Source organism: Ammodytes marinus (genome assembly GCF_949987685.1).
Source record: "Ammodytes marinus genome assembly, chromosome: 19".
Lineage (NCBI taxonomy): Eukaryota > Metazoa > Chordata > Actinopteri > Uranoscopiformes > Ammodytidae > Ammodytes > Ammodytes marinus.
The window spans coordinates 21,274,205-21,346,293 of record NC_137223.1 but is presented as its reverse complement, the minus strand read 5'-3'; the positions used below and the strand labels follow the sequence as shown (position 1 = coordinate 21,346,293).

At 41.0% G+C, this 72,089-nt stretch overlaps 1 protein-coding gene across 1 annotated transcript; it reads left to right on the top strand.

Annotated features, from left to right (window-relative positions):
• Window positions 1-39,392: 39,392 nt before the first annotated feature.
• On the top strand, window positions 39,393-71,134 carry ptchd4 (patched domain containing 4; the record flags this gene model as incomplete). The annotated part of the gene is given in 4 exon segments (XM_080047451.1): window positions 39,393-39,428; window positions 39,430-39,999; window positions 49,047-49,548; window positions 69,465-71,134. Coding segments are annotated over 4 exon segments (2,778 nt in total).
• Window positions 71,135-72,089: the final 955 nt, after the last annotated feature.

The following is a 72,089-nucleotide window of genomic DNA, read 5'->3' as shown; positions in this document are numbered from 1 at the left end:
TTCATTGGACAAAACTTAAGAAATGACACTTTGATACAATGTAAATAAGTCTATTTACAGCTTGTATAACAGTGTAAATTTACTGTCCCCTCAAAATAACTCGACACACAGCCATTAATGTCTAAACTTAAGGCAACAAAAGTGAGTACACCCCTGAGTGAAAATGTCCAAATTGGGCCCAAAGTGTCAATATTTTGTGTGGCCACCATTATTTTCCAGCACTGCCTTAACCCTCTTGGGCATGGAGTTCACCAGAACTTCACAGGTTGCCACTGGAACCCTCTTCCACTCATTTATGACGACATCACGGAGCTGTTGGATATTAGAGACCTTGCGCTCCTCCACCTTCCGTTTGAGGATGCCCCAAAGATGCTCAATGGGGTTTAGGTCTGGAGACATGCTTGGCCAGTCCATAACCTTTACCCTCAGCTTCTTTAGCAAGGCAGTGGTCATCTTTGAGGTGTGCTTGGGGTCGTTATCATGTTGGAATACTGCCCTGCGACCCAGTTTACGAAGGGAAGGGATCATGCTCTGCTTCAGTATGTCACAATACATGTTGGCATTCATGGTTCCCTCAATGAAGTGTAGCTCCCCAGTGCCGGCAGCACTCATGCAGCCCCAGACCATGACACTCCCACCACCATGCTTGACTGTAGGCAAGACACACTTGTCTTTGTACTCCTCACCTGGTCGCCGCCACACACGCTTAACACCATCTGAACCAAATAAGTTTATCTTGGTCTCATCAGACCACAGGACATGGTTCCAGTAATACATGTCCTTAGTCTGCTTGTCTTCTGCAAACTGTTTGCGGGTTTTCTTGTGCATCATCTTTAGAAGAGGCTTCTTTCTGGGATGACAGCCATGCAGACCAATTTGATGCAGAGTGCGGCGTATGGTCTGAGCACTGACAGGTTGACCCCCCACCCCTTCAAGCCCTGCAGCAATGCTGGCAGCACTCTTGCGTCTATTTTCCAAAGCCATCCTCTGGATATGACGCTGATCACGTGCACTCAACTTCTTTGGTCGACCGTGGCGAGGGATGTTCTGAGTGGAACCTGTCCTTTTAAAGCGCTGTATGGTTTTGGCCACCGTGCTGCAGCTCAGTTTCAGAGTGTTGGCAATCTTCTTATAGCCTAGGCCATCTTTATTTAGAGCAACAATTCTTTTTTTCAGATCCTCAGAGAGTTCTTTGCCATGAGGTGCCATGTTGAACTTCCAGTGACCAGTATGAGAGAGTGAGAGCAATAACGCCAAATTTAACACACCTGCTCCCCACTCCCACCTGAGACCTTGTAACACTAACGAGTCACATGACACTGGAGAGGTGAAAATGTCCAAATTGGGCCCAATTTGGACATTTTCACTTAGGGGTGTACTCACTTTTGTTGCCTTCAGTTTAGACATTAATGTCTGTGTGTCGAGTTATTTTGATGGGACAGTACATTTACACTCTTATACAAGCTGTAAACTGACTACTTTACATTATATCAAAGTGTCATTTCTTCAGTGTTGTCCCATGAAAAGATATAATAAAATATGTGCAGAAATGTGAGGGGTGTACTCACTTTTGTGACATACTGTATCTAAGCTATTCATCAGAACTAAAGCAGTTCCTATGAAATGTTTGTAAGAAATAATGTTGTCTTTTATGCTGTGAGCATTACAGACAAAATGCAATTCACATGAGGCAGAAAGCTCAGGGATAGACAAATATGAGAAGCGGGTATTCCATCATGGCTTATAACTCTCAATTGACCATCATTCTAACTAAATTGTTTAACGTAAGTCCTTCAAGTTAAACATTTACAAATATAATAAATTGCATGTTTTCAACCCATTGGCAGCTAAAAGGCTGACGCTGACCTGTCCCTTCAATAATCCGACCATCTGTTTCCTCCTTTCAAAGATGCTTCTTGTTTTTCACTCACTTTCTTGTTTTTGAACATCTGCTGTGACTCATTTAAACACTATATTTAGCAGGCTTCCTGTTGTCCAACTTAGAGAGGACAAAGTTGCAGTAAATAAAATTGAAATAATAAAAAAAGATGAAAGAAAGAAATATACAATTAAATGCATGAGCCGATGGATGAGTAGCGCCAACTTAAGGTGGATTCAGCGATTCTAGAGAGTGCTTGTATTCAAAATCAGTGAATACGCCCCTCACGTCACAATACGCTACCTGTCCGTACGTTGTGCGTGCCGAAAAAAATTGGGCATTAATACACAGCCTAGGCTCTGTAAATTGTTATGTAATGAAAGGGGGCCCACCGCTGCTAACATCCCTGTTTACTGAGCCAAGGCTGTGTTATACCACTGGATATTTTTTGTGCATATGCAGTATGGACAGGTAGCGGATCATGAGGAAATATTTACTGGTTTTGACAAAATTGAAGCATTCTCCAGAATTGCTGACTCTACTTTTTATTTCATGAGTGGATGTTTTGGCAACAACATGCCTTCTTCGGACAATGTCTTGTTTAGCGTATCTGGGGGGAATGGATTTTACAAGATAATCAATATTGAAAAAAGGAAGATGGAGGCAAGATATTACTGCAACGTCAGCTCATGTAAGGAAGTCTTCATTGTAAAGTGCTACCGGTTCCTTTCGATTTTTTTACTTGTTTGCTCTCTGTAAAGTTAATGAGGGCACTAGACCATCCCTCTCTACATTAAATTCACCTAAAGCTGCGTCCAAAATCAATGCTACATATAGTAGTCACTCCAGAATTTAATAAATTAGAGTCACCATGGTATCCTGTTTCAACAGTATTCAACAGTGTTTAGGCGCTGGTGTCGTAAACTCTCTGTTTTTGTCCAAAGGTGTCGCTAGAATCAATAGAAACTGAAAGCTCCTCGTAGTCACTTGAAGAAAAGATAGATTTACGTTTAGATGTATTGGCCTAAGCTGATTGGAACAGGGATGGTATTTTATAGAAATGTTGCACGATAGATAGGAGAAAGCCCTGCAACCCAAGGACTTCTTTTTAGCTCTGGGGATGGATAGGAGCCCGTTATTCTAACGTTGTGTAAGGTAGAATGAGGTCAGACAGGTTTGAAGGGACAAGCCCATTTAGAATTTCATAAGTCATGAGAAGCACCTTAAAGTCTGATCAGACATGAATAGTTTAATGTGTCACTTACAATGAGTCTTAAAGGTGCAATGTGTAAAAGGAAAATACTTGATAGATATGAAATATAATATTCACAACTATGTTTCAATTAGTAAATCGCTTTTCTTACCTTAGAATTTGACTTTTGTACCTACATAGGAGTTGGCCGCGCCACTGTGTTTCTATAATATCACAGAATTGACAAACTAGAATTGAGTCTGTTGGAAGACGAAGAAGTACCGTACAACTAAATACATCATCACCTCATCACTTAAAGTTGTGTTAAGACTTGAGGCAGTGGTGGATGATGCTTTGTTTATTTACTAGCTTCTTGTCATTGAAGGGCATTGTAGCACCTGCAAATTCTCCAAACGGGAGGGGTAGACACGAAGCGTTGCAATCTTTTACCAATAGATGATGCCAAAATACACCTTTATTACAGTCAGCATCGTTTATTTCGAAACTTGTTGGTACTTGTGGTTTTAAATTCCACTGTGTATTTATATTTAGGAGGGATTCTATTTTGCATGCAAATTAGTCAAATATGTAATCCGGTATCAAATCTGAATGAACTCGTCCATACCGTCTATTGAGACTGTCTCTCACCTACACAATCTGTTTCCAGCACAGCTACAGTGTCAGATACGTCCCTCATCAAATTAACAGACTAACAACTGGGAAAAACAGTAGACCTATTTACATGCAAGCCTGCTTCCCACTAATTAAATCTATCAGCACCAACCCTGTTGATTGAGTCACTGACTGAGCTGTGACAGAGAATAATACGATCTTAATGTACTGTATATGGGTAGCATTAATGTCCCTTGACACCCAGTCAATGGTTAAGTAGCTTACGTTGCTCCCATGTTTCTCCCTTTCATATACTTTAGTTTATGAATATGTCAGCGACTTCTGTACTGGCACCTGCTTTTTAAATAGCTTCAGTAAACAAAAAGCGTATTTATTCATTCTATATAATTACTGTCAGGGTTCAATGTAACATTCCTTCCCCACCGGCACTCATGTTGCTGTCAAACAACTTAAACTGCATTCACGTTTGTGTGATTCTGGAGAATGCTTGTCAAAATCAGTGAATACTGTATCTCCTTGCGATCTTCAAACCTTTCTAAAATGTGATTGCTGTTATAACACGTCCTAGGCTCTGTTAACAAAGGGGCCCACCATAGCTAGCAACATACCAGTTCACAGAGCCTATAGGCTATTAACACTGGATATGTTTCCAGTGCACACAGTATGGACCTGATCAATATCTACATCTATCTAAAAAAAAAACACCACCAGGATAAATAATCCTTTATTCATTCACTGAATGAATCAAAATATCCAGTGTTTCTTTTTTTAATTGAACAATACAAAATGATCTGCAACTAATGGAGGCGACCTCTGTCCCCAGTCATTGCTGCGGCCATGGCTTCAATTCATTAAAAACTCCTCGTTACGCTTATTGGGGAAGAAAAAAACACTGTTATCCTTGAGAAGGTGGAAGTGTAGTGGAAGTAGACACTTGGGTGCTATCAGGATAAAGTGCTGGGGCAATCGACCGCCACGCTCTTCCTTCATACCCACCATTGTATGAAACCAAGGGCGTTAAAATGTGTCCAAGATGAACTCCTCTGTGTAGCCCAGCCAAGCTTGTGTGTCTTTTATTCCATGGAGTAATCCCCTTTTTTTTTTTTTTTTTTTGCTGTTGTAATTGTGTTGGTGCTCAGAGACATGGAGAAAGTAGATTAATTTGGGCCGGATTAGGATGTTTCATTTGAAATGTTTCATTTGGCTAATTAAATGCTGTAGCGTCCTATTATTTGTCATAAACTGCAGAGAGAGAGAGATGGAGTGGGGAGGGGACAGGCTCTATCATCCATGTCAGCTGGGGCCCAGTGGAGATGAGTGTGTGTGTGTGTGTGTGTGTGTTGGGGGGTGGGGGGGGGGGCATCTTAAATAACCAGGTTTTCGTCCTTGAAGGCCACCTTAGCTTGTGTAAATTCCCCAGGCTAGAACTTTCAACGCTAGATGATGCCAAAACTACACCATTATTACAAACTGCACTTTCAATAACGTGAAACCATTGGCAGGCATGTGTGTTGCGTTGTGAATGTGCGTGCCAACATATAAACAAAATGCGGACACACTTGTCCAAACACTGCTAAAAAAACATGGTGCCCTTAAGGCTGATCAATCATCTCTAGTGTTTAATAACACCTTCATGTTTCCCCATTGTAGATAACCCTAATAATACACCCCTGTGATAAAAAATAAAACTCAAGAGTTTCACACCAATTATCCTATCAAACCAGTTGCTGCCGTCAGATGCTCCCAGGGACTGAATTATTGATGTTCAGATAAACACAGGAAACCTGTTATGTGACACGTGCCAGATTCATATTTTAATATTTTACAACTTTATAAGGGGGTTCACATTTGCTGGCCTATTTTTCTATGCGTCAGGGGACGTTTGGATGAGTCTTAGAGGTTGTGATGGGGGGGAATCACTCCCGAGCATTTAGAAAATAAGGGCAGCGTCTATTAATGGCCAACCCAGATGTCTGAAAAACAGAGCAAAGCAACCTAAATCTGTACCAGCAGACATTCGGTGGGGCTGGTCGTCTAGACGGTGTCTTACAGTAAGTATTGCACATAGTACGACACTGCCTTCAGTCACCTTTCACCTTCAGCCATTGCTGAATATAATGGTCTGATTGACAGCTGTCATCATGTGTTGTCATGGCCTCGAGATACATCAAAGAAGTGTTTAAAAGTAGATGCATGGGTATATAGATACGTCACTCTTTGTGTTCGTCCACATCTGGAGAAGTCAGAGGACAAGGTCAGCTCAGGCCTGGTGTGTTGTACAGTGACAGTGGCTTTGGGGAGAGCTCCTCTGCTATGCAATGATGTGTATGTGTGTGGCTGCACTGTCTATAGCCTTAATAAGCTACAGTTTGCCAGATACAACATTTCCTAAACCAACCGTAACTAAAACCTCAGCTTGGAGCAGAAAGTGCTGATAGGGGATCAACATGATGAGACATACCCACCTGAACTAATGGAAACATCTGATGCATTGCTGCCAACCATGGTGTAATGCAAATCTCTAGAAAAAATGTCCACACTCGCAAGAGGTGCTGTCTGTCTGCAGGAACAGAATGAGAGTAGGCATCTCAATGCCTTACTCAAAGACACTTTGACTAAAGCCAGCAAAGATGACTGAACAGACCCTGAATTTAGTGGATGAGTGTTTTGCCTACTAGGCCACAGATGGGTTTAGACGTGTCGTGCTGCGTTATGTGTGACAGAGTGCCACACTTCAGGGAAAACACAGCTGCTCGCTGGGTGAAGCTGTTCATTAAATCGTTTTAATTTGACATAAATGTAATGATGCAGCCTGCCTTCACTGTTATTGATTTAAGTGTTTGAGCCAGAACATTAACTTTTTTTATGTTTATTTTAATTTTTAATTTTTTTATAGGCCTATATGTCTTTCTTGTTGACAATATTTTTATTATGTTGGCTATGTATAACAGTGCCTTCGTTACAACTATACATGCAGCTATTGACGAAGTATACAGAAATAGTTTCTTTAAGCCAGTGTTATTTGCCACCAACGTGTTATATAAAAAATGCAACACAATACAGTCTGTGCTTTATTAAATATACATTTAGAAAACATTCAGTTTGATGATGCGGTTGTGTTGATTAAGCTTATGAGAATTGAAGAACTACTGAAGAAGGGCCAATGTTCAATCACCTGTCTGAAGACTTATCTTTGCCTGGCTGTCCTATTCTAGGTGCACAATGCAACGCTACCAATGCCTGAAAGAGTATTTTCACTAAGGTGCAGAACATACCATGTGCAGAGCTTCACAAACGTTTACATTATCAATGGGAGGGCCAATCGCTAGATGGGTGTCAACCTGAGGTCACTGCCACTCATTTGACCTTCGAACTAAATTCTGCCTCCGTGCTATTCTCCAGAGGATGGCCTAAGCCAGTTGAACCACGCGTGCGTTTCTCCTGTCAATGAATTACTAGACAATCCCCCGTTACCGTATTCACGACTGACTGCACCAGTGGATTTTAACTGAACACTACATCACTCACACGGCCCCGCTCCCCAGAGACCGTCAGTCGGGCCACAAGTGATGATTTAGAGGGACATGACATCAATATGGCTACTCAGCACAACAGGGAAATATGTTTTCTATTTCCTTTACATGAAGGCACATTCAATTTGTGAATTGTTTTAAATTGTGTTGTGTGTGCATTTTTAATGTAATGTGTGATAGTTCTGTAACCAAAGAAAATATCAGGACAATTACTGCTAAAATTTGCATTTACATTTCTGAAAATAGGCATGTTGTTAGCTAATGTAGGCCCAATTTGTTAACATACCATTATTATGTTCTTTTCGGGCGCACGCACAGTACGGCTAGGTAGTGGATCCTGAGGAGATTTTCACTGATTTTGACAAAAGGGATATTTTAAACACAAACGTTCAAAGAATTGCTCACTCCACCTAAGAGTTGAGGCAGAGATATCCTTTTATAGACCTTGAACTTATCATCAATGTAGAAACAAAAGGAAGACATTAAAGCTATGGTCCATAAACCCGAAGCGATGAGCTACTAGATTACAATTAAAAAAGCTTTTTTATAGTTAAGGTGAACTGCAGGGTTTGGTGATATTTCTCCGTGCTTTTGGTCGGTACAAGCTAAGATACTCCTGAAGTTAGTCATTTAAAAATGAAAAAATATATATCACAACAGCTTTAAAGTTCTTATTCACCAAGGTTGTACGAAGCAAAAGTAAAATAAATTGTTCTCGTTTTCTACCTCTGAAGATATTAGGCATCTAGCATCCATGCTTTGGAATGGATATGTTTGCTTAGCTCAAAGTAGGTAAGAAGGGATGAATATCACTGAGTCATTGATTTTAACATTTTTTGTTGGAGAAAATAATCTGTATTTTGGTGTCATTTCAAAAGCTTTCCAACATTCATGCATGTCAGCACAAGCGGCCTTCAGGTGACCATCTATCTGGTTGACCCTGCTCCCTGGCTGCTCATCCACTTGGACTGACCTTGCTCCCCTGTAAGCCTCGGAGGGCGTCATGCACCATTCAGCCGGCTGACCAAGCATGAAATGATCATTGGGTCCCAAACTGTGAGATCTGGGATTGTGCTGAGCCTCTTGAGCTTTGGCCAAGCCGCCTTGGTTCCTGGCACAAATCAGGCCAACAGAGTGCAGCGGAAGGAAGGGGACTATTATCCCAGATGCCATCTATTTTTAGACAAGGGTGATGGATGGGGACGAATGACTTATTTATTCAGACACACAGAGAGATAGAGTGATACAGGAAGGACAAAAAGAAATTGAGATTAAAAGCAAATAGGGAAGGAGAGAACAAAAGAATAGAAAGAGAGGAAGAGTGAAGACATGGAGAGGGTTCAAAGGCCTAATGAGCATTTGCACAGTTCATTGGTCAGGAAGAACAACCTTGGCAACCTTGGCGGGGACCAGGAGAGGCCATCCATATATCTGGCACTTTACAAGCCGCATTAGCCACCTTATCCAGCTGCATTACCTGCCTGCCGCCGGCACGCATCATCAGTTCTGGTCGCCCGCATCATCAGTTTGAGACTGATGCCTCGATCTATACTGCTATAACACTTAGCAGCAGCTGTCAACAGCATAGCTGGGCTGCCTTCATTCACAGTCTCATAACCGTACATTAAAGCCATAAAACATCTGACATTCCATAGCCTTTAGATTTGGGGAACCAGCCTCCTGAAAATAAAACACATCAATTCAATCAAAACTCCCCAGGTCAGCTATTGTAGATGACAATGCATGTGGGCTAACCTGGGGCAGCACGCTTGCTAACCAAAGTAGCTGTTAAGAAGACAGTAATGTGTATAAAATGCACACTACAAAGAATAACACTCCAGAATTTCCCTTTAAAACGTACTGAAAATAGGATGTTCTATAGTTTATTGCTTATGTACCACGTGAGTTTTTCCTCTTCTTAAAAGTTCCTTAACACGTGGACTGTGGCGCCATTTTGGTCCAGTTTCTGCCTAATGAAGTTTGACCTTCATATCATGAGCATTCCCTTTATGCAACACAGAGCTATGCTATCAATCAGCTTTCGCTTAGCCGGGCTGTCTGGCACGCCATCAGGTGCTATAACAGAGCAGGTGCTGGTGTCTCTGAGCTGTGATTGTGTTTTTAAACAGGGTATTTCCTCAAGGCTCCCCCTATCCACTCTTTTCTCTCTCTCTCTGAGCTGCTGGTCATATCCATGTGCGCCTGATTAATATAGAAATGCTGTCGTCATATTTTCTTTTGTTGCATTACTTATATATAAAGTTTGGAATATTTTTTATTCATTCTCACATTTGGGTCTTATATTAAATATTTAGGACTCACTCAGACAGACTGACAGGTAAATACAGGTAAAAGAAAACATAATCTATTATTTATTGGAAATATTATTTACAGTGAAGTCACAGAGAAGAGAGAAATATGGACACAAAGTTAATTTGCATAAAAAGCAGATGGATCGTCTGAGGTTCCATGGCTTCTTCGTGCTGTAAGTAAAGTTTATCTAAATAAACAGGCGCCATTTTGGAGTCTGTATCTAGTTGTATACAACACTTAACAGTGATTAACGGAACAGGGAACAATAATCTCTTCCAAACGAGAGATTGGGGTGTCTTTCCAAGCTGACCATCTTCAACTAAGTCAACCATACCAACCTTTAGCTGTTTTTATGATCCCAAAATGGGTTAGAAGAAGCGCAATGTTCCGGCCATTAAACGGTGAAGTTAATGTTCGCTTGAGATATTATCCTCCCCTTAATTCCTGCCTCTCCATCCAACTAAGTATTCATTTTGACTCCAGCCAAACTGTGCTCCGAGATATGCTCGGTGATAATTACTGGACTTGAGTCTTAATGTAGCATTAAAAAGGCTATTTCCTGCCTCAGTTTTGCCAGGGGCTAGTTTGTTATGTTGCCTCACGCACGCACCACATGTTCCTGCATAAATTAAACAGACTGCCATGTCGCACTGCCAGCTGCCTATAGCTGCCTATCCTCCACTATACATTATGCTTGTATGGCTGGGAATATATAGAGGTTTTTAAAAAAGGTTGATTAAAAAACCTTCTGCAGATTTACTTCATATACTGTATAACATCAAATGGTTCTATTGGTAGTCTGTTTTTCTTACAGCCTGGATAGAAAACGAGGGGAACAACATTTCTTGGCATTGAGATAAAGCAGAATTTTTCATTATGTACATTCTGTAGCCAGGAGGAATGGGTTGCATCAACATTTTCTGTGTCAAATCGCATGCACACACTGCTCGTTGTCTATGTTTCTGTGCAGTTTTAACGGTTTATAGTCTGCACCTTATGTGTTCAGCTTGGGGAAATCCCATATAGTGGAACGCTTTACTGATACCTTAGCATTTCCCCGATATTATTTGGCTTTAATCCATTCTGATTTCAGACCCAGTGACAGAGTTGTGAGTCCCTCATCATTAGCGGTACTAATATCCAGTTGGCCCCTCTCAATGCTTACCAATGAGCCCATCGACGAGCAGGAAGAAGGTGCTGCTTCTCTTGACTCTGTGCCAGAACAGAAGAGTGTATACGCTGGATGTGGGAACGGAGACGGGGTCACACTAAGGCCTGAACGCAGCTGGAGAATAGAAATGAAGCAAAGAGTGGAGGATTAGACTACCAAGAGGGAACTGATACTGTCTGACGCTTCATCACATATTTGAACACACCACATGTCCCATGGCCATTGATCTGTAATAGGAAAAAAGTGATATGATGAGATGAGTCATCCTTCACCACAGGTCTGGTGTGTGCATGTGTAGATTAACCAATAGAACAGTACAGGGCTGAATACTAGACTCCTACAGTGAGGAGATCCAGTCCACTTGTCCCCTTTAGAGGAAAAGGTCACTGCAAATCATTCCAGGGTATTTTTTAAACGATCACCTTTCTCTTATGATGAGACACGAGTGCTCTTTTGCAGGATAACAATGGCCCCACCGATAGGGCAGGAGGGTTCACTGAATGATCTGATTAGTCTGAAAACGGTGTGAATCTCATGATGTGGCATGCTTTCACAATCCAAAAATGTTCCTTACTATAAAGTACTACCAAATGCTGCTTATATGTTAAAGTCTCGTCAATAACAGCCATATATTAACGATAACAGTAAATAATGATATATTATATTATACAAATATTATCATGTAATCATTTGAACAGATACAATGTCTTAAGTCTTTTAAAAAGATGACAGAATTGATATTTTAAAGGGTAAAAATTAAAGAAACAGGATAAAAATAAACCTATAATATAAATATGTATTTGTAAGTAACTGTCACAGCATGCATCATCTTAATAATAGTAATCCTGTAAGAGCAGTATATGTACACAATTTAAGAATGGCAGTGGAGTACTAGGCACTTGAAGGCCTCAAGTGCTGTGAGGGTCCTCAGCTTAAGAGGCAGGTAATTGCAACGTTTGAGTCCAGAACACCAGAAGAAAAACCTTCCCTATTTTAATCTTTACAACCTTGTCCGTTTCGCGTGACGATGGCTTTTTTAATTCTGCTGGAGTAGGTGGAAATAACGCTCGCTAACCCCGATGCAGTCCGAGTCAGCCCTCTCCACCTATCATCACGCAGCGAGGGACCGGTGTTGACTCACCCTTCATGAATATTCATGACCCAAAGCTGTTTGTGCTGATGAAGGCCTTTACAGCGGCATGTCAAGGTTGATGGCATTGTGCTGGCCAGATGTACAGATGCACAGTCACACCAAATGCGTTAGTACTGGCACCAGATTATTCCTGCGCATACGAAAAGAACAGGGATGAACTTTTTCCGGAGGTTCTCAACTGCACTGAGGTTTTCAATTTTTTTTTAATGTATACATTCTTGACCTTAAGAAAGTGATTTTAAAAAGGGATATCGCAAAATCATTGCACTTTATAACTTTATATAGATATACATTATATACATTTGCTTTCTCCTTTAAATAAAACTTTAAAAGTTCACTGATTCACATTGCCTTTTTATATGCAGATCAAATTATGAACTGGACAAATGTCCATGTTGTAATATCAGCAATACTGTCATTTGAAGTTTTGAACATTATATTATGAGAAAAGCAGCAAAAACTATTGTTAAATGTTGACACCTGCCATATTCACATGATAGATAGATAGATAGATAGATAGATAGATAGATAGATAGATAGATAGATAGATAGATAGATAGATAGATAGATAGATAGATAGATAGATAGATAGATAGATAGATAGATAGATAGATAGATAGATAGAGTTCATTTTCAGTTCATATTTGAGAGAATAAGCTTCATAATGCACCCAGGTTTAGGGTTGTCATGAAATCACCGTGGAGGCAGAAATTAGAATTTTGTACATCTCAGTTTCTATTAAGATCAAAAACCTTGCAGCGAAATTTGCAGCTTGAATTTAAATATTAAAATCGTCTTTTTTCAAGGTTCTCCCCAAACAGCATGCAAATCCTAAATCTTTCAGCGCTGTCATCATTTTACACCATGGTCCACTGAGTAAACACAACATTTAAAAATGCAAAGTGTGCTCAAGATGAGAGAGAGATGCAAAGTTATGTTTGGAAGTCACAACTAGTGAGAAGACAGTGCCAGCCCATTTTCAAGTTCCAAATACGATTTCTGCTATGTGTGTTAGGTTTTAATTTTTAGTGAAACATTTCCAATGTTTAAAAAGCCTATATAAAAACACACTGTGCAGCCAAAGCTATGTTTCAACTAAGGGCATATTCACACCTGCCATGTTTATATAGCGATCAATAAAAGGGCAATGTGAAAGTGATCCACACCAAACCTAAATCTAAATATTTGGTCTGGACCAAACATAGATAGTAAATAATATGGATGTAGCATCCGGGCTGACCTCAGTTATTCACACGGCATCCAATAATCCTGGTTTGTGCGCGTCGCCATTTTGTGAGGGGGGAGGGAGATAGCTGACGTATACCTCCGAGGCAAAGTGAGGGACAATGGGCGGAGAGCTGTCACTCAAGAGATCGCGCCAATACATGTTAACCTCAGATAAAATAAAAACTAGCGTGGTCCGAAAAAATTCACCCCCCTCAGTGTTGTCATGGAGATATGACCTAAACATACTGACTAAAATGGTTTTGTGGCCCAGGCTGTAAATAGGTTTAATAAGACTTTGAAAACGGCATGTTGACAAGTGAGTCAAAGAAAAACTGCTCGGTCTTGGCACCACCCCCCTAGTGGCACTTCCGGTTACTACAGTTGTGGTCACTTCGTTATTGGATGCTGGTAAAAATCACTGAGGTTGGGGCTCGGGACCAAAGCATGTGATCTAGCGGACTTTCACAGTGTGAATACACCCTAATACACCTTTCTTTGGGGTTTTAGTGGATGCTGTTTCATCTGAATAAGTCTGGGGAAAAAAATGAATATTAATGCATCCAACCACAGGAAAGAACCTTTTTGATGTAATGGTGCAATAAAAAACATCTTGGGTTTTTAATATTTGAACATAAGATACGCATCATAGAGCTTGTGTTGGAACAGGCAGAAAGAGAATATATTGTCAGACAGTGTGAAAAACACATTTCCCTTGGGTCTAATTTAATGAAAAAGCTGTCTTGAGAGGTTATTGAATTGTTGATTGATAGATGGATTGAATAGCTCATATTTTTATACGACTGTCAAGTGAACGTTGCACCAACTTTTGAAATGCTGTAGAGAAGTGAACTTTTGTGTTGAGTTGAAGTCAACAAGTCTGATTCCTGAATGTCAAAATAGCTCACTTCAATGAAGAAAAAAAACAAAGAGGCTTTCAGATTGTGACATGTTTGCATGGCTGATGTCTTCAGTTATCTAGAGTTATGGAGATGTCATCCTCTTATCTATCCCCGATCCAACCACTGATCCAGGAGCTTTGTTGAAAAATGTTGAAGATAAAATCTCATCAGATGCTAGGAAATCTCTCTAGTGACATTAAAGTTGAAAAAGATTATGAGAAAAAAAGTTTAAAAGTTCTTGCCTACTTTCTCTATATAGGGAATGATACTGCACATCCCACAAAGTATAGTTAAGTTTTGGCATTCAGTTATAAAGTGATATACTGTATTGTGACCTGATGATGGTGCTAGACAAATTTGATGGGTGATCAAAGCTGAGGGGAACATGAATGTCTAAACCAAAATATGTTATACCAAATGTATCAATTGTGACGTACACATTATTAAACTTATTACAGAAAGGAATGCTTTTGTCCAAATACTCTGTCAGGTAATTGAAGTCTTTTAAATGTGGCAGTCTTCACAAGAAAAACAATCACATATCTTTTTTTCATTATTGCTTAATATTTTTTTACGTGTTGATACTTGAAAAGTCCACTCACAGCTTACATGGCTTTGCTGTGGCTGTTCAGTGCCAAATTCATTCTGTCTACTCATATCCATATTACTTGTTTGTTTGCTGTGAAGCTGTTTCTGCCATATTCATTGGTTCCAGACAAGTAGTGAAGAGAAACCAAGCGCCTCCTTGCCAACGACACAGATGATCAGTAATCTGGTTGTTCAACTTCAGCTCATCAGCATTAGAAACACGACTGCTACTTGAAACACTTGAGAGTAATGTTGGAACAAGATTTCATTTGCTTATGGGATTCTATCAGTCAGTGTTGTTTCGGGGACATTTGGAAAAGGCAAATATAGACAGAAGGACAAACACACACACACACACACACACACTGGCCTCTCAGGACAGCAGGAGAACTTAGTAGCGTGTCAGAGTCAAAAACCAATTGATTACTGTGTCCTCTCTGCGTTTCCTCAAAGGCCTCGGGGGTCAGCAGGCAATCCATAGAGTCCATAAACTCAGATAATTGACACATTTCACTGACTATGACAATAACAAGGGCACATTGCCTGACTCTCTATCTTTATGGAGGTAAGACGGATAGAGTGAAATGTACTCAGAGAGTCAAAACCTTACAAGCGACCTCCAATTAGCCTGACGCAGAGTGTGCACAAGCTAATCTGAAGACGACGATAGGCCAATATTAGCCCGGTCAAACGACTCCACACCCATCAAATATCCCGTCCCCATTTTTTCTTCTGTTCACTGCCTTTCTCTTCCATTTAGCGTCTAAGTGGCTGCGTCGCCACAAAATAAATGCCGCTTCATCTTCTGGAGCGATGTGCGAAAATCCTGCAGTACAATGCTTATTAATGGACGCTGGGGGTAAGACATGCATTATGCATACTAATGGGTTCATGTGAGGACCTGGACTATGTACCATGCATGGGAATGTTTTTGGAGAGGGATTTCATAGATTTGAGGCAAATCTTTTACACTTAATTGGAAAATATTGTAGTAACACAACTCTGCGGAGCAAGGGAGATACACCTGGACATTTTAGCAGAGGATAAATGAAAACATTTTATACCCTGAATATTATTTTGTAAATACTGGGTACATATGGAGTTTAGGCCTGGGAACACAACTGAAATGTCTGGGGTAAAAAGGTGTTTATAACCTTGTTTGTGATGTGTAACTAAAGAGTAAGACGGAGATATCACATAGCCACGCATTAGAATACATTCTAATGTTAAAGCTGAGCTATGGCCCAGTCTCAAAAAACATTTCTCCAGTTCCCAGTTGCTACTCCCTTATTTAGCATAGTGTTGTTTTCTTCAATTGTAAATAAATAAATAGTAAATATTTAATCAGTATTGTATTCATACAATAAAATGATTAAGAAGTGTTACTCCCTTGTGTCTACCTTGAAGTGTGTGTGTTTGCTTTTCTTTCCAATCGCTGGTTCTACACTGTTTACTCCTTTGCCATTTCCCATTTATTTCGATTGATGACACTGCATCACAGCAACACCATCTATAGCTTCTCTCTGGAAAATGAGAGTAAAAAAATACTTTAAAGGATAGATGGGGCTAAATCACAGCTGGCCACAACCAATTCACTGAATCACTGAGCAAAGAGTCTCTCCTGCCATGGAATAAGTAGGCAATGATGACTTTTCTATTGCAATTTGATCTACCTTTGATGGAGTGGATTGCACCGTTAAGATTGGGGATTTCTTGCAAATGTATTCCACCACAGCAAAATGTCCTTGAAAAGTCAGCGCTGCCTTGGGGTGGAGAAAAAGTCACTGCAGCGTAATCAGGTTTGCTGTGAATTATGGGGGGAAAAGCAATGGCTAAAGAAAGTAAAGAGAAGTTGTGACAAGCCGCTAGAAGGTTGCCAGCTAATAGGCCTAATCCATGCTGAAATACGTGTTAGGAAATTAATTGAGGTTAGCTACATCCTGTTGTGTTAAATGTCCAGTGTGTTATGTAGAAAAAGCCAATTATAGAGAGAGAACAAGATGCTAATATGAATCGGAATATAAATAATCACAATTTTTTTTGGAGACTAGGCACCAGATCAACATATCTCCAACCATGCTAGCTGCTCTGTGTTGGCATACAGCCTTGCATGTCAGCAAGCTACAACAACTTGCTTATATCTTGCAGGTACATAAAATGTCAAACATGGTTACCATATTAGTTTAGTGTGATAGTCAGCTGACATTTGCTAACATACACATTAGCATTAAAAGAAAGTAATGTCATGGCATAGCAAGAGAATTTTGGCCTGATGATAGCATGCACCAATTCTGACTTTGTAAATCTGAATATGCTTGTGCTTGCTGTATCCTTAACCCAAAACCCTTTGGTAATCCATCCCATATTTGTACAGATATTTCATTCACAAAAATAACTTCCACTGATAACATGGCTGAAAATACCCTCTTTTACATTGTACAGGAAACATTATTTGATCCCACGGTTCAACACATCCAACGCAGACACGATGAAAAGACAGCCCGATAGGCAGAGTGGCTCACTTTTGGCGAAAACATAAAATAGACCAATTATCTGAATTTAAAGACAGGAAAAAGGCTTTTTTCTTCCCAAGGTTGAGCCTCTGTTTGAATAAGCATCTGTCATTTGGTGTCGGGCTGTGCAGCTTTTTGAACATGTAGCTCAACAGCCAACCATTACGAAAGGGGACATTTTTTGGATATTTTCCCAGCTACCGTGTCATAATCAATTACCGGGGATGGGAATGCTTGTCATGCACTGTCAAATAGCTGCTGACACTTTGACAGCTTATCTACCAGCACCAACAACAATTCTACCACATCTCTGCCTTTCCCAATTACTCCTTTTAGGGAATGGCTCCCTTCTGTAATCATAAGGTGATTAGAATGTACTCTGTGTCATTTGAACTCAATGTTCTCACAACGATCACTCCTAATTCTGTGTCAGTGACCAACCCAATATCCCAAAATCCAACAGCAGTTTACCTATGTCAAGGTCATATCCTAAGACGACAGCAGTGGAACTAATTGGAATTGTCACATTTTGTGTCTCAAAATTGGCAGGCTTCACTAAAGTAATATATTGTAGTTTGTGTCAAGACAGGGAATGTGGCAGTGTCATCTTATTGTCATCTTACCTTGTTGTTCATGAAAAAGACATCAACATCGTCTGCATTTCTGTCTACTTTTTTTCTGTCCTTGCCATCAGGTGTATAGCAAAGAATGCAAATGTTCAAAGCTCCATCTGATCGAAACACTTTGCCTCTAGAAATTGTATCTGATTCATCTCTCTACTTACAAAAATGCTCTTCCAGCTTACCATAGGAACAGCTGTGTTGTACTTAATCACATATTGCAATAAAATGTTTCAACGTTACTGTTTGTTATCACTTTCCAATGTTTGATAAGCTGTTATTATGAACGTATGTGTGTTGTTATTTGTTTATGTTTTGTCGTTGTTGTGTGTTTTCTTTTTCTTTTTGTGCATTAGGAATTATGTTCTAAATGTTATCTTATTATACTTTTATGTTGTTTAGGGGCCCCTTTATAACGACATTGGGTAATTTTAAAGTGTGTGTGTGTTTGTATGCACTTGCGTACCTATCAAACAGTGGACTTTTGCTGTCACACATTAACCGACAGGGGTCCAACGAACCAAAAGGAGACATTTGTCAGGTTGCAGAGCGACTGTCCACTTTTTGGCAAGGTAGGAAGGGTGTGTGTGTGTGTTTGTGTGTGTGAGCGTGTGTATGTGTGTATTGTGTACAAATATATCTACATGTGTTGTGCTGTCCTTATTTCTGAATTTCTGAAATTATGACAGAAAGTAATTTTCTGCTCTACCAAGAATTTCCACTGCGTCTCTTCCCATCATATTGATGCATTTCCGTGGCGCTACTTAACATTACTGGTGAAGAGCCGTCATTACTGAAATTAGACATGATTGGCTCCCTATATGGTCCTTTCATCGAAACAGCCTTCTCTCAATTTGGTCGAAATGTCCTCCTCACTCCACAGAAATGTTTTTTTGTCTGACAATTTCGACATCTGTGCACTGTGGATAAGCTTTGCAATCTGGGCTGCCTCCTGTGCACCAATGTAACCAGAACCAAAATAACAATGCGAAAAAGCAGACAGGCGTGCAGTGAGTGAGACATTAGTCCCACATGTAGCCTTTTGGAAAGCTCTGTTGCACTGAACTTGTGATTGCTGACATACAGTACAAGTACAAACTCATCTGGGAATGATGATGATCTTCCAGTTGGTTTCCAACATTGGGAAAAATGAAAATGCAATGAGGTAGTCAATGTATGGTATAGATGATGATATCTATGAGTTTTTTTACCCATTCACCTGCAGTGGTTTGCCTTAAAATGCAATTCAACTTTGGTTATTTCCTTTAGCTTTAGGAGTAAGATAAGATCATAATTAATGAGTACGCAGGTGTGACAGACAGAGAATAATATTGACGAAACTATCTAACAAGGCAGTCATAAGGGAATTTGTATTAAACAAGTGTCAAAACAGTTAGCAAAAAAGGCTCCACTTTTATGTCTGAGGGGATATCTGCTCTAGTCAGAACCAATTGGCCATGAAGAAGACTGCAGCGCCAGCATGGTGTGTGTGTGTGTGTGTGTGTGTGTGTGTGTATCTAAGGCACTTTTATGAGCAGTTCATCCATTTCCTGATAGCCTTTTTTAATGCAAACGTGTTGTCCTTGAATGAAAAGAAAGCACGTGTGATAAGTTAAATACCCAACACAAGGGATTTGTTTAGTCCGACCAGCTAGTTTAACTCCAACACATGGTTTAAGGTGCAAAAGCCAGGGACTTTTTAAAATATGACAGCTGTGTACATGATGTTGTGTCTACTATCTGCTGCTGTATTTATCCACAATGCAACATACCCTTTAGAATTCCCTCAACATATTTTGGGAGAATTTTTTTTTTCTTTTAGCATGCAAACTCTGGAAGTCCCTTGAGTGATGCTGACATGGTCTCCAGTCAGACAGAGGTGAATGGGGACAGAGAAAGAACACAGAGGGAGAGAGGAGGGAGTGAAAGGAGTGGGTGGGAATGCTACTGATGTTCCAGACAAGAGCGGGGTTGTTACAAAGAAAAGGGGAACAGAAGAAAGGATGGGAGGTTGAAAAGGTCGAGGGACAGGATTTCTGCTGCATTACACATTATCTACCTGTGAATCCTGAGTAGACAGATAACCGGCATCTCCTTTCAAAAGCTTATTCATCGCTACGATAATTTTACCTTGCATGGCTGTGGCTCAAATATACAAAAAGGCAGCACTGGAAAAGACTCCATCATGCATGATTTCTCTGTTTTGGTTGATGATTAGACAAAATAATGTTTAGTCTGAGGTTTAATGATGAATAAATAAAAAATAATAAATTAAAACAAAGTGAATAAATATAGTAAAATAGTAAGATTGTAAAACAAGTAAAAGGCTCAGATACTAAGTGAAAGGATCAGTGTCCTGCTGTTGTTCTATGAAAGCCTTATTGCGACAGAGTTGGTGTTTTGTTCATAATCATTTACAGCTGACAAGCTTGTGATTTATACATTACATTTATATAACACAACATTGTCAACACCTTCCCTTCAGAATACATTCACAGAAGAATTCGCCCCCTCGATCCAGTCGGCACAAGAAAGAAACCGAGAGTGACAAACAATTTGAATTAACAAATGCAAATCACGTCCCGACTCCTCTCTGTCCTCTCTTATCTCTGTATAACCCTTCCTTCTGCTGTTTGTGTGTGTGTGTGTGTGTGTGTGTGTGTGTGTGTGTGTGTGTGTGTGACCTATCTGTGAGCTAAAGAGGCGATGGTATCTGCACTGCTGAGTTTAAGGATTTAATCTTCAGAGCAGACCACAGTTCAGCCCACCCAACCACACACACACACACACACTGTAAAATTGACATTAACATCAATTGCAGGTGCAATACAACAGCAATAAAACAGTTACATACATTTTCACCCATTTACTCACTACTATGCACTACAATCATATGTGACTTAACATATATGTCATTCATGCATGCAGGACAGACACACACATATATTCCTATAATTGTGAGAATAGCTAAGCATTAAAAAAAAATAGCATGCTGTATTTGCGCACACCATGGCTGTACTGCTCATAATGGGGTGTATATCTCAGGCAGAGCACTGAAGCCATTCTTACATTAGCTGGACGCCAGCAGCTCTTTGATTCATGATTTACCATCTGTGGCTCATTCATCAGCTGGTTGGCTACCTGCTGACCAGTCACGTGCAGGTGTTTCACCATAACGATACACTATAGAGTATGATATCTCTAGTCTAGGTCATAGTCGGTTGATGCCACATCTGCCTCCACGAGACCAGCCCCTTCTTTAACATGTTGGTATTCTTGATTCATATTAAGGGATGGGTTCTTCCAGTGGAATCCTAAAAAAGTCCAAAATAAAGTTTGGACTAAGAAAAAAATTGGTTAGGTTTAGGAAAATATCATGGTTTGGGTTCAGGTTAGGGTTAAATTGGTTTAGGTTAGGTAAGGAAAACCTTTGGTGTTTGGAGCAGCAGGAGAACAAGCCTAAAAGTGTAGAGAAAATAGGTTGATTTGGACTTGTATTTCTTGTTTAGTTTAGTTTAGTTTGCATATAATAATTTTGGAGGCTACTTCTTAATTTGGAGATGGAGAAGTGGAAAATAGAACAGGCGAGCCCAGGGGGACCCATTTATTCGATGTCTGCAAATATACAAAGCCAGTGAAAACATGCATACAACAGCTTTTGTAAGTCAAGAAGAACTTTTTAAGGAAACTCTTTTATAAGAGACATTGTATTATTTTTGTCATTGTCTATTTTGTTTTCATAACATATCGTCTTTCACCCTATAGTATGAATAAAAAATCCAGGTCCACATTAAGGTGTTTATTTTACCGAACCACATCCGTTTACTTCTGTATATGTATCCTATACAATCATCTTTAACTGCAATTATTACTATTTTCAATAGTTTTTTTTCATATTCTGAACCAAAAATCTCAACTTGTAAAATATTGGCACATTTGCATTTTTATGCCAACATGTCTGAAAAAAATGACAACACAACCCCCTGACTTGAGCCATAGGATTTATGCTGCTGTGAGCCCAGCAAAGGTTATCAATGTTATCTGTGATCGCTAAGTCCTCTTCCTCTTCCACATCCCTTTGCGTGGACCGACCCCCCCCCCCCCCCCCCCCAGGGACTGTAAAATGACCTTCACCCGGACGGATTGTCTAAGCTCCATCATGGACAACAGCTTTATGACAGAGAGAGAAATGGAGGGGAAAAGCCAAGTATAGGGGGTTGGGAGGATAGGATGACAGATATATGGGGAGCAAGGCCTTGAACAGGATTTTTAAAATACTGCTGTCAAATTTTTACTTTAAATCACAAGTGTAAATATCGTATGTATACTTGATATTCTTTGACACTATGTTAGGGTCATGCTTATGAAGAAGATTATATATCTCCATCACAAAACCTTAATTATCCATCCAACATAACATTAGTAGAATTGTCCGGTTCGCTGCAACATACATATCCAATGAATAGCATTAAAGTTAGCATCTCATTATTGGCAGTAGTAGTAGCCCTATACTTTATCTGTAACATTCTGTAGCCTACTCAACCAGTTAACTTTCTTTTTGCCCGTGGCTCCACCTCTGTTTCCTTCTCACGAACCTTCATGCCAACTACGTGTCAAGCAATGCTGCGTTAATGTCAGGGATAATTGTCACGTCCGCTCTATTTTCACATAGTAAATGAAAAGAATCCTGACGAAAAAATTCCAGAGGACATGACCTCGGTGTTCTCAGTGGTAGATACGGGGGGATGATGTGGGCAGGAGGGAATATGAAAGAAACGGAGAAAAAAATGTCATCATCCGTCTCCTCCTTTAAAGCTTGCTGCATTATTCACCGTCAGAGTTAAGGGGGGGAGAAAAAAAATCCTCCTCAGGAAAACCCCCAGTCAATTAATTAGCTCCAACTTCGAAGATAGAGACGGTGATATAACGAGAGGTGTGTAGGGTGAAGGTTGGTAAGGCCTTTGGGAGCGAGAAAAGGAAGAGAGTGAGAGGAAGAAACTGGGGCAGGGAGATGGAGAAAATTGAGAAATGTTACGAGGCATAATCCATCTATGCCGGGGGAAGTGTTAACGTTTGCAACTTTTTTTTTTTTTTTCAGAAGTAGGTTTCATCACTATTGACACCGTTTCACATTCCATTAAAGGAATATTCAAACATTTCGGGAAAATGCACTTTATTTCAATTTATTTCCGAGAGTTGGGTCAGAAGATCGATAGCACTCGCTGTCTGTACAGAGCTGGAGACGGGGACATGGAGGCAGGATAGCCTGGTGCTGCTCACAAAATATGGCCCGATTCCATTTATAACCCGTCCATTATTCTTGTTTTTTTTACCTTGCCCAGTATAGTACAAATGCCTTGCTTTATAATTAGTGATGTTAGACTACTCTTGCATATTAAGTTCAGCAAGAAATGGGCCACTAGTATAAATTTGCACTTCATTTGTGTTGATCATCTTCAGGGAGTAACTATCATTATATGAGTACTATTAGCCACATATACAGTATAACCATCAATACTTGAGTGAGACAAATTCATAATTAGCTTACTTAACTCACTTCACTCTATTTGAAGGTTGACAAGCCGCAGGGGCAAAAGCGGGACCCCCATTTTTTTATCTGCTTCTAATTTACTTGTCCTGAAATTCTTACCGTGATGCTAACCAATCAACAATCTCCATGCTTAAACGAGTACTAGCCAATCAGAGGCATGGTAAGGCGGTTAGTGCCCAGAGACTTACTTCACTACTTTAGGAAAACAATGTCTTGCGGCAGGCCACTGAATGATATGCATCAGGGGATAGTCAGAAGTAATATGTTTTCTATGAAACCTTTACAGCAGATGACTCTGCTTAACAGTAGTAGAGGTAAACTCAAGAAATGTTCAAAATAACAGCATTTTAACAGAGGGACAAAGGCTGTTAAAAGGTGGAACTAAAAGAAGGGTGAGATCAGCAGAACAGGTGGAGAGGAGGTTCCGAGTTTAAAAAAAGAAATTCCCGAGCAGGTGAATGGGTGGAGAGAACAACCAGGAAGACAAATTGGGAGACATGGCTGGCAGATGGAGGGATGGCTGCACAGAGAAATCCCCTTTAGCCTATAGACGGCAATAGAGAGGGCTATATATCCCCAGAAATGCCATGTCAGCATGCTGGTGCATCGGCCCGAGACGAGTGCCAATGATTAACGAGATTGGGGATGACTGCTCCAACATCATTTAATGAGTGGCTATATTTTTTGACCAAAACCGCTTTGCACTGCATTCCGGAGTTAGATTCTCCGTGTGCGAGGCATCGGGGCACCTTGTACCGCCAGCTAAAACAATGCCCCCCCCCCCCCCCCTCCCCCCCTCCCTGCACCTTCAGGGGTTATTTATGTACCTCATGTTGAGGGGAAATATTTCAGCACAATCTGTGTCGTAGATCAATGGTTGTGGATACAGGCACGCGGTAGCATATAGACAGCTCTAATCCTTCTGCCTGGGTGTTCATCCTATACATAATAAATCTTTTTTTTTCCTTTTATACATTTAAGTGAATCAAAATACACATTATGTCAAAAGGGCAGTACGAGCCTTTTTCTTACAAGGAGGCAGAACATAGCCTTTTCTTTATTCGAACGCCTGTATTATCTCTCCCAGAACCCTGGTATTCCCCATTAGCCCTTTGTGTCTGTACAATCCTCAGAAGTGAAACAAAGGGGTTGGTAATAATAACCCAGGGTTGACCAAGCCTAATAAGGCCTTATTGTGTGCCTTTGTGAGAACCACTAGCTGCCAAGGGGGCTTCAGTTCCTCAGTACAAGCCCCGGATTTCTCATTCCCAGAGTTGCATCACATATTCAAATGAAATCCTTTCATAAGTACAAGTGGGTTCCAGCATTCAGCACATGGATTCTTAGCTTGGCGTTCTCTACCCTCGTAAGACATCTTTCCTATGAGGTGTGTATATAATAAATTGTTGTGTAGGATTCAAGTTCTAGATAACAAAGGTACGCATTGTCAGATGCTAAGCCCGAAATGGCTCATTGTGCTCATTTTCAGGTACAAAATTGTAATCTGGGTTTGTACTAGAAACTGATTTCATGGTGTAGTGTCCAAAACAACTGTAGGTTTCTCACAGTGCCATTGGTGAATCTCCTCTTTTCAGCCTATGTCTGAAACAATCCATTGTCTGCACAGTATTGGCATATTAGTCCGTTTAACAAATGCCCGCACACATTTTGGTCTCATACAGCAATCCCTTTAATATAAATTATTCACAAAATAAAACCTTTCCTTCGATTCTTTTTTTATGGTAGGCATTTTTCTTCAATAGCCACACAATGTTTTTCATACTCTGTGTTAACCTCTCTACGTAGGAGTTTTCATTGTTAGTGGTGGAGTCTGCCAATACAACCCATGCATTGAAATTGCCCTCATGAGATTCACAGAAAAACAAGGCATACTGTGTTTATACAAACCAACACTGCTGTTGGTAATGATATACAGCATCCGCCCCACTGTTTATGTTCACTTTCTTTATGCCATAGCACTTCCTGTTTTTTCTGCTTCATTGAACATATTCAACTGGTGAAACATTGAGCTGGCTTATGTTGTTCAGGAACAACATGAGATAGAGTCTCTTTCTTAAAAGGTGCTACGAGGAACTTTTAAATATTTCTGAAACAGTCTTATTTTACCTCTGATGATCATAAATGACATGAATGAGCAAACAAGACCATCAGTGCAAAGAATGCTATATCGTTTTTTCTTAATGCCTTTGTCATGGGTACGCTCTCCCAGGAACTACAGCTGGCAAGTTAAAAATACTACCGCTTTTGTCAAAAGGGGGTGCAAGAATTAACACAAACTGAAAGTTCCCTCGGAGCACCTTTAACAAGGTTAGCACTGACCATGATCATTCAGCAAAATGCATCTATGAAGCAAGACAGCAGTTTTTTTCAGTCAGTGGTTAATTTCAATTCTTGCAAAAAAGTAAGAGCATGTACATAAATGTTTGTAAATTCCAAATATGGAGATTCATTTTGGAAGCTTTAATATGTCTGTCAATAGGGGTTTTCATATGGAAAACGTATTTTGGCCCATATCGTCCAACTTTGGCATTTTATACACAATCATATTTCCCAGTGACTCACTCTTAAAAAGCAGCCGTCATTAAAGTATGCTTTACAATCTGGGTTACACACTGTGTGTGCAATGCAATTTTATAGGCAACAGCCTCGCAAATGTAAACAAATCAATAAAATATTCAGCAGACAGATCAAGAGGGGGCACTATACTGTGTAAGTCCTCCAGGGCTGAAAGCACTCAGCACCATGGAGAGCGACAAGCCAGAGGACCAAGCTCTGTAATTGGACTTTAGCCACACTGCCTTTTGTTCAAGTTCCAGATTCAAGATTTCATTGATTTTTTTCATTCATATATATATGGTGGTTAAAAACAGATCAATACAGTACATATTGCTATGAATAAATAATTCAGAAAAATTTAATAAATCCACTGATACATGTATATATGCACACACACCAAATAATAATAGTATCAACATGTAATGTATTTTTTTTTCTCTGTGTTAGAGTTATGAATGCAGCGTTGAATAAATTGGATTATTCAGAATTCCGTAGCCTAACTTATACAGTGACAGTTGTGGTCTTGCGAACCCTGTGCACGTAATGCAGGCATCTAGCTTGATAAAAACTGCTTCCCCCCTTAATGATCCAGTGTAAGACTCCAGATCCCAAAGCAGATCCATCTGCCAAGTTTAACATATAGGTTTTTTTTTTAAACTGCAGAGGCCTTGGGATTCGGCCATCCAGGCTCTTTCAGAGTTTTACTCAATGCCTGAGAAGCTTAGGGCAGCAAAACCAGTGTGATCGTTCATTAGTTCTCAATACACATCGCTTCGTAATTCTATTATTCTGGTTGGTTTTGCAGGTTATTATCATTTGTGTGCACTACTGCATACATTGCATGATTTTCTCAAACTGAAAATTGGTTGACAAAAACGTGTGTGGTGTTGAAGTAGTAGAAGTTTCTCAGCATGCTTTTGTTGTGCAAAGAGCAAGCAAAAAAGGTTGACCTTCACTGTGTGCGCTTGAGTTTTTATTATTCCAAAAAGCATTTGACCAGCAGTCTTATATTTGTTTACAAGTACAACATTTCCATTTAGTGCTATCTTAAGAAATAAAAGTTCTTCATCGTCATACGACCTCTAATAAAATAAAAAATGACATCACTTAACCTTGGCAATGATTATTAAAGTCACTTAAGTCATGGTCACAGTTGTCAAAGAATGTAGAGTTCCACTTGACACAACAGGAAAATCTGATCTCAAAGTCAATGTGGTTCTAGTTCATGGGTCATCTAGGTCACGGAAATGACTGTGGTCAGTGTGGTGGATGATTTGGACAATTGTACAAACTGCAACCACCTCTGTTAATGTCAAACACATTGTACGATTAAATTACATATGCTAATTTCTTTCTGGTGGAGGCAGTCTCATAATTGCCTGTCAGAGGGTTATCTGGAGTCCCATGCATGTGTCCGTATATACGCGCTCAAAATATTTTTTATCCATTTACCAATCTTCCTTTTGTTGCCATTTGTTCATTACAATACAACAGGATAAAATATATCTTTTCTTCTTGACAGTGAATTTCAATCTACATTTCTGTGATGATTAATTTTCTAAAGTTTAAGAAATTGTATTGCATCTCATTCGTGAAATCAATTCATCAATAACTAATGACACAAAAGCGGCAGTGCTCAATTTACGGTGCCGCGATCGCCTGGAGGATAAATAACTGAGCTTATGAATTATTGCTGCTCCCTGAGCTGATTGGGGAGCTGTGTATATGACTTTTTTACTCCCTCTATGCCACTTATAGAGGCTTTGACAAGGTCACTCAACCTGTAAGGGCCCCAGTAACAAATAATAAAGCTGTGGTTGTATACTGGGAAGTTTTCAGGTATCAATCAATTGGATGTGGACTCTATACAGACCCAGCGCCAGAGTAAATCTATACAGGGGGCACTTAGATTTTGTGGGAGGGACCGCATAAATATTATGACTATGTAGGTGTAGCCTACAAAAAACTCAATTGCAACAGTCCAAAGCGGAGCAAACACATCAGCATGGCCAACAGCATTGCCTTAAGACGCACGCAGCTCGCAAATAATACACATTAACAACACACACTAACAGCCAAATACAAAACACATTTGCATTGTGTGCACGGCGGCACATTTAAAACCACAGCATGACGCCAACAGCAAAAAACTGCACCAAGCAGCCGAGCAAATAAACATAAACATACAAAACATTCGCAACATTGCATCATGTGCATGGCGGCACAAATACCAGTACCATCATCATCCCAAACAAAACAGCTTTGCTTAGGCCTCAACGTTACATTTGTCCAACCAAGCTGACCACAGCAAAATCACTATACGCTATAACCCCATTCTGCAACACTGACTGAACAGCGTGAGATTTAATCATAATGAAAATAATTAACTCATCGATTGATGCTAATAAAGCTGGAGGCACCTTTTCCCTGTGGAGTGGAAACTCCTCAGCAAACGGTCCTTCCACTGCTCCTTGCATTTTTTAGTCAAGTCCTTTTCAAAACTGAATGAGGTGGGCTTTGCGTGGATGCAGCACACTTTAAGCTAACTTGACTTACTGTGTGTAACGGTGAATGGTGCAGGTTATGGTTATGGTCCGATAGCAACAGCTCCGGTTAGCATGACGACTCGCAACTTGTGGGATTCTCCTCACGGTACTTTTATTACACATTGACCATATAAATCCAGGTCTCTACGGCACTATATCTATTAAGCATACATGCGTTCAGGAACATAGTCCGAGAATCCTGTCTACACCAACTCGTTACAAAATAAAGCATAACACTGCATAGTTACTGTCGCAGACAGAGCGGAGGCGCACAGCGGCACATGTACTTCTTCCTCATGTTCAACACAGTAGCCTTCTCTACTCTGGGGATATGCTGGCGCTGGTTCTAACCGGTGCTGAGGGGACCAGTCTGCTGTGCTGATGGTGCTTTACCCAAGCTTACCGGTGCTAACTTGGTTCATAAAGCAAAACTGATAGCTGTACACAGCAGGCAACAGACACAGAGGCTATTCACAGAACTTATGGGAGCAAACTGTGACTATTATGTTTTCATCTTAATTTCCTCTGTCCGTCGTGCCGAAGTGAGTGACGTCGGGAGGAGCTCAACGCTGATTGGCTATCGCGGCGCGGCCGGCGGCAAAAAGTTCAATATTTTCAACTTCTGCCGCGCCGCGTGAACCGCTCGCCGCCGGCCGCTCGCCGCCGGCCGCTCGCCACCGGCCGCCCATTCGCACGTTGCCGCGCACAATACATTGACTTTGTATGTAAACTCGCCGCGCCGCGGTGTGCAGTGTGTTCGTACCTTTACATGTGGTGCAAGTCGAAGAATCACGACATGCTCCTACTACCGCAGGTTTCTTTTCCGGATTAGTATTAGTATTTCACCAACGTCTGAAATAAATAAAACACCCGGGCAGGCTAGGCTACTAATTTGAATTTGCCGGCTACTGGGCTAACGTAACGCCGTCGTTCCCGTGTGACGTATTTTGGATAATGATAGGTTTACACATATGTCAATAGTCTCTATTTTCTACACATTTTTTATTTAGTTTAAGAATATTTTTTGAGATTTGTCATATAGATCTTAACATGAAAAATAAAATAAAAAAGTAAAATAAATTTTATTTTTACAAGGGCAAAGACATCAAATGGGCGGGCCCGGCCCGGTCTGGCCTGCCCTTGCCGCTGGGCGTTGACTCTATAACTACCCCTAACCCATTGTAACTCATCTGTATGGAGCAGAACTTTGAGCAGACTCATTGCTAATTACAATGGCAGACTGACAGATTGGAGTGAAATCAAAACTTTTTTGGTTTTGTTCCACGAGGGAGATATTCAAAATCATAGAGTAATTTGTAATAATGCAAATTACCATGAAGAAAAATCAGTCTTGGAAGAGAGCCATTCTCTTCAGTGACATATGGTTGTCTCCATATGTTTAGATGAATTAAAAAAGATAATCTAATTTTCAATGTTATTAAGTTGTCAATTTGATGTTTTTGTTTTCAGAAAATACCATTTCCCACAAGCCCTAGATCTTCATGAGTTGAGTTGAGTGGCAGTAGCTTTAGTTTAAACATGTTAATATTAAAGGAAAGGAAACAGAAAGACTGCAAAAGTTACTACGATGTGGGTAAAGAATATTGTTTCTTGCTGGCATAATTTTATGAAGTCTGAAATGTTTTGTATACTTACATAGTCTATTTATCATTAAGCTTTAATAAAATCACAAAGGTTCCATTTTCCAAAACAGGTTCTGTAGTGAATGCCAATTTGTTTTACAAAATGGTAATTGTCATTTTTCCCAAAAGGCTTATACTGAATTACATGCTCTTGAAAGTTTCAAGTTTTTCTTTATTTATTTTATGATCAACAAAAACAGTCGTTAGCAATGACATTCTCTCATATCTCTCCAGGCTCTCTCCATCAACACAACATACTAAACAAGTTTAATAAGAGCACACAGGAGAATCTAAGACAACAAAGATATAATAGTGCAATAAAAATGTAAACTTGGGAATGACATAGCATATAATATACAGTATATAGGAAATACAATACAACAAATTAAGTGTCAAATACAATAAAAAGAATTTAAAATAAATCAGTATACAGTAGAAAGATATAGTGTACAAAAAATCTTTGGTTGGACTTCTGAGAGCATGCGTGACCACACTTCCACTTTTGCTTTCTAGATTTTAAGACTCAAAGATTTCATTGTTGTTTGTCCTTGTGGAAACACTTGGGAATATTCTGTAAAAATCCACCTGCTCCTCTGAATGGTAATGCCACTGAGCGGGGCCCGCTGCCAATTACAAAGGACGGCTTGACAGATTGGAGTGTGGCGTAAAATGAGCACACTGACAGAAGGCTGCTGTGAAGGAGATTTGCGTTTGTGTTTGTTTGTCGGCACTAGTCCGAGGAGGAGAGGTGACAACAAGCCATCCACTCAGGGACTGTGCTCTGTGTGTCTGCTTGTAACCTACAACAGAACACAAGGAGAGGACAATCGGCCCCTCTGGGATATGACGCACAGAAAGGTATGTTTTATCAAGTTGTAAATCCAGTCTGCTTGTACTGTATCTGCTACCTGCAAGTCCCATTCTAATAAGGACGTTGATCAGTGCTTTCTACACTGGAGAAAATGCCTCCTAAAAAAATGCATTTAAAAAAACAAGCAATTTACTTAGTTAGTTTTCTTGAAATAAGATGCAATGTCTAAGCCTTTCAAAATAGAAAAGATCATGAAATTAGCTGGGAAAACTCTTTTTGAAGTATATTTTACGAGTAATAGGAAGCGTTATGTATCATAATAAGCCTGTATGTCATTCTACATTTACAACTTTAAACTTACAAGTCCCAGTATCTCACTGAAATGTTGCTTGTGAGGTGATTGCAGGTACAGTGATATGATGTCAGAGCGTCAGTTAAGCTCAAGGGGCCATAAAGATGCTAACTGTGCACAGGGTTTCCTCCAATCCCCCCCGCAGCAGCAGCAGCAGCAGCATCAGCGGTTGACTTCTATCATCCACCTCCTCCTACTTTTTTTCCTTCTCTCTACTTGTTCTGTCTCTGTGGAATAAAAGCTCTTTTTATGCGAGTGGGTGGTGGGAGAAACCCAGAAGGCTAACTCTAGCTCTTACATTCTCTCTCTCTCTCCCCTCTGCACAACTTTACATCCAGTCCTTCAGGGAGTTGTTATGTACCGCATCTGCAGATTCATAAAACATGCTCTGCATCGTCCTGAAGTGCGAGCACTGCTGCATGTTCATATGCAGCCTCCCCCTATCTATTATTAACGCCGTGCATTTGTGTTTCCACCAGTTATTAAAAAGAATAAAAAATAAAACAAAGTCAAGCCAGAAAGGACGCATACATCAGGATAAAAACAACAGAACAACATCACGTCTGATTGTACTGTGAGAACTGATGAGGCTATGTTAGCGATTAGTCATCATGTTTTGACCAGATTTACAAACTTATACCATAGTACCGTAGTACCGTAAGTAAACGTATAGTAAGTAAACTTATAGCATAGTATCGTAGTCATTTAGTGTATTTTGCTAATGCTATTTAATACAGAAACATTTTGTAGCCGAAAAGTTCAACCTTTTAAAAAAAGAAATGTCTAGGCAAGCTTAGTATAAAGAATGGAAACAGCTTCCCTGGCTCTCTCAAGTTTAAAAGTTTGAAGAGTTTTCTGAAACTTCTTGGGGAACAGCAATTCATCTATCTGCCCTAGTACTTGTACGCAGTGTCCAGCTACATCTTGAGGTTCCCAGATACGGTCAGGGGGCACAGGTAGAAACTATTAGCAAATTAGTGTTGAGTGCCAAAGATGGGATTAAAAATAGATACGTGGAAAAGACACAGACTGTCTGATTCAAGCACTGTCTCTGCCCTTGACCGTCGTTTGCCAAGAAATATGAACTAACAACACCCAGCTCCCCCTAAAAATAGACTTTCTTAACTACTCTCTTTTTCAAGATATCCTATTTTTTTTCCAATTGTAGACAATTGCAGACAATAGATGATTCCTTCAGTGTTGAAGTGCAGGGAGTAAAGGCCAGTTAATGGCATCCAATTTAGGTTAAGTGGGCTTCGTATGAACAGTGGAGGACTCGTCAGGGTGTGTTCTGCGGGGAACAGCAGAGTACCAGCAGAATCAATCAGTGAGGTCCCTCATTAAGCAAACCCCGTGGATCCTTTTGCCGAGTCACATTAATAGGCGGATGAGAAAGTTTGGTCTTATTAAGACTTCTGGAATGAGAATGAATTGCCTGAGAGGCGGCTAAATTTAGCTAAAACTGGATGAAGAATGTCTTTCTGTGGAGATTAATGGTCATTAGTGGAGAAGCTGAAGTGGGAACAAGAGAAGGAATCCAGTGAAGAAAGGAAGAGTTTTTTTTTGTTCTTGACATCATTAGGCGAAAGCTGGTGTCTGTGTGCATTTTTTAGGAGGTATTAGCTGCGTCAATCAATGCAATAAAGCGAAGGCAACACCCGCCGTGCACACCGTGATGCACCGATTGGGATTCGGCAGATTTAGATGTGCTGTCATGCAGGAAGGAAGAGGACATTCATTAACTGTCAACTATTCCCCAAAGTTATTGATAGAGCAAAGACAGAAATAGAATCACAAAAAAAAACATCCTTTGCGTATTTTGGGACATAGTATGTGACACTCTGATAATGTGTCTGGGCTGACTTTGAGCTATTTTCAGGGAGACAGATATGTAGTGTATGTATCTGTTGGATTTCAGTTGATTTTATGCATTAAATGCAAGCACTTAGCCTTCAGGAGTTGGCCCAAAATTCAAGAGAAAATGGATCACAACATTCGGTATCTTTAGAAAATGAACCTTAATCTTAAAAATTCACTCGTGAATCACCGCAGACAAAACAACTGAAGGTCAAAAGCCCTTGATGTTTCACTCCATACAGAATATATTTTAGATGGAGACAGACCAAAACGCAGCTGGTCTAGGTTACTGCAAGTCACACTTTTAGATGCAATAGAAGAGATGCAGTATTTATCTGTGGGCTGGCTCTGATTGGAAAGCATCCAGACGGTTAGCGTGAGTGTGGAGACATCGAAATATGCAAAAGAATGAAGAAACTGAAGGAATATCTAAATTATAATTGGATTATATAAAATTGATATAGACAAAGATGTGAACAGCAAACGGCAATAAGCCATAGATGTGTCTAGTCCGCCTAATAAAAAAAATGTAAATAACTTCAATTAACACTATATACTGGGAGCAGGCCAATTGATAAAAAAGTTAAATATAATCCATATTATCTACTCATTGAAAAAATTGATATTAACCCAGCATATCAACTACCAGTCCTGACTCTGTTGGCACACACTACAAAGAGACATAAATGCCATCCTCAGTTCACTGCTACGGAGCAGACTAGAGCTATTTTCTGCTATGGAAGAACAAATCATAAAATTCTGCCACATTTTAAACTATAAGAAGATTTAATAGACACGGGGATACATTCAACCTCCAAATATTGTCCCATTCCTCCATATTTCACAATGATCAGTACAAATATGTGTTTGCACATTCAGGTGAACCTCTGGACAATTGCCATACTTTGCTCAATGTCCCTGGACAGTTTTTGTCTTCAAACCCATAATCATAAATAAAGGGGCTAGGGGACATCACCAATCCAGTGTTGGATCACCTACAGTAAGAAGGAACCGAGTGTGTGCCCTTTTAAGAATATACACACACAATTTGTAGTTTGGGTTCATTCCCGTCAAATGAGAATGATTACTTTAAATACCAAGTTTTTATTTCAAATTAGAGATATATTACTATAAAAGTAAAAAAAAAGTAGATATATGGAATGCCCTTTCTTTTTGCTAATAATTCATATATTCAAAGGTTGTATTTGAATAGTGAATTACAGAAGCTCTTTTTAACATAATCAATCTTTTAGCTTGTAAAAGCTGTGAAAATGAGGCCCAGCTTAAAAATAACCGCAGTACTCATTTAGGCAATACATCAAACTCATATTAAAAAAGCAAAAAGAAGAAATAGTAGTAAAGTCTTGTGTAAAAAGTGTGTGTGTGTGTGTGTGTGTGTGTGTGTGTGTGTGTGTGTGTGTGTGTGTGTGTGTGTGTGTGTGTGTGTGTGTGTGTGTGTGTGTGTGTGTGTGTGTGTGTGTGTGTGTGTGTGTGTGTGTGTAGCTTCTGATATATGGCTCTGATTAGGAGAGAGGACCACACCGGAGCCTTTGGAGCGCTCTGCAGGATTACAGGACATCGCCAGCAATTGCCACTCAGGCGGAAAATCACCTTCATAAAGTGACACAGACCCTACACACACACACACACACACACACACACACACACACACACACACTAGCCAAAGTAATGTGTGTGACTGAAGCCAATACATATAAACACCCTATGCACAATCAAAAATGCACTTTAGCTGGAATTACACTCATAGAACACAAAGGTTGGAAGCCTACACTTGATTTAATCTATTCCTGTATTTTACCCGTTCTCAGGCCCCTAAATGTCACCCCATTATATTCACACTGCTGACAAGTCAGTATCTGTGGTACATTTGGATAAAGCTTTCATAGTCAATTTTTTCTGCAAGACTACGGTAGTGAGGCCTGCTTTCATGTGGACCAAAATGATGCAATGGGCTGAAAGTCACTAACCTATGCTCTCTGTAGGTTCATCAATATGAGGTTCCCCTTTCAAACTGTGACATTTTTAAATTGTCATTTTCACATAATTAAAATATCCATTATAGCCGTTTTCATGCTTAAAGTGGGTGTGTGCTGTGCGATGACTGTGATTGGCTGGCCGGATTCAGGGATGGGTTTGGATTGGTTAAGGTAAACATGTGGGTTTGGTGACTGAATCTCTTACTCCACCGGCAGCATCCGTAAACCATGTCTTATTATTTGATTGACTTGCAAATACGCAAAAATCTTCATGTTCCTGTAAATTTGATGTCAATACCAAAATGTGGTGGCTTTGCTTCATTAGTGTGTGCCTTGTTTCTATAGATCTGATTACCAACATTGGGTATTTCAGTCAATTTAGAAATTAGTTGAATTTCTGTGCCAATGAATGCTCAATATAGATGACCTAATTTTCCCATCAATTTTGGCAGGCGAACCCGTCATGAAACATCTACGTAGGCTACAGTATCTCACTGTCAACATCCAACGACAAATACAGTAAAAAAAAAATACAAAGCTCTATGAACCCACTCATTCACTGTAGAACTTCACCACAATAGTATCACTTAAGATACCTTCTACCCACTGACCAGACTTAAGGTTTTCTAAAGGAGGCACTTGGCATCCAATCATAGGCTAATTGGAATGTGGTCACTGTGTGGCCTTTTAATTAAGTCCATCCAAAGGGGAGGATTTACCGTCCTGAAATGAGGAAAGAATGATCACTTAATCCAGTAATCCATAAACGCATTTATGTTAGCACAAGCTGTGCTTACAGATGAGGGTACACTCTTTATCCATACATTACCACGTACACTTGACATCCTCACTATGTTTGGAATGCCATTTGAAATTGGCTGTTTAAAAAAATATATAGATTGTCTTGTGCCCCCTTGTTCGTTCTCTCCATGGCCCTGCATAGGTGACTCAAGATAGAATAGATGACTATGCCATCCATGAGCTCTTTGATACCGATGATTTGTGTCTAGATTACGGCTCTCTTAAAGGCTATGCCAAGCCCAGCTGATAGTGTGCCACAATAGATTGTTTTCTATCTCGAGTCTTCTGCAGCGGTAGAGCCCGTTCTGAAGAATGAGTTTTTCGGGAACACCGATCCGCTTGAAACTCTTAATAACGATTTGTTCTACCAGCAGCGAGCGAGCTTAGATGTGAATCCTTTGTGCAGGTCTAGTGAGCAGGGCCCCGAGTTTTGTAATTCCCACTGAAAAAAAAATACATCCGAACGTCTCCTGACAACCAAAGTAAACAACTCAAAAACAAGTAACACCGCTGCATCTTTTTTTTGCTCAGGAGGCCTGTGTGGCAGACTGGCGTATGAGCTTTTTACTCATTCCAAGAAATTATTCAGGTGCAGCGGTATAGCGACTGTACATGCCCTACTTTTTATGCGACTATACTCCACTGCCTTTTCTCAAAACTCCATCAAGAAAACCAGCAGGCTCTACTGAGGCAGGATTAAAGTGTGGCTCGCCATCCATGACATGTATCCCTACACCTAGGCACTGAGATCTTGGTTTAGGTGGATTCTTCCATGGCTTCCTCTGTATATACAGACTGGGAAGGGAAGGGGGCCTCGATGATGATTACCAGTGTAAACCACAAGAGTATACAAATGGAATTTACAGCATGAGTTAATCCTAATCGTGAGCTGTAATTGATTTTTTAGTGATTGGGAGGTTCACTGAGAGATGTTAGACTAGGTTGAGGTTTAATCCTTGGTGAGTGGACCAGATACTAGTGACTTGTGTTATCAGCACAAATGATTAAAAATGTTTCCACTTTGTAACAGGTATTATGGTGCAGGAAGGGGGGGTATTACCAACTAGGAAAAGCATAGGGATGTGTTGGTAATCTATCGTGTTACATTGGCATGGAGTTTAGGATCCATTATTCTGGAGCTGGAGGAGGCACAAAAAGAAAGTTGAAAGTACACTCAGTGCCTAGAAGGCAATCAAAGCGATTGCTAAAGTCCAACACCCAGCAACCACGTCATGCCATCCATCAAAGCAGTATAGGATATGATACAATTGTTTTTCTCTATAGAGGGTTATCACACATTGACATTGAGAAATAGATCAGTGGCATATTCTGAAAAACAACTATCCTGTATTACAGCTATTCCGGCGTGTGGGGCCAGAAAACAATATAGGCAAAGGCGTCCTGATGCACGATGACCTTTATGTAAATGTACTAATTTACATAAAGGTATTGTTTTTAGACATTTTCCGCAAAGACCTCTATCAGCGCTGTACACTTTCTGTCAGAAGCAATGGTGGGTGTATTAGCAATAGTAGTGAGACGTCAAGAGGAGGTCGAGGTGGATCAATGGCTTGTCAGTTTATCATACTTTGATTTCCAATGTTTCTTATTTGTTTTTTTTCATTTGTTGTTATTCGATTCATTTCAACCATGAAAATGAAGGTACCCCAGCCTTTCCAATTATCTATTGTATCCAGAACCATTGCTTCTTCTCCAACCCCAACAAGTATGTTTTTAAGCTCCCTCTGATTGGAGGAACAAACATTTAACCATTCGATTAATTTTCTCTCTCCACAAAAATGCCCTGTCTTTTCATTACAGAGTCTACTGTACCTGTGTGTGTGTGTGTATTGTTTTGTTTGTTGTTGTTTTGTTAACTTTTTTCTAATTGTGATTGTATTGCATATTTGTGTATCTAACAACCCCCTAGAAAACAAAAAGGGTACATTGTCCAGTGTTTATTCCTACTGAATATTTTCCATATACACTTTCAAAATAAATGTGTTCTCAATAACCTAGTGTTTCTGAAGCTTTGTTACTTCCCTAACACAACTAAGAAAAAAATCAATCAAGGTCAAATCTGCACATTATGTAAGCATGCTGCCATCACTGCCATACGACTTTGCCAATCACATGGGGCCCAATTAAAGAATCATGTCTCATACACAATAACAATATTACTGTTTCACAAAAGCAATACATAATGTAGGCCTATGTCAGGATTGTGTCAAAAAATATCCTGGAGGCTGCAATGCGCTGCTGTATTCATTTAGCGACAAAAGCACAATAGATGACAAATACTTGGATGCAAACATCCACTTAAAATAATAAACCTTCTTCGTAGTTGGAGTCAGCATTTCTGGATAATGCTTGTTGTCAAAATCAGTGAATACACTCCTCATGATCCATTATCTGTTTGTTTGTAGCCTACAGGTAGCGAATTGTGAGGAGATGATGATGATGATGATGATGATGATGATGATGATGATGATGGCAACGACAAAGTGATATTGACAACAAGCGCTGACTCCACCTTTAAAGAACAAACACAGTTTAAAAGGGTGCTCTATGTTGCCTGGTTATGTCACACCACCCGGCCTGTATTATACTCAGCATGAAACACACACACACACACACACACACACACACACACACACACACACACACACACACACACACACACACACACACACACACACACACACACACACACACACACACACACACAAACACACACACACACACACACTGTATAGTGGGTTTTCCCCATTTCTCCATTCATGCAATGAGCGAGGCCAACACTGACTCAACTCAACGCTGCTGCAAGGGATTTTAGTCACTCGGCCACCTGCAGTCAGTCAGTAACACATTTTTACTACTCTGATGTTGCCTTCGCTGCTCCTAAAATAACCAGGCACCATCACCCCACTCCCCCCCATCCCCCCCCACACACACACACACACACACACACCTCCTCTCCTCTTCTCTTCAAACCCCCGCCACATGGTTACAGTTAAGTACATAAATCAGGCGCCACCGCTGCTGTGTGTGAGAGCTGTGGAGGCAGACACACAGAGAATCGAGGCACACATGCACCTCACACCGCCGCGGCTCGTCGCTGCCACTGCAGCCGGTGCAGCGAAGGAGACGCACGGCTTTTTCCCCCATGATCACACACGGGAGGCGGTATGGCTTGAGAGGAGCCGACAACACCACGGACTACTCGAACGGCTGATGATTTTCAGCGCGATGATCATTTTCTGACTGTCAGCCTGGCCTTGTGTGTGTACGTGTGTGGTGTATGCGTGAGTGTGTGTGTCCGTCCGTCTTGCCGAAAATTGCTGCAGTGCTGTTTTTTCCCCTTCCTTCCAGGTGTTGTGTTGTGTGTGTGAGTGTGAGAGAGAGTATGTTTGTCTGTGTGTGTGTGCCTATGTATGTGTGTGAGTGAACGTGTGTGGTGGCAGTGGTGGTAAATTCTCTTTTCACGAATTGGGACTATAAGCCGGGTTGCACGGGGAGTCTATAGCTGATGTCACATGTGCTTCACCATTGGAGGAGAGACGGGGGCATCTTGCAAGCGGGATTTGGTGGAGGATGCTGCGGCAAGTGATACACAGAGGGCTCAAGGCTTCGTTCTACTGGCTGGGCTTATTCGTTAGCAGGCACCCCGTGTTCTTCCTCACCGTCCCCGCCGTGCTCACCATCATTTTCGGATCTACCGTGCTGAGCCGCTTCAAGCCCGAGACGGACCTGGAGGTGCTGGTGGCGCCGACGCACAGCCTCGCCAAGATCGAGCGCAGTCTCGCCAACAGCCTGTTCCCAATCGACCAGTCCAAGCACAAGCTCTACTCGGACCTGCACACGCCGGGCCGCTATGGCCGGCTGATCCTGCTGGCCAAGTCCGGTGGCAACATCCTGGAGCTGGCGGAGCAGGTGCTGAGCGTGCACAAGCAGGTGTTGGACCTGCGAGTCAACTACAAGGGATTCAATTACACGTTCGCGCACCTCTGCGTGCTGAGCCACCGGGACAAGCGCTGCCTCCTGGACGACATCGTCACCATCTTCGAGGACATCAGACAGGCGGTTCTCGCCAACAGCACGTTTCATAAGGTGCCCGTGAGCTACCCCAACACCACGTTAAAGGTGAGGTATTCATTCATTTTTTATTTTTTTTTGCCCTCTCACACATTCATGTCAGCCAGGCCTGTAGCCTTCACACTACACTATAGCACTCCCCCCATTCAAAAATTAAAACAATTCAAACATCTTTAATCTGTTCACATTACAGGCCTACTCTACCCCATTCTTATTTAATTCAGAAATATTGTATCAAGGCTGTGGTGACAGTGCAGTCAGCATATGAGTCGCTTGTATAGCAGCAGGCATGGCCCTCGGAGCTTGCCATAATTTTCTGAATGAACAGTGCATGTGAATTGTAGGCTATTCGCTCATTCTGCAGATTGCTAGCCCATATATCAACCGGGGAAGGGAACCCCTCTCCATAACACAGACAGCTGGGCTTTGCAGTTTTCAACCTCCCATGTTGGTGCAGGTGAATTGATTGGCTGCATGTATATCCCCTCACTGCCTCTCTGTTCTTACACACACGCACACACTCAGCCTCCCTCCCTCCCTCTCTCTCTCTCACACACACACACACACACACACACACACACACACACACACACACACACACACACACACACACACACACACACACACACACACACACACACACACACACACACACACGTGCAGGGATATCCTGTCTTTTTTCTCTCTCTCGATGCAGTGTCTCCCTCTTGCACATGCAGCATGACATGGCTCCAGCAGCTAATATATAGGCTACACTGGATAGCCTATACCTAGCCTGTACCCAGATCCTCCTTTCCACAATGTTAGACGGTATAGTACAGATGCACCGAGTTCAAGTTCAGATGTGCTCTGCATTGTGACATTGGTCTGATCAGGTGTGAGTGAGCAACTGAAAATGTGTTGTTGCACACGCCACACACACAACTTACAATTGGCCTTACGTAGCATTTACCAAGGTTTTTGAGTCAGATGCAGATTCATCCAACCGTCCTACTTGTCACACCACCCAACGTTATGGGTGGATTCTGAAGCTTTTTAAAGGGCCCTGCCACTTCGGAGGACCCATAGTTTTGGAGTCCAGGCACCTCACTAAGTTTATTTTGAACCAAAATATCCACTACAAAATAAAAATGTTATTCATTGTATGTTGAGTACAATGTTTCCGATTTGATCTCGAGAACCTAAAAATAGTATGAGTAGGAGTTTTCCCCCCTCATAACCTTTGCGGTCAACCAAACAAGCGTTCTATTGCAATGTATCAATGAGCAAGCCAACCTAGCCGTCGTGAAATTGATAGCTCGCCGATGCCAGCACCTATACATAAATCGGGATGCCAGAAAAGAAAGGAAAATAAAAGGAGGGAACTGGCTAGGGATTTAGACCTCAATTACTTCATTATATATATATATATATATATATATATATATATATATATATATATATATATATATATATATATATATATGAACGCATGTACATGCGTTGATAGGAGTAAATCATGAGTAAAGGGGGCCTGTTGACCGGACCTTTCAGGGGCCCAGCCATTTGTGTAGGTGGCATTATATGTGCTTTTTGTGAAGGCATCGTTTTATTTTGATTTATTTTCTTAACAAACTCTATTGTATGGCCTGGAGGCTTATTACAGTAATGTACAGGTTTGATAATATATTGACACACACACACACTCACACATCGTAGCCCAGCGTATTCACGGCTAGGCCATGAGATTATGAACAAGCAAATCACCATACTCTTCTTTGTCACTGTCTGCTAAACACATACTGACAAAGGCACATATTTAATGCAACGGTCTCCGACATGGCAAGGTTGTATTTCCCATTGAGAGCTGCCACAGCCGCGTGAGCTATCTGAGCAGCATCAGTGTCTGAGTGGAGTAGTACGGCCATTCATTGTCCCTTTGCAGACAGTTTGGCTCCTAACGTTCTGGGTAAAGGATGCATAATGCATATTATATGTATTCATGTCTTTTAAGGGGCTTTATCAATGATCACACTTGATGTCATAGACTTCCAGACATTTAGTTTTTTCATAGCAGGAAAAGCACGAGGGGAATTATTGACATGAGTGTCCCCAGTGAGCCAGTAACATGATACCAGGACATCCCCCTAAGTGCACGGGAGCCATCCATCCGTTAATGTCACCAATCACACCTGAGTCTTTTCTACTCAAGGGTTATCAGCGTCCTGTGTCATTAAACACAGACAGCTGCACCGTGAAGGCTCATATGGAAATAATGGGGGTGAAGTTTCATCTAAAGAGAATACACACACGCGTTACCTAACTCCCATAGAAGCACGCAATAAGAATGAGTCACCTTACTGTCTTATAACAGGAAGAATGAACAGGTAGTTCAATATATCCAAGATTAAATACAGTCATACTACAGTATAGACAAGCATGCAGGAACATCTCTTTTATACAGTATGTGCTTTTTTGTGCCTCACGTCTTATCTGGCCTTCTGATTGTTGAAGGGATAGTTCTCCTCAAAATACGGTTAGAAATGCTCTCCCATCTCTCGTAAAAATCATCTCGGAGTCTTTGACGGATCATAAGAAGTAGGTCCAATAAAATGTTTTTCACAGTGAGCTCTGTGGTTTATCCACTGTCTGTGATAGGACAGTGTTGTTGAAAATAATTTTTCAGATCTAGATTGTGCAGCGATGACCTCCACAAACAGACTACTGCTACATTACGAGAGGGAATGCCATTTCCAGATGGATATCTGACAACTTATAAAAGAAGAGAGCACTTCTTCTGCACAATCCTAAAGTCTTAAAGTCGATAAGATAGTAATCTATCCATTGTTTTGATACAATTTCTGCTACAGTACTAGGAGTTTGAAGGTTTCAGCTTCTCAAGGATGATTTTAAAAAATATATATATTTATCATACATAACGGCTCAAGGCATTTGTTATGCTCATTCCCTGTTGCTTTATTCAAATGTTCGAAATGATCTGTTCAATAAAATGTTGAAATAAATATATATATTTTTTAACTCCTATAGTTGATGCCCCCCACCCCCTCCCACACACAAGAACTAAAAAGCCAATGACATCCGGTTTACAATGATATAACAGAATCAGCAGCATGTCCTTACAATACAAAGCAACAGCCAATTATCTTTTGTCATTTTTGGTAGAAAAGAAATGCCCTGAGAGTCATTCTCTAATAATCATCATCCATACAGGTGATGTCATCTGGGTGAGTCGACACTTTACGACTTGATGTATGCATATGCTAACATGTGCCTGTCTCTTCATGTATACGATACACATAAACATGAGTTACAGTTGTTGCTGCTCTTGAAGGTTGGTGTGACCTCCTTTCTGTCCGGCTCCCCCTCACTGTGTATCAGGCCCCTTGCTCTCTCCATATTCCTGGATCCTTCTCTCTCCATCTCTCTCTCTCTCCCTCTGTCTGCCTGTTCTACAAGCTGGCTTGGCTAATTCATTTGTCTGACTTTTATGTCTCATCCTCTGCTTTGATGTCACAACCGGGGGTTTATTTTTGTGCTTATTAGACAGACATAGCCTTCGTAAGTCCTACTTTTTTGCGGAGATGAACTCTAGCTCAATTCCCATGTGGGACAATGCTTAAAATATATATTCTTGGTGTTTCTCTGTCTGCTTCAGTTGTAATCCTTTTCAACTGTCAGGTGTGACAAAAATAAAAACGCATCCAGGATTTTGTTTTTGATAGAAAGATACAGTAAATGGGGCTACATGACCAACTTCTACATAATTAAAGGTGCGGTCAGCGTTTCTGGAGAATGCTTTTCGTCCAAATATTTTTTTTGTCAAAAACATTGAATATCTCCTCACAATTCGCTACCTGTCCATACTGTGTGCGCGCTGAAAAAAAATCCAGTGTTAATGCATAGCCTAGGCTCTGTAAACGGGCATGGTGCTATCTACGGTGGGCCCCCTTTGTTTTTTATACCTTTTGTTTACATATAATTTTACAGAACCTAGGCTGTGCATTAACACAAGATAATTCTTTAGCCCACACACAGTAGGGACAGGTAGTGGATCTTGAGTAGATAATCACTGACAAAAAGTGATTTTGACAACAAGCATTCTCAAGAACCGCTGACTACACTATTAAGGTCAATCCACCACTCTGTCATTCACGGAGATGCTTCCTATTGTTGTTGAGGTATTTCACTTTGTAACAGACATTCTCGGGGCCCAGAGAATGGATGTTAGCTTGCTTTTAGAAAGATGGCTAAATCTATGGCAGCACATGCTCAAGCTGGACAGTTAGCATTTTGGTTTCTTGTAAATATAAATATTTTTTACCTCATAACATGGCTGACCAGAAAACACTCATATGAATCAGTTTTTTAATAATAATTTGTGATATTGTGTAACAATAACAAACTCTGCGATCAGCTCATAATGCAGCTTGATCAGAAAACACTCCATGGGGTTTTTTTTTGGAAGGCAATGGCGATGACTAGTTTTATTGTTTAGGTTGGAGGATGTATTGATTCTTTTGGTGCATTACGGACCATTATCTTGCAGTAACAATTTGACTTTGTTTTTATCTCGACACATTCGAATGAATTGATTGCAAATGAAATATCTTATTATCTTGAAACAACAACACCATGGTTTTTCTACTCTGCTTTCACATTGGTCTATTCTCCTGGTAAAATGAAGCGCAAATGGAGATTTATTTCAGTGTTAACTGAGAGGCACAATGTAATATCTGCCTGTGTTAGAGACCTAGATTACAGTCGGCTTTAACTGATAGCCCGGTGTCTCCTTATGGGGCCTTTTCATTCTAAGTCTAATACTTCTAAGACGCATTGATAGGACATTCCATTGGGGACCGTGTCTGATTCATTTGATTTGTTTTATCATTGTGTTTTTGTTTGCCATTATCTGTGTCGGTTTGTTAGGTGTGCATTTTTTATGTCCCCAATCCAGTAGAGAGTGACAGACCTTTCCTAGCAATGTTGTGTTCAGATGTTTTTGATATCTCTTGATAAGGTGCTTTAAATTTAAATGAGGACCACGGAATTGTATGTTGTGATCACATTGCAATGCGTAGGGTAATGATTTGTCTTGATAAGATGTTGCAGTGCTTATTTTTGCATCACATTTTTCTTATACATAGGGCTTCCGAAGATAATAGCTCAGATGGTCCAAAAAAAGTGAGAACTGTGCTTTTTCTCCATTACATTTATTCTTACCCTAATGATAGTGTTTGACAAGATCAAGCTTCTTGTTACATTCACGAGGGGGGACAGTGAAATTGAGCGCTGGATTGAATTAAGTCACTGGGGTAGTTTGTGTCGTGCGCTGCATGGCAATGTCAAGCTAAGGTCAGCGGTTGTTTTACACCCCTACCCCCCCATTCTCTTTAATAAATCATAAAATCGGAGGTGGTAGCGGCCGCAGCAGTGAAACAGCTGATATGCAGAAGGAGTTCAGTGACACCTTAAATGCTGCAGGAGGATACGAGGATGTGTTCTAGAAGATGGGCAGACGGACCCAAAGGAATTGGCTTATGGGGTTAGCTATATTGTGTGTCAATAATTGCCCTGCCCTAGGGTGGCTTTGGGTACATGGCAATAAAAAAAAAAGTCAATACAATGGATTTCTCCTGAAAAACGGCATTGAAACAGTGGGATATTTGCAGAATTATTTTGACACAGATCATATCATTTTGGTATAATGCAACCAAGATGTATTTAATATCATTGCATTATTTCTCAACTTTGCCCCAATAAATGAGTTGGTGTTTGGATCAATCAATGAATGGAATCCAGCAAGTACTATAAGTGGAGAAGTGGTGCATTCATAGCCCCAAATAATATGGTAGTACTTTAAAGGTATATCATACATCACTTCTATGATCTGGCCATGGCTACAATTCTCTGTGTAAGAAAGTGTACACCCTATGGTACTTCAAAGTTGGTTAGGTGTGTATGCTTCAAAGCGATACTTTAATCCCTTAAATGAAGAAGAATTCCAATTTTTTTGAGTCTGTCTGTAAAAATAGTTCCGACATGCCTTCATGTACACTGAACACTGGCCACAAGAAAATCTCTGCTAAAGGGATCAATTAATTGTGAGTGATGGGGGACAAAATTCACAGGCTTCATTTTGAACCAAAGTATGTATTGTAAAGATCAGAGGAAATGAATATGAAGCTACTGCAGTCTCATAAAATCAAGTGGGTATCCATCTGCTATCTATCCAAGTAACTACCAGATTCCCCTTTGTGTTTCTGTCCCTCTGCTGCGGATCGTCAAGAAAACACTGAATGAGGAAACACAAAGGCCGCATTCCATCATGAAAAGACTGTCACTGAACATACTTGACATTGACAACAAACTTGTTTTGATTTGTCTTACTGCTGACTGCTGAATCCTTACAGAATGAGGACTATTGATTTTGTTCCCCATCAATAACAGTTAAATCTTGTTAGTAAGGGATCACTTAACGGGGGGGAAACAATTACACCAAATTACGGGGCATGTGAGTAATACTTTTAAAATAGACTTCAAAACTTGTAAATCCATCTTAAAAGGTGCAGTCAGCGTTCTTGGAAAAAGCTTGTCAATATCACTTTGTGTCAAAATCGGTGAGTATCTCTCCATGATCTGCTATCTTTCTGTATTGTGTGTGCGTTGACAAACAAACGGGACCACCTTAGCTAGCAACATTCTCCTTCTTTACAGAGCCTAGGCTGTGCATTAACACTGGATTTTTTTTTCAGAGCACACACAAGATATTCACTCATTTTAGCAACAACCATCTCTAGAATTGCTGACTCCACCTTTAGAATTATTGTAATGTACCAAAACTTTTCTCCAAAAACAATGGATTTGTGATGGTCCTCTGATTATAATGCAACACAATGCCTGGTAAACGTACACATCTTCCAACTTCGATATTGTCAAAGACTTTGACTTGTACAATTGGTCTTTTTTAACCAAAGGATGTTCAGACAGCCTTAGCAAACTAATCAATAAAAATCAATAGCATTTACCAAGACATGCTTGAATTGCATTGTTCCCTGTTTCAATGTGTTAAGAAGGCCTGGAAGATTCCTCCTACACCTCGTCCAACAGTCACCTCCAACACCTCGAGATGTGTCACTTCCTCTCCTTTCACATTTCACTCAACTTCTCACAGATGTCACACATGCACACGTACAGGCTTTTGTGTGGCACTCACACTCTGTCTTCCTCTCTCTCTCTCTGTCTCTCAAACACATACACACACACACACACACACACACACACACACACACACACACACACACACACACACACACACACAGAGAACAATATTTTCTCCTTGCCTAAAAACAAGAATAGAAAACAAAGCTTAAGCATCATCAAAAGCTCAACCTGACAGACGTTTTGCATTTGATACAGTAGTTGTTGCCCTGATTATGTCTCATTATTCACTGTGACGGAGCTCGAGGGACGTGCATGTGTTTTTCAGCACTGCACTAGGCATGCATGGGCTCAGCGTGGGCTGCAAAAGTTTTGAGATAAGCTTTTTTCCTATTGAAATTAAGTTGGAGAGTTGGAGAGAGTGGTAGATTAATTTTAGCTTTCGTGCAATTACACAAGTTATTCCCGTCAGCAATTACTGAGTGATTATATTACATAAACAGACTCATCCATTGTCATGAAATGACATATTTGAAGCATTGAGTGGGAGTGTATTTGAGAGTAATACTGTAGCACAAAAATAATGTGCAGATCTTGCCTAATTCATTGATATACTAAAAGTGGCCATTTATAAAATGTCTGTTGAACTAGGATGCTATCCATTATGTGATTTCTAATGCCACCAGTTATCCCTGCTGCTCACACAATGCCATAGCAGAACAATTGATCCATTGTTTTCTCTCATGGTATGGTAAATTGTTAATAGAAAGTGAAGCAAACAATCACAGTGATTTATTCATCTAGAAGACTGAGATTTATATCACCCCTTCCCTCCTGCTGCATTTAAACAAGCAGATTGTGGCTGTTTGATTGCGCTGGATTTTTGTGTTCATAACAAGATCAATCATATCGACAATAAACTGCAAATTTAAAGTTGACATTGCTCTGGTTGTGAGAACAGCACAGAATCAAGCAACAGTATTGTGTGTGTCTGGCTTTCCTGATCAAATTGACTAGATACTGTACAATGAGACAGTGAAATAACATAAACTAACTGTCATCGGCATTAGTGGCAGCGCTAACACGCTCACAATGTAAAGCTCTTCACCTGAGTGGAGCTAACTGACTAACATTGATACAAGTTGTCCCTATTTGCCGACTTTGGAAAAAGGGCTTTAATTTTTCATTTTTTTCCTTTGTATTGGACCTTACTTTATCCATCTGTCATTTTTGTGTAACTTGTTGCTTAATGTATATTTAGGGTGGTACTGCTGGGCAACAACTCCCAGCTTAAATATGAGAAATTGTTGTGTCAACAACTACCTCATGTTGTTTTACTGTCTAACATACTGACTGGCCTACTCGGTCCCAGGTGCATGTAACAAGTTCATTGCACAATTACGTTATCACCTATTCTTGTTACTGTAATGTTTGAATGTGCTACATAATTAGATTCAGTCGCTCATTAGAATGGAGCAGCACATCAACCTTGCAGCCATATCTGTGCAAGGTGAGTTTCAGTTAAATAGTTATTCAACAGTGAAGCACACAAGGCAGAAGACTGGCTGCTGCACTGCTCTGTGTGGGTGTTTATTTGCCTAAACCTGGTCTGTTTGTGTCTGTATGGTTTTGCTATACATCCATTTTTATCGGCCAAAACTCAGAACCCTGAAAGTCTACTTCTAAAGCACTTACATCAACTAAACTTTCCACAATCCTTCTTAGCAATATTCGGAAAGTTATTACAGGAGGATTCTTTCACACTGTTAAGTGTCTGACTTATGAGACATGTTCTTCTTTAAAACAGGATGAAAATGCATCTTTAAAAACTTTTTTTTTAAACCAAAATAGTTGTGTATCTCAATGAGAAAATGTATCTTTCATCAGCCCTAATTTCCGATATCTTTTCTTGACTCCTCCCTCCCTCCCCTATACAGGATGGCCGTGTGTCATTCATCGGCCACCAGCTGGGGGGCGTGTCCTTCTCGGCCAACAGCCGCGACCACCAGCAGGTCAAGTTCGCGCGGGCCGTCCAGATCACCTACTACCTCCGCAACCACGGGCCCACGGTGCAGGACGCCATCGCCGAGCGCTGGGAGAACGAATTCTGCGCCCTGGTCCACCGGCTGTCCACGGCCGAGGCTCCACCGCACCCCACAGACCAGCTCCACATCCAGTCACTCACCTCCTTCAGCCTGTGGAGGGACTTCCACCAGACGGGCGTTCTGGCCAAAGGAGAGGTGCTGGTCAGCCTGGTGCTGGTGCTCCTGGCCGCCACCATCTCCAGCTCCATGCGGGACTGCCTGAGGGGGAAGCCTTTCCTGGGCCTGCTGGGAGTCCTCACCATCGTCATCGCCAACGTGACGGCCGCCGGGATCTTCTTTATCTCCGACGGGAAGTTCAACTCAACGCTGCTGGGAATACCGTTCTTTGCCATGGGTGAGTGAGTGAATGAAGGAGACTGTGTGTTGTATGTGTGTGTGTGTGTATGTGTGTGTGTGTGTGTGTGTGTGTGTGTGTGTGTGTGTGTGTGTGTGTGTGTGTGTGTGTGTGTGTGTGTGTGTGTGTGTGTGTCAGGGATGGAAATTAACTTTTTTGCCTACCAGCCACTGTGGCAGGTAGATTTAAAAATCTACCAGCCACTCATCTTTTTTACCAGCCACTTTTTATACGCAATATCTTTTTTAATATATGCGTTAATGTTAAACAATACAATAGTAAGAATAGCTAATGAAAGTGTTTTTCATACAAATGTTTTCCATCAGAAGTCATTTGTACTGTAAGTAGGTGCTACCAAGGAACTGAGTTGCAAATTAAATGGTACACTCTTACTATATATGATACACAATACACGCCATCTTTATTTCAAAACATTGTATAATTGAACTCCATATATACTCTGGGTTCAATGCAACTTTTTTTCCCAACTGGCCCGCTTGGCCAATAGATCCGAGTTTTACTGGCCCCTTGTATATTTTCACTGGCCCTGCAGACACCTTTTTTTCATCATTTAGTCAATAATTATAATACAGTATTGAAGTTACCTTTAGATTTCTTTTTTCTTTTTAGTTAATGATATGAAATGTTGATATTGTTTATCACTTTCTCCATATGCATTAGGGATGTGAATGTGTCGACACATTGACCGGTTTTCCACTTGCGCTCAAGTCGAATTTAAAAATAGAAATCTGAAAATCAGGGAGTTATGCCGTTTTATTAATGGGAGATGTCACCGTGTCACGTCTGGTCGTGAGCGCGCTGCAGGAGCGTCACTTCTGCAAGGTGCGTGCATGAAGTAATCAGCTACACATAAGAGTCCGGTGTGGGACCCTTTTTTCACTGTTGATAAAAAACAGTGCAGTGCAAAAGATGCAGCATAATGTTAAACGCTCGTCTGAGACTATGACGTTAAATCATCTAGAAACACACGGTGCCTTCGTCCGAGCAAAGCAGCGTTTCACCGTGAGATCACTAGTGAGTGCGCGAGCCACCGCACGGGGAAGAACTCTGTGGTTTGAGGCTCAAATAATAACCGGGGATATTCTCCCCGTTAGCGATATCGATGGGAAAGGCTTCCCTGTTTGTATGCGATCTGATTGTATGTCTCTCGAGCCTTAAAGGCCTACTTCACCGGTTTGAATATGAAGGTGTATTGAATTCTGAGATCCTATGTAGTATAAATGTGCAAAAAAAATTAAAATCGGTTCATCCTAGCCTGAGAAAAGGCAGAAAGAGTGTTTTTTTAACCCTATATTTCTCTTTCTCGTGACATCACAGAAAGAGAAATATAGGGTTAAAAAAAAACATACTTTGTAAAGATTACTGTGATGTCACAGTAAAAGACATCACAGTAATATTTACAAAGTAAGTTTTTTTTTAACCCTATATTTCTCTTTCTGTGATGTCACGAGAAAGAGAAATATAGGGTTAAAAAAAACACTCTTTCTGCCTTTTCTCAGGCTAGGATGAACCGATTTCAATTTTTTTCGCACATTTATACTACATAGGATCTCAGAATTCAATACACCTTCATATTCAAACCGGTGAAGTAGGCCTTTAAATACAAAGCCATGTCGGTAAACTGACTGCGCGACTCAAGGGACTGTATGTGAGCCGAATCCCTCCGTTAGTTTCTGTTTCAGCCGACACAATTAAAATCACCTCTAAGCACGGACAGCGTTTAAATAAAGCATCTCATTTGTATTACCATTAGGGCTTTGATGCAAATACTGTAACAACGGCGGCAGCTCTGCTGCTTAAAGGAAAAGCGCAGTTTTCACTTTATTTTCAGCACCTCAACCTCTGCTGTGGGAAGAAAAAAAGGGGGCAAAGTAAGTCGATTGATTTGTCGACTTATGCCTCCACACGTTAACTCGCAGATAGTATTTCCTAGCGGAGCGGATCGCGCCGTAGTTCAGTTCGACTAGAAAGGCAAAAAGAAACTGTTGAACTGTGTAGCGCCCTGTCATCATGTTCATGACGAATGTATTAAATATGCAAATTAGATCGGACCTGACTGGAAAGTATTACCCGACACAGTGGCGGGTGAAGTGACACAATTTACACGCCAGCACGAAAATCTACCCGCATTTGGCGTGTGGCGGGTGTTAATTTCCATCCCTGATGTGTGTGTGTGTGTGTGTGTGTGTGTGTAGTGGTTGGTAAAGGGCTTATCAGAGGTTGACACTCACCTTGGGTTTATTGGGAGAGGGATTATAAGAATTGTTGTGGGCATTTTCCAGAGGGGATGCTGACAGTTCATTGTTGTTGTTGCAGAATAGGGAACGTGTCATGTGTGAGTGTTTGTGTGGGCCTTGGAGCTACATTTTTACCAACACATTTTATTTTATTTTACGTATTGTTTTCAGAAACTGCTTGTTTGCAAAGACATAATGTCAATGAATGTTATGCATGGGGCAGTTTAGACAGAAGTAAGCAAAACATTTGACTGTGCAGTGTGGGATGGGGATGTTCAAACCTCACTGATCGCTTTACAGGAAGGATATCTAAAATAAAATAAAAATAGGAATGAATATAGTGATTTAAATTTGGAAACTAAAATCTATATTGTGACTTGAGATTTGGTATTGAAAGCACCGATCATTTTTGTGATACATTTTTAATTTATATTCATTTAAATATTTGACTTAACAGACATGTCATGCTGTACACTTCAAATATCCCGTCTTCTGTCTTTCTCTTCCTCTGTCCTATTCCAACGTCCTTTACTCTTTCTCTCTTTGCTTCTTTATACTTCTCTATCCATTCACACTCCAGTATCTTGCATTTCCTTCCTGTGCGTTCGTAAGGTCACTGGATCCCATGGGGCTTTGCTTACAGCTGGCGGCCCACCGACATAACTGAAGTTTAAGTAAGGCCCAAGAACAGGAGGATGGATCCACTCCTTGTGACCTAGAGGCTGGGGGAGGTGTGATGGGGGAGTGAGAGCGAGAGAGAGAGAGAGAGAGAGAGAGGCTAGAAAGGAAAGTAAGTCAAGGAGAAAAGAGCGAGTGAGTAAAATCCCATGTGATGGGTGTAGGAAAGGAGGGGGAACAGATTCACAATGGGAGAAGTAAAGGAGAAAGTCACACAGAGTAGGAGGAGGTGGGGAAAGGGTGAAGGAGATGGAGAGGACTTGATTAAGTCAGTAATTTCATGTGACAGGACCTCGGAGGCAGCAGATGTCCACCCTCCTCTCGGGAGGTCCTGCCTGAGACACACCCCTATCAGTATATCAACGCCACATCAGGGACAAATGGAAACTGATTCCCCTATCTGGAACGGCAGCCTGGCGCCTCCTGTTGAGACATCATTTAGCTGTGTTTACGTCATCACTATTTAAAGCTTGGCTAAGTTTTTAATTTTAAAGGGCAGCGCCAGCTTGTAGGTTGAAGTTATTGCTGAATGTAAACTATGGGTTTAAAGGTGGAGCCAGTGGTTCTGGAGAATGCTTGTTGTCAAATTCAATACATGTCAAAATCTGTGAATATCTGAAAAAAAATATCTAGTGTTAATACACAACCCAGGCTATGTAAACTGGTATGTATACAAAGGTGCCCACCATAACTAGAAACAAGCCCTTTTACAGAATCTATGCTGTGTATTAACACTGGATTTTTCTTGTTGTTTGTTCAGTTCTTGTACGTTTGGATTAGTACTGCCTGTGTTAAATTGGACCTTTCTTTAACATTCACCTTTTCTTACAATGAGTCAATTTAGCTGAACATTTTCCTTTTTGCTAAACTAATTTTTTCTTCTATATTGTATGTGGCCATAACAGATTAGGGGCTCGTCAAAACTAAGAATTAAGTTGTGAGCTTTTCTCTGTAGAAGCAGTGTTTGTAACTGTAAGGTAGAGTCCCTTGTGTTAAGTGTTTGCTCTTCGTGGACGCCAGCACGGGAAGGTGACGTAATTGCAGTGGTTTCCTTGGTGTGGTGACATCATGCCTAGGGAGTACCCTTTTAACGATCGTGTAGTAGCACCCGTAGTTAGGTGTATATTTCTGAAAGGAGCTGAAAGGCTTTCGTCCCAGTCCATCAGAAGACTGTTTCACATTAATTTACAGCTACACTCCTGTTAAGCGCACAATAACCAACACGTTTGCTGTAGCAGTTAAATCACACTTCTGGGTCCTGGTGATATACACCATAGACCTAATTATCGTATCCGAATATTGTCCCATTGCGTCTTAGTTGGTTTTTGTTCCCTTAATTTCCTCTGTGTCATCTACGGTAGCTCTTGGGATTGCAGTGCACTAATTACAGCTCATATGTGTAGAAACAGTATGTCGTCATGGAATATTTCTAATGATTCCACTGAAGGAAAGTGATTCTTGGAAAGGACTTGGGGTTGTCGTTGTGCATTGGTAATTGGCACAGTTTTTGTCTGTATGCCACCATTGGCAGGTGCCCTAGTCTGAATATGTTTTTGTACACTAATGGCTGTGATATCAAGGTTCAACTCCAATCACAATTAGTCCTGCTTTTCTGCAAAACAATGTCATTTTGAGGGATATGTGAAATATGATCTTTTGTGTCAGTGTTTGATTGACAGCACTGGCAGGGAAGCAGAGAGATAATGCCAAAAAAAAAGAGAAAAACCTGCTGCTAACAGTTGCTTACAAGCCGTGGGGCAGAGAGTGATAAAGAAGCAGAGTGTCAGCAGTGGGTTCCGAATTTCAAGGACATTTTTTTATGCAGTTTAATGGGCTGTGCGGCTAATTAGCTATCTAGCTGGCAAACTGAGCATTAGCAGTGCATGTTTTACCCCATTAATCTTTGTTTGGTCACTCCTTTAGCAAGCTATATGTGTGTAAGTTAGATAAAAAGAGACTTTAGCAGGCCAGCTAATGTGGGTGGTTGTTCAAAATCTTCGGCTCTTATGTTGCTGCTGCTACACAAAGCAACACAGGGGCTTCTAATTGACTATTAGTCCGTATGTAAAACGTATTAACAGTTGGTCACGTATTTCTACATTTTGTAATTTAAAATCATAGTGTGCGCTGTTATTTTTAATCCATAATAGTAATATTCTTTAGAGAAAAATATACTTTGATTGTTTCGGTTGACACATTTTTGAAAAGCACCGGTTCTCTATACATGGCGCCATACAGTACGACAGCATGAGAACAAAGCTTAAAAGCCCCATTAACTCTCTACAGGCGTCCAACACAGATCTGGAACAGAACGCATTAGCTATTAAAGTTCCCAGCAGCACACCGATGTCAAAAAGCAAGAACTCTCCGACTATTAGGCCCGTGTGGGGGAAAGCTGCCGGATGAAAGCCACTCCTGAGGGAAAGCTCACCAAGCAACTGGTGTCTAGGTAAAGGCACATAATACCAATAAACTCTTCAGTGTGATGAGACGGAAATTAAACTCTGGCCTACATGCCAAGTGCTTACCGAAAGCATAATGCTAACTGGTAACTTTTTGTTAGCAGACAGTAACCAAAACTGTACAGAAAGTCTTGCAGTCTATTCGCTCTATATGTGCCATTTTGACAAATCTTTGTTGGTACCCCAAAAAAAATACTGATTGTTTGGAACACAGCCGTGAGAACTGAAGCATTTTTGCAACACTGCAACTGTTTAATAGCATCCAAGTGTTACTAGAGAGAAGTTTCTAAAGCAGAAAGCAGCTTGTTAAACGCACAGCTTTCATCGTTACCCTTCATCCGCTTCATCAAAAGACTCCTCTATCATCGTAGTAAAGCTTATCCATTATTCTCTCTGAACAATCTAGCTAGTGCCAAATCTGGCCTTTAGATCATGCAGTTGAAGGAGCTCTGCATGGGGGCAGGTTTTACCCCCACGTGGGTTGACCTCTGTTTAGCATGGAACAGCTTCTTCCCCTGTTTGTGTCCCCCTAGGCCTATCTAGCCGGCCAATTGCTGCTGATTTGATTTCATCACTCCAAGTCCCTTCTCTCTCTGGACATGTGATGGTCGCTGGTGGTGTGAGAGCAGGACACATGAAATATACTGTACATGCTGTGACATTAGAGAAGGAGAGGAAGTGACGGCTCCCTGAAAGCTAAACATGGCAGGCAAAATCATTGTACTTTTTTCCCAAGAGCTGGCCAATTTTGCGATTCTTCTTACTTCCATAACATGGAATTTATTAAAGGTCCATAATCTGCGTTTAGGAGTTTATATTACTAACTCTTGTCCGTTTGTATATGTATATTTATCCTATACACCCAACTAGGGGTGGGAATCGCTTGGCACCTCACGATTCGATTTGATTCCGATTCAGAGGTCAACGATTCGATTCAAAATCGATTCTCAATGCATCTCAATGCAAAATATTTTTTATGTACATGCCCATGTGTGATTTTCTAAAATATATTTATATACACATCTGAGTTTGCTACTCAGAGTTTTCTAATCCCTTCATACTTTTGTGATGATCATGAAAGACAATCAACAGATAAATTACCTTCTCTAATATTGTATTAGAGAAAAAGCTTTTCTTGTCACAAATATGACTTTCTAGGAACAGTGCAATAATCAATGCAACTTGCATTTCAACACAATATGGAAGTATGTAAAAACTAAACCGATTCAGTTTTATTTTCTTTCTAATCTTGTAAATCATGTTTCTATAGGATTTCTATTTTATTATTTTCTATGTTATTTGAACATATTGTGCAAAAAGTATGGCTTTGATTTCAGCTCTCATACAAAAACGTAAATAGAAATAAAGCCAGTGCTGGTCATATGGGTTTGCTGCTCTAAGCCCTTTTGTCGCCACTTTTGTTAAAAAAAAATCGCACATGTGTGGTGTGCATGTGCAGTGGCGAATCGATTTTTATTTTTTTTTAAATGTAAAAAAAAATTAAGTCCGATTATTAATTTACCTGAAGATTCAGAATCGTTCGAGAGAGATTCGCAATGCATCGGAGAATCGATTATTTTTTCCCACCCCTACACCCAACTCTAATGGCCATTTTCTAAACATTAGTAAATGAGTAAGAAAATACCGTATCCAAAATATGTTCCGTAAAAACTGAACACTAATATGGTTTATACAACATCTATATTTCTGTTTTTTAAAGAGAAGCAAATTAACGCATAATTAATTTGATATTGCCAAAGCTCTGAACATTTTTTTAAATATATTTTTAATGGAAGTAATCAACTGTTTCATGAATCTATAAGTTAAACATTGTACCCTTTTCACATGTAGTGTCTTGCCTTAAGCCTAGATCATCTCAGTAAATTAATCTTCCCAAACTGTATTTTATTTGCACACAACACCACCAGCAGCTGTACATCCCACTGGGGCATGATGCTGCCCCATGGGGCTGAGCCGTAATACAATTCTCTTCTCTTCAGCCTCATATGACTCACTGAGAGCCTCCATTGTTTCAAATGGTTGCCTTAAATAAACGGTGCACTGTATTTGTCCTATTAAAAAGGTAAAGAGTCAAACTTTCTTAGTTTGATACAGAAATCCCTTGTGTGCTCACAGCAGTATTGATTTATTTCATGTACAATAGAACTACACGGGGAAGTCGTATCCCCACAAAAGATGATAGTGACCCGAGCGTGGGTATTCATTCACGATCGAAGGGACACATTCGTCAAGACTGAAGGAGCATTCAGGCTGAACGCAGAGAGAATGTTGAAGGTAATTGTACACAAAGTCAATGATGAGACAAGGACTGGAAAACAAAAATCTACTCTCGGGGGACAAAGACATCTCCATGTAAGTTGTAAATGTACAAAAGCAGAACAAATATGTGCTTGGCCACCACTAGGCTCTCCGGTTGCCATGTTGCTGCGCCGTGTTTCAAATGTAACATTTTAGAGGCTGCTGTCGAGGGCAGTAAATGCAAAAGGTAGAATGAATAACATTAATGATGGCTGCAATCCATTTAGAGTCGTAGAGCCAGTTCCAGGGCACTGGTATTGTGCATGCTGCTTACTCACATCATTCATTTATTATATGCACCTTTGCTTTGACAAGGGGGTTATAAAATCTACAGAATGCCGGTTACCATGGGAATTATGTACCAGGTTGCCATAATAGACAAACAGTATTGCAGTTGAGTCGTTGTGATCTGCTATTCTAACCGTATGTATTGTGGTAGAATGATTTTACAAGCTTTTTGGATTTTCTTTCTTTATGGACTTTGATGTTTTTACAGGCTGATGTTTATTTTTTTTATCCAGCCAAGGCAAGATAAATGACAGTCAACACTGGCAGCCATACACGTGCGTGCTGGCCATCTTTGCTGACGGCCAAAAGCCTTGTGGGACTGCCTGCCTGTTCCAATGAGCAGTGCTGGATGACTGATTGATCGATCCATGTGTTATTACCGGGAGTGGCTCTGGGGATGATGTGGCCGCTATGACAGCTTCAGGGTCTTTATTAAGGAGTGCACGGCGGAATCATAAACCACTTCTTCACATTAATAATTATAGCTCCATGACAATATGGTCCCAAATTGACATAGCAATCTTCTCTGGAAGAGCAACCCATATCATGTATACCACATAGTATTCCCAATCTTTCCACTAGAATGCTTGATCATCACTGGCAACTGGGCAATATTTTTTATTTAAATCAGGGGAACTAGATTAATTCCTGATCCCTTACCCTGTATCACGTACTGATTTTTACGTAGCTTCTCCGCTCCTTTCTTCCCTTCGCAGTTCACATTCATGAAATCAATGTTCAGTATTCAGTAGCATGTCCTGCAGCATCTATAAATCAAGGCTGTGAAATGTGTACATTGCTGTATTTATAGCACGAGGAGCCTCTGTGTTTTTTTCGTGCAGGTAGTAGCCCTACTACAGTACAACTGATTGCAGTGACAGTGAGGAAAAGCCCCAGTTCTATCAAAGCAGACAAGAATAATACCATGGGCTTGTGACTGCATCGCGTGTCGTGTCACGTTCCCAAGGTGATACGAGCTATTGGTACTGCAGGGATTCGCAGGGATTTTTCCGGATCAATAAGAGAGTGAAGAGGACTTGGAACAGTATTGTTTAGTGCCCGTGTCCTTGGCCATATATCTCACCAGGCAGTTTCTCACAGGAATCTAACCGAGCACAGAGCGGTGTTGCATTCTCGACCAATCATGCTCTTTCTAAGTTAACTGCTTTGCACTGTATGTCAGCTTGCGTCACCAAGAGGGAACTTGAAATGGGTTTGGTTTGTAAAGGGCAGCGTGAACACGAAAACAGACCGGGATTACTTTGTTAAGGGTGATTACTTAAGGTCTATTTTGGTTGTGGTTGAGAATTGAGAATTATTCAGAAACAATTATGAGAGTCCACGTACCTTTTTCTAATCTTCATTGATAGTGCGGATAGACATAGATAAAATGGGGCAGACAGGGGAATGACATGCAGAAAGCGACCACGCATAATGCGACCACGCATAATTAATAAGAAAAAATTATAATTGAAAATATTGAAAAACATTTTTAAAAAAATCATGTTTTTTTAAAAAGGTAATCCGGGAACTATGACTTTACCTTTGAGGATTATTTACCTTTGACATTAACCTGCAAGTTCCCCAAAATACGACTGTCCAAGCCTTATCTGCAGCAATTGAGCATTCTTGTTATTATGTGAACCCATCCACGAGTACGTCATCAAAATGACTCCTTATTGTATTTCCTGTCTGCCATCTGACGCAGTGCAATGTCTGCAGCAGCTAGACAAGCAAAGTGGAGACACACCAGATAATCTGCTTTACAGCCTCATTTGTCGGTCCCTTGCATCACAGCAGAGTCATTTGTATTCCCTCCTGGTGCCGACACAGCCGTTGTGCTGTGTTGGTGCACCTTCATGCAGTGTTAGGAACTGGATGGCTGAAATGAACAAAAGGCCCTGTACACATGTAACAGCCTTGGTGTGTGTTCATGTTTGTGTGTGTGTGTGTGTGTGTGTTTGTGTGAGTTTGTGTGTGTGCGCGCTTGCCGCTTGTAGGCCTATATTTATACACGTCAAGCGGAGAGATGTTCTCTAGTACCGTGGCAGATCCTCTTTGTTTTACGTCAGAAAGTATTGATCTTCACATTACTGTCAGAGTCCCCTGGTCACGAGGTAGTTTGACTGACACACACACACACACACACACACACACACACACACACACACACACATACACACGCAGGATTACTCAAGGTAGCCATGCACGTGTCGGATCATGATAAACAGCCTGCTAGGTACCGGGAAAAGCAATGAGAGCATTTTAGTATGCCTATCACACACACACACTCTCTCACTCTCACACACACACACACACACACACACACACACACACACACACACACACACACACACACACACACACACACACACACACACACACACACACACACACACACACACACACACACACACACACACACACACACACACACACACACACACACACACACACACACACACACACAGCATGGAAATAAAGTGAGGACATACGTGCATGCAACATTTCCTCCCACATCCTCATCTCCCTATAGGTCATTGCATGTCCGAGGAAATGCCGCTCATGCTAATGTATTTAATTTTTCAGAGCATAGCATAAAATGTGGTTGAACCGTAATCTACCGATTTACTAGAATGCAGTAAAAAGTGTCAGGATTCTGATCAACACATTAGAGGTGTCTGGCTGAGTTTTGTATCACATATCCCTCCAAGTGTAACATATTACCTGACATTAATCAGGCAGCTGTATAATTCTTCAGTGATGAGTGTGATGGGGGGGATGGTGGCTAGGCCTAATGGGGATTTGTAGCTACTGCTACAGTTAATGGCTTCAGGCCTGTATCATGCCTGATTGCCAAATTGACAAGAGTGTAATTTTCAAGTCGAAAGGGACACAAGTTTGATATACAATTTTTAGCACTGTCTTAACAACAAAGCAAAGAAAAATTTGGTTGACTTACAAATTGTGATGATTTTTTATGTCATTTTTAAAAACATTTAAAGCGGCAACGAGTAACTTTTAAATATCTTTTAAACAGCCTCATGTTTCCTCTCATAATCATAAATTACCTTTAACAGCAAACAAGTCCATCAGTGCAAAGAAAGACGTTTTTATATAGTTTTTATTACTGCATTTGATCTGGTCGTACACCCAGTCCGATTTTCGGTTCACGCGTGCATGCTCTATGGTCACATATCCGCATTGGTCGCAGATTTCAGTGTGGCGCAGGAACGCGATTTGAGAAGCCTATGGCTCCTGGTGAGGGAAGGGGATAGGGAGACCAGATCCCAATTCACCAGATGTGGGACAAAGACTACGTTTGTGCGGGACAAAGTGCCGTTTTCTTTAGCAAAATAAACTCGTGTCACCACCGGTAATGCCAGAGACACGGCTTTCTATATTAAAAAACACTATCTTTAGATCAGCGCGCAGCAGTTAAGTTAGCTACTGTTAAACAAATAGAGTTAAGGCTGCGGCTTCACATTAAAAGCATTTCACTGGCTTCACATAAGCATTTCACTTGACAAACGTGAGTTGGCTTTTATTTTGAAGTAACAGAAAGGAAATGCTGAAGCAGGCAGCACCTTCACAGAGCCCAATGAGCCCAGCAGCCCCCCGACAGTGCGATACACACACACAGAGACAAACGGAGAGACGCACACTCACAGACTGCTGTCTCCACACAGCTATCGGATATATAGGCTACCAGATTATAAAACACGCATTTAAAAAGGGGGGCTCACTTTCAATAACAATGCGGGACAACGTCTCAATTTGCGGGACGTGTGAAAAGTAATGGAAATGCGATCTGGTCACCCTAGAAGGGGAGCGGGAGCCTTGTTTGAGACAGTTATTTGTCGTCATAATTGATAACGGGGCTGAACCATCAAAGCAAAAAAAGAAAATGCAATGAAGAAAAGCAAAAAAGGGAGAGTGATAGGCGGGTGGGAGGGCGTTGCCAAGCAACGTATAGGCCTACACAATTTCACGGAGTGAACCTAGACTGCAGTGTTTACTCCTAAATGAATGAGCGGTAGCCTACTAAAGACTCGTTCAGCTCCGTGAGAGGTGACAATGCATCAACTCATTGCAATCAGGTGTGTTTAGCACTTACTGGCATTAGTAGATGCTGTGTCACCACCACTCTCACCGAGCCGAAAAGAGTCCACACACGGACACGCACCATATTGCTTCCTGATTATTTGAATCTTGCAGCCCTGCACGAGCAAGCAAACAGCTTCACGACAGCTGGCGTCGTAATAATACTACCGCTTTTGTTCAAAGGTGTCGCCAACTTTACTCGACTTACTCGTAGTAGCTTTAACACGTGCTGTGTTTCATATGTGTGTCAACATACTCCAATATCTTTCTTAATTTGCAATTTTGAATGATTTCTTAAAAGCTGACTTTTCTATGACCGACTTTTAGCGCAATTTAAATATCCGTTTAAGAGATATTTTTTACTTTTCTTAAAGATAGGGCCAAATACAGGTTGACTATCAATGCATTTTTGACTGAACACAACCGTAGTTAATGTAAAACAACCCTAGGCATTTTACCTTCTCATTAGTTGTGCCTTTTTAGTGTGTGTGTGTGTGTGTGTGTGTGTGTGTGTGTGTGTGTGTGTGTGTGTGTGTGTGTGTGTGTGTGTGTGTGTGTGTGTGTGTGTGTGTGTGTGTGTGTGTGTGTGTGTGTGTGTGTGTGTGTGTGTGTGTGTGTGTGTGTGTGTGTGTGTGTGTGTGTGTGTGCATATTGACTTGGACGAGAGCCACTTACCGATGAGAGTCAATGAGCAGGTGTGTTGGGAGCTTATTCATTTTTAATGGAACATTCAGCAGGAAGCGGGGTCTCGGAAGGACCCCTCTTAACGACGCTAAATATAGCATCAAAGAGCAGTGAGGGCCTTGCATATTTAATGGGTCAGCACCCAACTTTGGTTCACGGCTCATCATGCGTACTTCCTGTTGCTGTGTCTTCTGCTCTGCTGTGGTATTTTGTGCGCTGCGTGTCACCAGCTGCTTGTGAAGTCACATCACATCAAAGGGAAGAGAGTGACAGCCATGTTTTTCTCTCATGTTATTTCAGGCTCATGTAGAAAAGATTTGTGTGTTTTTTTTTGTTTCACTTGACAGCTTTGTGAAATATGAGTCACTTGGGAAGTCATTTGATTGGTTGGAATGGCTGTGTGTGACAATAAGTGCTCCCTGCGCTCTGTGTGGTTTGACATCTGTTGTCAGAGACACTTTTAATCCAATTAATTATCTTTTAATTAAAGCATCCCAAAGCCCTTCTCCTATCTCTTTTTTTCAGAATTCGGTCGTAAAAACCCCAAACAGCTCAGCACTAGTGTGTTGTCAACATTTTGGTTTCCATACCGGTACCAATAGGAATTTCGATACTTTTCCGTACTAAAAATTCTTAGAAGGGAGCGCTTGTGATAGAGTGAATAAGTTTATCACTCTATGTATCCGGCGACGTCACTTCTATTTTAGTGTAGTGTCATATGATTGATGGTGATCGCTTTGTGGGTTATGTATTTGCAGGCACACACAAAAGTAATTAAATTGAGACATGCATGCAATCGCAAACAAAGGCAGCTCACTCGCCTAAAAATAAAACAACATAGATGTGAACTCTATATATCGTTGCTGCAGACAAGCAGTAGCAATGTTGTTTCCTTTGGAATAGAACATGCAAATGAGCAAAAACTTGACGTTTGATACCTAGGGGCTATTTCAGAAAAGTCTGTTTGAAATCCAGCCAGACTCCTACGCGTATAAAAAAAAACAGTTGCTGCTGAACTGTTCTAGGGGCAGATCGTGAGAGCATGTGGGTGAGTGTGTCCCATATGACACAGATACAGTACAAGAAGACCAATCTTTTTTTTGCCACATACAGAAAAACTAGAGCAGTAGGCCTGCTGTAGATTTGTTTTATTCTTCGGTGCAAAATTACATTTCATGTGGTTTGCATCATTTTGCGTGCAGGGAGGTGACTTTTATTAAATATTCAATCAGTTACAGTGCTCAACACAGATCATTCATAAAAATAAAAATAAATTGGGTTTTTTTAGGCAATACAAAGCCGGTAATCATTACTTGCAGGTCTGTAACAGGATTTGAACTCTGGTCTTCTCGCAATGAAAATGGAGCGTGAAAGTGGAAATAGGTTTTCCATTGCCTCTAAATGGGAATTGAAGCCATAGTGCAACGAGTCCCCGAACTTGTTAGTTTTCTCTAATTTGCAGTCTGATGCTTTGCCTGAGAACGCTATGCGAATGCCGCCCTGCATTCTGGGTAATGACCCCAGCAGTCATTATTTCCAATGCAAGCTCACCTCTAGCTTAAACAACGTATAGGCTAACATCTAGCGATTAACCAGAACAACGATTGTAGGTAGCACTGCTTAAATGTGCATTAAATAGATAGGAATTTCCCTCTTTGTCACAAAAGAAAATGGGGTTCATGAGAGGTGTTATGACCCAAATATTGATTTGGATTTGAAAATTGCTTTTTGGGCACCACCTCGATGTCGCTCACCTCATCTGTTTTTATTGAGTCTGGCTCAGACTTGTGCGGCCAGCGGACCCTCCTCCCTGTGATATTGGCTCCTCAGTCATCTGCACCTGTGTGACAGGTCACCCTGGTTACCCCTCATTCTGATTTGAAGAATCCCCGGGAGGCGGGCGGCCACTGACACGCTCTCTTGCCACGTGATGGATGTGTTTTTGGGGGGTTTTCGGGCGTGGGCCAAATAAGTTCTAGAGCAGTAATTTAGTTTAATGACTCTGTGGCTTTTTTGGTGCGGGCCAGGGGGAGGGAGGGAGGGAGGTCAAATGCATCACTGGCCTCCATTATAGTAGCATTGTGGTCCGGCTGTGAGACTGTTTTTTTTCCTCAACCTTCTTGACCGAAGATTTGCTGCAGGGATCGGTGACAAACTGCCTCTCACAATCCATTCTGGGTTGTACCTGCATCAGGGAGAGGCTTGAGATACAACTCCTCTTGCCTCTCTTCATCATTTGGTCCTGAGCTACAGCTTCTCATCTCTCTCTCTCTCTCTCTCTCTCTCTCTCTCTCTCTCTCTCTCTCTCTCTCTCTCTCTCTCTCTCTCTCTCTCTCTACTTCATCCATCCAGGCATCCTGACACACTGCTGTAGTGTCTGACTAGACAGCACAGACTGTACCCCATTAGAGGTAAAGGTAACAGGGAAGTAGCAGCTTGCAGACGGTGTACAGAAGCTGTAATGTGGAGCTTCTCAGCTGCTGTCTCGGTGCAATAGTTCCTCTGTGTTGTAGGTTAAAAAATGAGCAAATGTGTCTACCAGTTGAGTTAACTATTATTTATGGTCAGACAATTAACAGAATCATGTTCCCATATTGAGAGAAAAACAGCTTGGGGCATTTTAATGATTTTTTTAGAAATACCGAGGTCACAAGTGGAAGTGCCTGCTGAGGCTTGAAATAAAGAGTGCAGCAATTGTCAAGCCTAGTGGTGATGAAGCTAGTGTGACACCCCCGCGGTCTGCAAGTGAGAAGATCATGACCTGATCTTGGTGAATTGCCTGAAATAAAACAAGAATGCAGTACTTTAGTGACCAGAGCAGTGTGTGTGTGTGTGTGTGTGTGTGTGTGTGTGTGTGTGTGTGTGTGTGTGTGTGTGTGTGTGTGTGTGTGTGTGTGTGTGTGTGTGTGTGTGTGTGTGTGTGTGCGTGCGTGTGTATGTGTACGTTCTAGACTGTGTATTAGCTGGGTCGTGCCTGTGTGGATGAAGATGACAAGAGCAAAAGCAAATCATGAGATTCTGGTCTTCCCTGTAGACTCATAGTCGTGCCTATAAAGTTCTAAGAGGGTTTTCACAGTGTGCGTGTGCCGTTGTTTAGGGGACATTGCGGCTGGTGACGCTGGTTTAGTTTTATAACGGCAATAATAGAAAATGCAATTTCCCTCTGCCTCTGCTGCTGCCTTATCTCGCCCCTACTCTTCCCCCCATCGTCATCTACTCATATTGCCTAGCTACGCCCAGGAAAGGCCAAAGTAAAAATGTGAACGTTCAGTTTAGCATCTATCAGCGTCCAGACATTGACAGAATTGCCTGTGTCCTCCAAAGCTGATTAGCATTGAGCGGCAGTCATGCTTCCGGCCATGTGCCCCTCTCCCTCTTGCTTTTTTTTCACTCTTTCATTGATTTAACCTCCTACACTGTTCACATTGACAAGGCTTTTTTTGTTTTCCCTCTATTCCTCTGTCTACTGAATGGAAGTTTGAACACAGCGATGTGGTTGCACCAGCTATTACTGAATCCACTCCTAATTCATTACTTTATATAAACAGGATATTATCAAGACAATTTTTACTTCTTTAACTTGGTCATTTAGCTAACAGTTTTGCTAACATCTGCAGTTGCTGGGTGTTATTAACATGTGTGGTGCAACCTAGTTAACTTTCACTTAGTAAATACTTACATTGCAACTTGAGTTAAAGGTGCAACCACCACCATGCAATGCAAACATTAAGCTATCAGCCAAAGGATAAACCCTTCACAAAGCATTTGAACTCCTACTTGTCATGTTTAATAAAAAAAAAATGGATATTACTATTCATTATTCTTTGTTAGAATGAAGTCATGTAAAATGTCCTGATATATTTGGGGAAATATTTTTGACACAGCAACATTGTTATGTATAGTTTAGTAAACACAGAGCAATGCAAGGTGCTGTCTTCTTTGTTGTTTTCGTTGTGCAGTTCAAACATGTTGGCCTCTAGAGCGGCTGTCTCACTTTGACATGGGTGTGAATACAGCGAGCGAGCTGCTGTTCTTGATCATTGCTTGCACTCTGTCAAGTCTCCCTCAACCCTTCTAATTGGGATTCTTCTCACTTTTGAGCTGGGAGCTTTCAAAGACAATGGTAGTTTCACACAAAAGACTAGAAAATAAATCTCCCATGCGTTTGTCAGTTATAGAATGAGTTCTGCTCTTACACGAAAGCATACTTAAACAAAATCACTGTAGTCTCAATACCTCTTAAATCAGGTCTGTGAAGGACTTGGTCTATTACCAGTGATTTTCAATATTTGATCCTTTTTACTACAAATCATGTGTACTGTGATCGTGCTGTATGCTTTGAAATGTTAATGACGTGACAGCTGCTGGCCTCAGGTCAGTGTGTGAGTGTGTGTGTGTGTGTGTGTGTGTGTGTGTGTGTGTGTGTGTGTGTGTGTGTTTATACGTTAGCAAAGTTTGAATACAAACAGGGATAAAACAAATGCAAAAGTGGTTATTTTGAGGGTGGAAAAATAAATGATAAAACACCTCATTCTCCCAGATCGTTGGCTGTAATGTAAAGTTGACCTGATTTTGAAGTAATGGCTCAACATGCAAAAACACTGCAAATGACCTTTAACATAAAACAAGAGAAACAAATGAATTACAGTGTGTGATTGAACAAGTCCAATATCTCAGACTTATACAGTATATATCAAATCTGTGTATCCTTATTCTAGATGTGATATCATCGATCATATAGGACCTTGGGAACATATGATGCACACGTTTTCATTATCTTCAGTCATTAATCATGAACATCCTCAGGGCATCCTGGTAGCACGTGTCATCAGGCCACATCTCTAGTGTGCTTTCAGCCAGGGACCTCTGATGAATTTCTGGCCATCTCTATTACTGTGTTCATTACCTTCATCTCTAAATACAATGCCAAAAAACATTAAATACATAAAAATAAAAAATAAAATGGACTTATTATTTGTAATTGATATTGAAAACAAACAGTTGCAGCCCAATGATCATGGAAGTCCTCACAATAATATTTTTTATATTAAATTATCATTAAAATATTCTATCTAAAGAGCAAGAAAGGACTTTACATTATTTACCACTTTACTGATGCATCAAAAAGTAGGCAGATGTATAAACTGTATCTAGAAATAACGATTTAATTACACAAGTGCTAGTAAATAAGCTTTAAACTGATACAATTTTGTCAAAATCCATCATTATTAATGCCATTATCCAATCACTGTAATGAATCCCAGAGCTTTTCCAATCACGTCTGGAAAATGACGTGCCACTTAAAATTCTATTTGGTAACTGGTGAAGGGAAACGCATGCCGAATACCCTGGTGTACTATCGGGAAAACCCTGGGCGTGATTTCCTCTGCCTCGAACACTCCCTAAACCAACTGACACTAACTAATTGACTTGCAGCACAGCTTAATAAAGCTAAAAGCAGGAAGAGCCATCTAGCCGACCCATTACATAGGACTAATCCTTTACCGTTAATTAACTTTTTTCCCCCTGTGTCAGACAAGGGGAAATTTATAATGCTGTCAAGGTTAGCAATCAATCTCACTTCAATGTCTACCTGATAAATTGGAAAGGAATATTTCAAAATGTGATGTTGGCAGAGAAACCTATTTATAGGCCAGGTTCAGTGTCCACTTCAGCTGAAATATTAACATGGTGGAGGAACATAAATTGATTCTGGTGTTCAGAAAGTCAACACATTCCCTTTGAAAAAGAAAATGCAGCTCCGACATCTAACAAATAAATGCATAGTGTTTGGGTGGGCGGATATTCCTGTGTGGGTGATTTTGCACTATGAATGTGTGTATTCATGTCTATATTTTTGACTGGTGAAAATCCCACAGATTTGACTCACATGAATGAATAGAACTGCTACAGACGGATTTGGATGCATGGTAGAGAGGACAGTGCACAACTCTATCTCGGATACCACGAGACAAAGAAAGCCCATGTCTCTATTAAAGGATTCAAACCAAGGCTGTTCAAATTCATGTTTTAATTTTTTTTTAATCTGTTTTAGCATACTAAAATTATTGCAGCCTTGTCAGTGCTGTTACAGAATACCTCAAACAAATCAGTACCTTGTGTATTCCCATTGCCAGATATGTATTCAAGGGTTTATATAATGAAACTTTTGACTTAAAAATTATGTCAGCCTTGAAGCCACTAATGGAGTCTCAGAATGAAGAGATGTCCTTACATATTTACTGCTTTTATGAACACAATCTGGTGAATTGTCATGCCAGCTGGTTGATAACACGAAAAATAATTTTAAATTATATCAACACAGAATCATATATCAAAACCTATCCTTTTTTTGATTACCACCAGACCATTTGGAAACATATAAGCCCTAGCATGCAGTTAGTTCTGGAGTGTTTTTAAAGCTTCTGAATACTATGTGAACCATGATACTCAGTAGTCATCATGATAAATAAGAAGCCAGTCAAACATTCAAATCCAAGCTGTATTGAAATCAAGTTCAGGTGCCAAAATCACTCAATTGTCCCAGAATCGAAAAGTACACTTATTCCAACTGGAGATTGTTAAGTTTATTAGTCATGGGGCACTCTAAGGCCTCAGCCCAATGTTAGCATAAAACTGATGGTTGGTTGAAGGACCGGTAAGGGAATGTTAATACCTCCTTAGTCCAGCTAGGCATAGACATGTTGTTCTCTGTCTTTTTTTATTCTTTGCAGTCGATCATCTGCAAGTGTATAACACAGAATACAATGCATTTGGGTCGCATACACTGTAATAGGTACAAGTGCTGTTGTGGATGTAACGCTGCTGAAGAGATGCCACTTCCTGCTTTGCAAGGACAACTTCCATGGATTGCTTCCTGCAAATAAAGGAAACGTTAACACATTCAGTGAAATGATATTATTTGGGGGCATTTTCGCCGCAATTGTATAAATGACAGATGCAGATGGTGAACTTGTGAAATCCTTCTGAGACAGGGACCAATTTTCCCTCCTAAGAATGCAAATTAAATGATTTTTGAGACCATTTCTTTTTTTATGTACACAGTGCTCACATATCAGTGCAAACACAATTCTTACTGAGTTCTCTCTCTCTCTTCTTTCAGGCCATGGAACTAAAGGGGTGTTCGAGCTGCTGGCAGGGTGGAGGAGAACAAGGGAAAACCTTCCTTTCAAGGAGCGTGTGGCGGACGCTTTTGCTGATGTGATGGTGTGCTACACCATGACCAGCTCACTCTACATCATCACCTTTGGCATGGGAGCTAGCCCTTTCACCAATATCGAGTCTGTGAAAATATTTTGCCAGAGCATGTGCGTTGCCATCCTGGTCAACTACTTCTATGTGTTCTCTTTCTATGGCTCCTGCCTGGTATTTGCTGGACAGCTGGAGCAGAACCGCTACCACAGTGTTTTCTGTTGTAAAATCCCCTCGGTAGAATACCTGGACCGCCAGCCCACGTGGTTTAAAACCATGATGAGTGACGGCCATGACTTGTCCACACACCACGACAGCGTCCCCTACCAGAATCACTTCATCCAGCACTTTCTGCGCGAGCACTACACGGAATGGATTACCAACACCTACGTCAAACCCTTTGTTGTCATTCTGTATCTCATATACGCTTCTTTCTCATTCATGGGATGTTTACAAATCAGTGATGGATCGAATGTTGTAAATCTGTTGGCTAGTAACTCTCCGAGTGTCTCGTATGCTATGACCCAGCAGAAATACTTTAGTAACTACAGTCCTGTGATTGGGTTTTACATCTACGAGCCCATCGAGTACTGGAACTCCACGGTGCAGGAGCATCTGAAGACTCTGAGTCACGGTTTCAACAAGATCTCCTGGATGGACAACTTTTTCCACTACCTGCGGGTGGTGAATGTGAGTGCGTCAACAAAGGGCGACTTCATCAGCATCCTCAAGGGCTCCTTCCTGCGCAGCCCGGAGTACCAGCACTTCACAGAGGACATCATATTCTCCAAGAACCGTGAGACCGATGAGTATGACATTATCGCCTCGCGGATGTACTTAGTTGCACGGACGACGGAGAAGAAGCGCGAGGAGGTGGTGGAGCTTCTGGAAAAGCTCCGTCCGTTGATGCTGATCAACAGCATCAAATTCATTGCCTTCAATCCCACGTTTGTGTTCATGGACCGCTACAGCTCCTCTGTCATCTCGCCCATCCTGACCTCAGGCTTCAGCGTACTCACAATCCTCATCCTCACATTCTTCCTGGTCATCAACCCCTTGGGGAACTTCTGGCTCATCCTCACCGTGACGTCGGTGGAGCTGGGAGTGTTGGGTCTGATGACCCTCTGGAACGTTGGCATGGACAGCATCTCAATCCTGTGCCTTATTTATACCCTCAACTTTGCCATGGATCACTGTGTACCCCACCTGTACACTTTTGTGCTGGCCTCCGAGCACACTAGGACGCAGTGCATCAAGTTGGCGCTGGAGGAGCACGGGGCGGCCATCCTGCAGAACGCATCGTGCTTTGCGATCGGGATCATGCCCCTGGTGTTTGTGCCTTCCAACCTGACCTACACACTGTTCAAGTGCTCCCTCCTCACCGCGGGCTGCACTGTGCTGCACTGCTTCGTCATCCTGCCCGTCTTCCTCACCTTCTTCCCACCATCCAAAAAGAGACACAAGAAAAAGAAACGGGCCAAGCGTAAAGAGCGGGAGAGGGAGAGGGAAAGGGAGAGGGAAATGGGGGAGATAGAATGCATTGAAGTCAGGGAGAATCCTGATCATGTGACAAATGTCTGAGTGGTTTGTAGTTTTAGCAATGAGCAGTGAAGTGGGTATCCATCAGCTATTGGTGGATTGGAGGTGATCTCCAACAGCGAGGCGCCTCTTGCTGTTCGGGCGGTGCGAGATGTCCCCTGAGGAGTGGGCACTTGTCACTCGCAAACAATAGCAGCTAAGCTGGCCAGAGTAGAGCGCAGCCCCACTGGTCAGTCATTCAGTCCTTCAGTCTGGACAGTGTATCTCATTTGCACAAACTGCAACATGCTGATGGTTCTAAAGCTCTTTCCCAACTGTTTGGTATATACAAACAAGTTAGTTGTGAGAAGTTATGCTTGCTAAAACTGTAATTAAATTCTAAACATACAGTATGTTAGTCAATCTAAATATTAGCAATTCCATGTTCCATCTCCTGCAGCTCTCGTCTCAAAGGGAGTGAGGAGCATTAGCAGTCTGTTGAGCCAAGGACACTCAGACAAGTTGGTGAAAGTGGTTAGGGTGATCATACAAGTGTGCAAATTAAACTGTACAGGAGACGACTGTGCACATGCACCGTACTCCTCACACCTTGATAACAGCAAAAAGAAACGAAAACCAAAATCTGTGGAAAGAGAGAAAACTGTGGAAAGAAAGCACACCGCATGCTTTTCTGTAACATTAAAAATAGCTGAACAGCTGACCTGGGCAGATGGTATACACTGTGTCCATTATGAAGAATTATCTTGCACATTGCATCGTGTGAATAGAACTGTCAAGGTTTAGATTAGCAGGAGGCAAATATTTCTGATTTATTCCAGAGGTCACATAGGGTCTTTGGCAATGGCAAAAGGAACTGCAGTGGGCTGCAGCATATGACGAGGAAGTGATACGTGACTGTCGTGCAGCAGTATTTGAAAAGGCAGTAAGTCTGAGTACGACTTAAACAAATCCGAAACTGCTTTTGCACCAGATGAGTGAACCAAAAGTAAAGACAATG